This window comes from Hibiscus syriacus, unplaced genomic scaffold (genome assembly GCF_006381635.1).
Source record: "Hibiscus syriacus cultivar Baekdansim isolate YM2019G1 unplaced genomic scaffold, ASM638163v2 tig00116964_pilon, whole genome shotgun sequence".
Taxonomy (NCBI): Eukaryota; Viridiplantae; Streptophyta; class Magnoliopsida; order Malvales; family Malvaceae; genus Hibiscus; species Hibiscus syriacus.
This window is the reverse complement of record NW_024063489.1, coordinates 1,585,692-1,657,780: the sequence shown is the minus strand read 5'-3', so window position 1 is coordinate 1,657,780 and position 72,089 is coordinate 1,585,692. Positions and strand designations below refer to the sequence as shown.

General features: G+C 35.0%; 3 protein-coding genes, 1 non-coding gene and 1 pseudogene across 5 annotated transcripts; 2 read left to right on the top strand and 3 right to left on the bottom strand.

Moving 5' to 3' along the window:
- Window positions 1–19,408: 19,408 nt before the first annotated feature.
- LOC120191006 (lecithin-cholesterol acyltransferase-like 1) lies at window positions 19,409–45,416 on the bottom strand. 2 transcript variants are annotated; one of them, XM_039194012.1, is made up of 4 exons: window positions 45,405–45,416; window positions 40,311–40,331; window positions 20,441–20,825; window positions 19,409–20,357 (listed from the first exon to the last, which is right to left on the bottom strand). In XM_039194012.1, exons 3-4 carry the CDS (start codon window positions 20,821–20,823, stop codon window positions 19,433–19,435), a joined length of 1,308 nt encoding a protein of 435 aa, XP_039049943.1. In that variant the 5' UTR covers window positions 20,824–20,825; window positions 40,311–40,331; window positions 45,405–45,416; the 3' UTR covers window positions 19,409–19,432. The 2 variants fall into 2 exon arrangements, with proteins under 2 accessions (XP_039049943.1, XP_039049942.1); XM_039194011.1 differs by lacking the exons at window positions 40,311–40,331; window positions 45,405–45,416 and having other exon boundaries at window positions 20,441–20,859.
- Window positions 26,417–26,842, top strand: LOC120190933. The gene has a single exon (XM_039193945.1). It carries the CDS (start codon window positions 26,417–26,419, stop codon window positions 26,840–26,842), a length of 426 nt encoding a protein of 141 aa, XP_039049876.1.
- Window positions 29,767–34,182, bottom strand: LOC120190932 (annotated as a pseudogene).
- Window positions 44,660–44,757, top strand: LOC120191100. Its single transcript, XR_005522665.1, has one exon. It is a non-coding gene; the product is annotated as a U6 spliceosomal RNA (small nuclear RNA).
- Window positions 45,417–48,467: 3,051 nt separating the features above from the next.
- LOC120191009 (calcium-transporting ATPase 3, endoplasmic reticulum-type-like) lies at window positions 48,468–52,757 on the bottom strand. Its single transcript, XM_039194014.1, has 11 exons — window positions 52,689–52,757; window positions 52,290–52,336; window positions 51,940–51,999; window positions 51,754–51,834; window positions 50,819–50,904; window positions 50,629–50,633; window positions 49,886–49,982; window positions 49,384–49,439; window positions 49,189–49,290; window positions 48,982–49,040; window positions 48,468–48,484 (listed from the first exon to the last, which is right to left on the bottom strand). The coding sequence occupies exons 1-9, from the start codon at window positions 52,706–52,708 to the stop codon at window positions 49,254–49,256; spliced, it is 489 nt and encodes a 162-aa protein (XP_039049945.1). The 5' UTR covers window positions 52,709–52,757; the 3' UTR covers window positions 48,468–48,484; window positions 48,982–49,040; window positions 49,189–49,253.
- Between the last annotated feature and the right edge of the window lie 19,332 nt (window positions 52,758–72,089).

Here is a 72,089-nt window from a genome sequence, read left to right as displayed (position 1 = left end):
CTAAATGTCATGGCAAATTAAAAAAGCTTGCTTAGAAAATTTTTAAGTTTGTTAAGCATAGACTGAATACAAACACGCACACACCCACACAAAGAATCTTGCCCTAAGGGACAGTACTAGATTTCTTGACCTAGTCTAGGATGTTGAAGCCATATGTGCTGAGGGCTGAAATTTTATTCCATAAGACTATTCTGCTTCTGAACTTGTCATGGTATTTTTGTACCCATTGCTTGAGAACAAGCAATAGCTTAAGTTTGGGGGTGTGATAACTCTGTAAAAGGTCACATTTTGGGACATTTTCACTTAAGATTATTGAGTGTATAATAGCTCATTTAGGACCATATAGATGCATTTAGAAGCATTTAGTTGTATGTGGTGGAATTCGGTTTGCCGTGACATTTTATTTTTAAAACGGTGTTGCCTTATGGGAAAGGTGCTTATTAGATGATGTGCAGGAATTGAAAGCACGGAGAAAAGGAAAGAAAATGTCGTGACATAAGGAGATTGCTGAGCAGAAATTGCCAAGTTCGACTGGAATTTCGATAGCGTTTAAAGTGCTAGAAGATATTTTTGAAGCCAGCTGTCTCCGAATTTCCGAGAGCTCTGCCCGAGGAATCCACCTCAAAGATCTGCTTAGAGGGACCGGCACTACAACCGCCGGTTCTCTGATGATGCCACCTGACCCTGCAGATCCTGTTGTCCTTAGGCGCCTGCAACGGGATTATGCCGGTCACTCAGCCAGCTACCCAGGTTGTATCATAGCCTGTCCTGCCCGACTCCCAAGTAACTTAACCATGGTTTTGGGGTTTCCTAAGAAAGTCAATACCAAGTCCTAGGATTAGTTTTCCCCTATAAATAGAGGATGAAGCCACATTGTTGAAGACTTTGGTTTCACCCAGAATTAAGCTTAAAAAGTTAGAGAGAGAATATCTCATCTTTCTCCGTCAATCCTACTTGTCGTGGAATTTCTTCCAGACAAGCCTGAGGGAGTGGCGTCCTGAGCATCCGAGAGGAGCCAGTTCGTTGAGAGCATTTTTTGGTGGTCGAGGGAAGCATTGGGCAGTGCACGTCGAAGGCTTTCTCTCCTCTCATTTGTTCTTTGTTTTCATATTTTGTTATTGAGTTGTAAGGAACGAATGAAACTTGTTTTGTGCTTGTTTATTTCGAAACCCACCATGAACTAATCCTATTTGGTTGGAGTTCGCTTGGATGTTTAAGTTTATATTTCAATGAATGGTTACTTTTCTATGCTTTAACCTATTTTGTTTATGAAACTTAATACTTTAAGGTTGTAAGAGCTACGAGAGTAGCCTTTCCTTAGGAGGTCTTAAAGGTTCAAGAGAATTTCTTGGCAAATTATCCTTAGTGTTCGAGAGAAATTAGGGAGGAACTACATAAGTAAGGGGTTCTAGGTAGTAACTAGGCCTAATCCACCTTAGAGATAAGGTTAGGATTTTATTCGACTAAAAGGAGTTGTGTAAAAATGATAGGTTAGATGGTAATGTTGCCACAAAAAAGTATTACCGAGACATATCCTGTTATCTGGACCAATAGGATCACTGTTGGGGTTTATGCCAATTGGTTATGCCAGAGCATCTTTAATCTATCGAGTCCCTTACTAGAGATAACATAGGGAACCTTAGTAGACTCTGTCGGGCAGGCTAGGCATAGAAGAAATATCATTCAGAGAAATAGACTTAGATTTTCCTAGTGACACCTATTACTCATTCCATAGCTTCTTGTTGTGTGAGAAAGCTAAAGTCCTACATTTTAAATATAGTATTTACATTTTATTTTGCCTTGACATTTCCATTTGTTTGTACTTATCACAATTGAATTTGTCACGACATTTTGTCGCAACCGGTTTTTACCCGGGCACTAAATTTTTACTTGGCAGGAAAAATAAAATGAATAAAAAAATAATTTTGAATTTAAAAAATGTTTTGGGAGTCGCCATTGACCTTTTTGGGTTAGGTAGGTCAAATACATAAAAACAATTAAAATAGTTTTAAAGAAAACATAATTTAAAAGATAAACTGATCTGCGTATAATCGAAAATTTTTAGTAAAAAGGGATTCGTGGTCGTTTACGTTTAGGGAAGGATTAGCACACCTATAACGCCCAAAATTGGTACTTGTTAATTATAAATTGTCTCTATTATTTAGAAATTTAAGAATTCAAATATATATTTAATTCATAATTTTGTAAGAAAAATAATTTAACTTATATATAGATATATATATACTTTATAAATAAGATATTTATTTACTTAAAAATATCATAAAAAGACTTTAGTTGCTTTAAGACAGTCATTTTCTTAAAATTAAAAAATAAATAAATATTAATAAAACATTTTTTCTAAAAGTAACAAAAATAAAATAAATTAATATATATATAATTTATAAAAGTAGGATATTTAGTTTATTAAAAATATCAGAAAATGACTTCTAGTTGCTTTAAGACAATCATTTTCTTAATATTAAAAATAAATAAATATTATTATTTAATCAATTTGTGAAATTAATTAAATAATACTTATTAATCTTTCATATATATATATATACATATATTAATATGAATAAAATTAAATAAATATAAAATGAAGGAAATATTATAATAATTTGAATAAAATTAAAATAACTATATAGTAAGATTTTTTTATTTAAAAATATCGAAATAGGACTTCTAGTTAAGTTAAAACATTCATTTTCATAATATTTAAAAATAAATAAATATTAATATTTAATCAAATATACATATTTATAAAATTTTATAATAATAAAATAATAATTAATAATTTGAACATATTGAAATTAAAAGGATGACAATAAAAAATAAATTAAAATGCAATTAAACAGTGACTAAAACAAATGAAATTAAAACTAAAACATCATATTCAAAAATAAAATAATAACAGAAATAATTAATGACTAACATGAAATAAAATAGAAATTAACATGCAAAAATCGGAATAAAATAAATAAAGAATATTGGTGACAATAACAGAAAACACGCCTAAACTAGAATGGTTTATGGGTGATTAACCCACTAATTATTGATTTAAATGAAAACACACTTAAAATACAGGGACTTTAGCGTGATTTACCCTGAAAATTAAACTAAACTCTTTAGTGACCAATACGCAGGACGCAAAAAACATAGGGATTAAAATGTGATTTAACCCTAAAAGTAGTATTTAAAATATAAAAAAGGGTAAGCTAAGAGGACCTAAGAATATTTTACCCAAAACCTAAGCTATATATATGTATTATTTCCCTATATTTGGCTAACCTAGCAACTTTTATTTTTTTCTTTTCTCTCAACCGAGAGAAGCCAAAGCTTCTCCTTTCTTCTTCTTTCACAACCGGCCGAGCAACCCAAGCATAACATCTCACCGCCGGCCACCGTAAATCGGTGGTCGTTCATTCTTCCGACCACTCGAACAAAAAACCCGAAACAAAAGAAATAAATAAACAGTCCCGATTTGGTACTAAACTATCAAAACCGAGACCTAAAAAACTCAGGTCTTTCCCCGATGCATCAACATGCGATTCACCGGCGACTAGACTCCGACGAAGAAATGACGGTGAGATAAAACCAGTATTCTCTTTAATATTTTTTATTTAATAACCAACTATTTTTTTATTTTGAAAATAAAAATAAAAGTAAAATACAAAGCTGAAAATTAAAAAAAAAATGTAAAAATAACCTTTGTTGTTTTACTTTATGATTTTTTTTGTATTGATCCTTGATTCCTCCGTCCAAATTACATAAGTTCTGGGGTTTTTATAGCCCCAGTTTACATGTAATATATATATATAATATTTGTTGTTGTTTTCTGATTTGCTTATGAGGATGTTGGGACGTGGAAGGTGCTTACGAGGCTATGGGTGGAGCTGCCGAAAGCTACTGGAGTGTAGAGGGACAGTTGGGTTGCTTACTGTAAGTTATTGGATGGAGGGGGAACATCTGTTGTTGCTGGAAGCTGCTGAAATACTGTTGTGGTGGAGTTGAAACGTGGAAAGGGCTGTGTCAAGGTAAAAATGGTGATTATAACTGCCTCTCTTTGCTTGTTGTTGTGGAACAGGAATGGAGCAAAGACATAAAGCACCATTTTTAGCTTGAATTGTTCAAACTTTTGAGCTATAAGTTCTTTTCATTATGAACTTTTTGCTCACTTCGGACGAGTTCTTATTATGAACTCTTCCACTGGGAATGACGATCCTCCTCATTCTGCAATGGATTTAATTAAAAATGATAATGTCAATGTTGATATCTCTTCCTCTGTGATAGAATCAAGCAAAAGGGTCGAACAAGTTCTTCTCATTATGAACTTATCCTCTCTCATTGGATGAGCTCTTCTCATTATGAACTCTCCACTGGAAATGTTGATCCCTTCGAGTGAGGTGTTGTTGATTCAACTCCATATGTAATGAATTGAACTAAGGTTGAACAAGTTCTTACTGTGAACTTCTTCTTCTTCTTCTTCTTCAGATGAGTTCTTCTCGTTATGAACTCCTTTTGGAAATGTTGATGCTGATCTATCTCCTTCTACGATAGAGTCGAGCAAAAGGTTGAACAAGTTCTTCTCATTATGAACTTTTTCTTCCTCTTCAGATGAGTTCTTCTCATTATGAACACTTTTGGAAATGTTGATGCTGATCTATCTCATTCTGTGATAGAGTCATGCAAAAGGTTGAACAAGCTCTTCTCATTATGAACTTCTTCTTCCTCTTCAGATAAGTTTTCTCATTATGAACTTTCTCTGGAAAAGTTGATGCTGATCTATCTCCTTCTGTGATAGAGTCATGCAAAAGGTTGAACAAGTTCTTCTTATTATGAACTTCTTATTCATCTTCAGATGAGTTCTTCTCATTATGAACTTTCTCTGGAAATGTTGATCCATCGAGTGATGAATTCGAGCAAAAGGTTGAACAAGTTCTTCTCATTATGAACTTCTTCTTCCTTCTTTCTTCAGATGAGTTCTTCTCATTATGAACTCTACCTGGCAATGTGATCCATAGAGTGGTGAATTTGAATCTTTGTTGAAATCTTTGTTAATCTTTGAAATTCCTGTCATATATTCAACATTGATAAAAATGAATGAAAATGCCCATATTTTTGTAAATGCCTAAATATGATGCATGAATGTTAAATTCATCTTTATTTGACTTCAAAGTGGCAAACTCGGTCTTCTTTCACTTGGTTAAAATTTCATTTCAAGCTGGCATTTTTTTATTTGGAATAGAAATCTTTGTGTCTTCTTTGCTTCATTTGTATTAAAGTCTCAGAAGAAAATGTTTCATTTGTGGGACTTTGGCTGTAATCAAAATTATGACCTTGATGCCCCCATTTTGTTCTTTATAACACCGACTTTCTTAGTCTGAACTTGTGTAAAAATCCAATAAAGCTTTCATCTTTGAAAAGAGAATCTATCATCTTTGAAGAGAGAATCTATCATCTTTGAAGAATGTGGATGTAGATATGCCTAACTCATCAGGGATTAATTAGGAGAGTAGAGTCTGTTCTGATTTGACTCTTGAAACACATCACAAGGAGGATTTATCCTAATTCCTTTCATGTCTTCACATCTAATCAGATCTCGAACAAGGCAACTTGGACCGTATCATGTCAAGATGTTTAATAAACTTATTGTTCAATCTTAGTTGGCTCCACTAGTTTCTTGTTGTTAAAATTTCAGCTTCCCTTCTGTGGAAAGAAATCTTCATCATATCTTACTTTTAACCTTGGGGTTGAAGAAGACAACTTTATCTTGGGTCCATAAATGGAAACACATATTATCGCAACATTGGTTCATCACCATAATTACTGGTTTGTAAAATATTTGACAACACATTCATCCTTTCTTGTGATTTCTACATAGATGTTTGGTCAATGAAGCTCTTTTCCTAGTGTTTAAAGCTTTTGTATGATGTCACAAGACCACTTGAGAACAAAACTCAGTGGGAATAGAAGTGAGATGTTGGTGTGTTTCATGACCAAAATATTGGTCAAATTCAATAAATATGCTAGTGTTGAATTGAATAAGAGATACCAACTGATTTTGATATCATCTCAGGCAAGAGTGATATTGATCACGTTTTCTTCCATAACGAGTGTTGTAGGAAGTAGAAACACATCCGCTATAAGAGCCATGTACAGAAAGAGGTCCATGAAATTCTTGTTGCTGTAGATGAAACACACATGATAAACCAAATAGATGAAAACTCAGTTCAGCCTGGCTGGAAATGATAACCCCATTAACAATGAGAATAAGGGTAATATACGTAAACTCGAGACTCCCTCTTCAATGTCATCAAGTAAACAAAAACTGATGTGAAAAACAGCTTCGTAGCCCCAACAGTATAGTTGAAACTAACTGCCAGGAACCTCATAAGAAATATTTACAATCATCACCGACATACAAAATACAAAATTCAAAGTTGATATCTTGAGGAAATTAACCCTGGATTGAATAGTCTGCATAGGGACCATTTTTATCCATACAACTGTGGTGTAGTTTAACAAAGAACACGCTGTCATATGACACATGGTTACGAAAATTGGGTATTTGAAACCACACTTGCTGAGTAAATATTTGTTCAATATCAGAACCCTAATGCAACTGTTTGATGAACGAAGTAATTATGTATATTCAGCTCGACTGCCACTGCTTCTCCATTTTCATTCTTCATACCTTTCTGTCTTATTGAAAATATTTGCTCAAGTCAATGATCTTTCCACAAAATGATATAGGCCTTCAGCGTGCCCCAACGTTTACTGATACGAACGTTCAAAATGCGTCAACATTCCTGATTCTGATTAAAATGAGCTTTCAGTATGCCCCATCATTTGCTTCTTGTTGATGAGCCTCCAAGAATGCTAAAATATTCATATTGCTATGAGCCTCCAGAATGCATTCAAAGTTGTTTTCTTCTTGTTGATATGAGTATTCAAGAATGCTCAAATATTCATACTGTTTTGAGCCTTCAAAATGCCCTACATGGATCATTTTTGTTTGAAATGGGCTTTCGAGATGCCCCGATATTATATTTCTGGTTCACTTTCAACATCTGTTTGACTTGAATATCATGATCCCCACGAGGTCCAATTTTGACAATGTACTATTGTGGGTATTTGTGGCTTTATTCGTGACCCAAATTTGTTTATCTTGAATACTTTCATTCTGGTGTTACTAAACAACAGTTGTTAAGTAACTTGAGGAATTCTCTTCATGTTGTTTAAGAAGTAATCAATCATTCTAATGTAAATGTCTGAGATATGTGCCTCTTCTGAATGAAGTGCCCATTTTTTGGATCTGAAGGGATCTGGTTGGACAGAGTGATATAAATCGCTTGGTAATTTATTCTAGGTCAACACAGTGAACCTTGTTTTCAGTGAAGGCTATTTTTGGAATATACTTTTCTGTGGGAGAGAAACCACTTTATGTGAACAGTAATATTATTTTGATGCAATAGTAAGACTACATATATAGTGGTACAGGCTCTTGAAAAGTCCACACCCATGCAACATGTTGATTCTGATAACTACTCATCTGATTATGAAGCGATATTTCAGGATGATTTCACAGATATTGATAGTTCTTCTGATACCGAGGAAATCTTTAATTCTAATTCTGATGAGGAGAATAAACTGTTATACTTGACGAAAATGGGGTACTCAGAGGCTGAGGCTTCAATAGCCATGGAGAGATGTGGTCCGGATTCATCAATTGCAGAGTTGACAGATTTTATATGTGCTGCTCAAATGGCTAAGGCTGCTGACGAACTTCTTCCAGTAGAAGATATGAAGTCATTATGCAATGACCCCAATTACAAGAAAAGGTGAAACTTGGGCTATAATTTTTGGAAAATGAATAAGCAGATGAAGCTTGAAAAGAAGTTTCTTAATGAAGACGATCAGTTCATCTTCCAAATCTAATGATTGGTTTTGGGGTTCTTACCAAACCAAATCAGATAACTCAAAGAACACTTCCAGAAGATGCTATTGGGCCTCTTTATTTCTACTACGAGAACGTGGCACTTGCTCCAGTTGGTGTTTGGATCGAAATGTCACAGTACTTATATGATGTAAAGCCAGAATTTGGAAAATCAAAGTATTTTTGTGTTGTTGTACATAAAAGGGGCTATATTCATAATTTACCAATTGAGAACATATTTCCTCTTATTTCGCTTCCTCCATGCACCATACATGATGCTTTTCTATTGACAAAAAAAATGGTGGCCTTCATAGGATCCAAGAACAAAGTTGAACTATTTATAAACATGTACAGGAAATGCTAAATTGACAGAAAGGATCTGTAAGGCTCTTGAAGCTATGACGATGAGTCACCTTCGAGTGTCCAGAAGTATGTACTTGATGAGTGTCGAAAATGGAATATGGTATGGGTTGGAAGGAATAAAGTTGTTCCACTTGAACTTGATGAAGTGGAAATGCTTCTAGGTTTCCCTAAAAAACCATACACGAGGAGGAGGATCTGCTAGAGACATGTTCCCCGGTGGTATCAATGTCCTGTCTTTTTTTTATGGGATCAGTGATGCAGGTTTCCTTCTACTGTCTTGGCATACCTTTGAAAATAGATGTGCAAGAATTGAATGGTGATTGGTTGGAGCAATTGATGAGTAGATTTGGAAAATTGAACCTTGTTGTTGGTGGCATCCAATGTAACAACCTTACCGGAAGAAATAAACATCATCGGGATGAACTAGAAGATTTTTGTCGGTGCATTTTCTTGCAATGACTGCTACAGTGACTGGCTCTTCTGTTTCTCCAAGATACGCACTGCCTGCTAGGGGACATGGATTGATGGCTTGGGAAAATAATTTGTCTGGTGATGCTTATCGCCCTCATCATAAGATAAGTGATAATCTTTCTTGATGAATGTCACAAGAGATTGTTACAAGCTCAATTCTCTAGACTTTCTGGCTTCTTGGACCACTTACTTTCAAGAAAGTGAAATGCTTCATCATTCTGGCCTCGTTCATTCTTTTTCTTCAATAGAGGTAGAATAAGCAATAACTTTCTTCAAGGACCATTCTCATTTGAGACCGTCCTGTTTGAAAATGTTTTTTCCTTTCTTTATCAAAGAATAAAAGAATTTTGTAAAGTATTGCCTCTTTTCAGGTTCACAATTGAATCAAATCATAAGCATGAATTCAATGAATATCCAATAAATCAACTACACTTTTAAATCAAAAAATTATAGTCCTAAGGCAAGTGTCAAAATTATTGACTGATTTAAGGTGTAGGTTAATTCTGGTAAAGTAAGGTATTTCAGGTTGATCCAATATATATGTCTTTTTGAGCTTCCACTATCTTGAAGGAATGTTTGTTATGAACTTATTGCACTTGATCAATCTTGTAACTTGAGGCTCAATGAGTCACCTATCTTGATTTAATTTTTTCCTTTTTTTCTTTTTTTTTTCTTTTTTTTCCTTTTTTCCTGATGAATGAGTATATGACTCCAATTACTTTGAGAACCTTCTTTTCCTCTTGCATTTCAGAAATTCTTTCGTTATTCTTGACTGTATTGATCTTCAAGTACTTTGTATTTAACCTACCTTGTAGTTCAAAACTCTCTTCATTTCATGAAGATTTGCCTTCGTAATAAAAATGATTTGACAATCTGTATTACTGTAAGCAGATATCCTTCACCTTGCCCCCCAGTGTGAAGGGTGATCCTTGGTTAGGGTTGAATCAGAAGAAAAAAATTATTCAGGCTTAAAAGGGGACAACAAGGGATATACATATATTTGAAAGGATAAATGAAGCAATGTCGTTCGTCATCTCATACATAGAAGCCTTTGTAAAAAGAGGTATCCCCAGGGGGATGAATATTCAAGATTAATCTTTATTTACATGAAAAAAATGTAATTAATGTGTGATATATTTATCTAAATTAATATTTTTTTCTTCTTCTTTGAGTATGTTACAATCACTCGAAATTATCTTCGATAAGTTGGTTCATGATGCCTCATCTCGTCTCTTCTTACGGGAAGATTCATGGATAATTTGAAAGTTTGGTTCTTTTGAGGTCTTTTGGTTTATGATGGTTTTATATTTGGAAGGACAAATGTGTGACTTTTGAAGTCGTGTATATGGTGGAATGTTATAAATCAATCAACTCTGCCCAAGAAGGTAAACATCTGGATTTGGGGTCTTAAAAACAGGTAGAGACATGAATTCAGAGTCTCAGATAAATGTATGGTCAAGATTTAGTTTTTGTAAGGGTCAAGTAATTGGCATTGGATGGGATATGGAATGTATAATTTTACCACTTGCCAAAGATCTATAATTCTTGAAAAAGAATATTTAATCTACTTGATACTCTAAAATTTCAAGATTAAAATTTAATTCGTTGCTCATAACCATAAAAACACAAGTTTATTTATCACAACAAGACAGAGAAATGAACAAAAACAAATTCAAACAAGATGTTGAAAATAGAAAGTACTACAGTGGTAGATAACACTTCCACTTGTTTATCTATTATGCCTCATCATTCTTTGAAGGTTGGGTGTGTACTTGGCCCAGGATTTGTATCTTTATTTGCCCCCCATTTCTTGATCATTTTTTGTGTCAAGGCTCCCTTGTCAACGAGCATCTCTATTTCTTTTAACAGTGACCAACAATTCTCTGTTGAATGCCAAATACTCCCAAGTGAAAATTACAGAAACTATTTTGATCATAACAATGTGCGTAAGGCTTTGGTGACACTTTCACCAATCTTGGTGTACGAGAGATTATCACTTTCTTTGATCGTTCTGAACTACTTAATGCTCTCCTGTGATCGTGGGGGTTCTAGATACTCATTGCAGCTACAACTGGGGTAGTATTAACCAGACTCCTTAAGTTGCCCCTTGCCTTACTGGTTTTCAAAAAATCTGATATAGGTATATGAGGTGTCTTCTGGGTTATATCTGCCCCATTCTTTCTTAGACCTATGGGCCAATCTCGAATTACATCCATAGGAGCCTTTTGATTTCTTTTCCCATTTCCTTATGCCCGATATTCTTCGCAGGATTTGGTCACATTAGTCTTTGTTGAGGTAACGATTTCTGAGTATTGAACCTTAACCCCTTCTTTTACCTTGTATTTTTTAATTGCTTGCTCTAAAGGATCTTGGAAATTTCCCTCATGGTTACCAGGAACCTTAGCTGAACAATTTGGAATTCTAGTCTGATTTATCCAATGAACCTCCTTATAGGTCCAATTCTTATTTGGAGGCCACTGTGGTTGAACAAGTCGTGGAGTAATTAATCTGGCTGAGAGCATTTTTGGATGCAATTTTTCACTCAAACAGTGGAAGGGAGGAAATTGAAAACCTTGTACATTATTTTTCTTCTTGACTACTCTATAAGGTTTGGCACCATGTTTAACTAAATAAGACCTCATTATATTAACCTCAGCTTCTTTCTCGACGTCAATATTGTCAGAGCCTCTTATCTTACCATTCTTGATAGCTATTTCGATAATTTCTCCACTCATGATGATATCAGAGAAATTATTAGTGGCAACCTCTATCATGTGATTAATATAGGGAAATTTTAATGTACTGATGAACAAAGTAGTGAACTCCCTTTCAGTCAATGGTGGATGCACTTGAGAAGCGACGTCACTCCATCGTTGTGAATATTGTCGAAAGCTTTCATTTCACTTCATATTCATGTTTTGCAACATTGTTAGATCAGGGGCCATATCAGCCATGTGCTTGTATTGACCCAAAAAGGCTTGAGCTAAGTCCCTCCAAGAACGTATTTGAGTGTGTTTTAGCTGATTATACCATTTGGATGCAGACCCCGATAAACTATCTTGAAAACAGTGGATCAACAACTTTTCATTCTCCATATAGCCAGTCATACGACGACAGTACATAGTGGTATGATATGAATGGCATGTGGTCCCATTATACTTCTCAAAATCTGGAACTTTGAACTTTGGTAGGAGAACTAGGTCAGGGACCAAACTTAGCTCTTTGGTGTCAAACCCATAAAATGACTTAACCGTCTCTCTAGATTTTATTACCTCTTCTACATTTTTCAGTTGTTGGATGAGTTTTTTCTTCTCAACTAATTCATTTGGGTCAGAGATCTCATTATCTCTAGATTTTATTACCTCTTCTACATTTTTCAGTTGTTGGATGAGTTTTTTCTTCTCAACTAATTCATTTGGGTCAGAGATCTCATTATCAGTACAAAATTCATTTGGCTTCAATCCAGAAGTAGTAGGACAGTCAGTGGGGAACGAAGCTATATTGTGGGTTCTTAATAGTGAAGTGAACTGGTGATTGGATTTCCTGATGTACAGTGGTGTGCTTAGGAATGTGAACAGATGTAACACTCAGAGGATTTGTGAGGTTTTCAACAAGACTCTTTCCAGCAGTCTGGTGCTTCCCAATCATTTCTTTCATATTGTTCAGTAGATCAATATGAGAATCTGTGATATTAGCTTCAATTTGTTCCAACTTGCTACTCAATTCTTCCTGCCTCTCTTTTTGCTCTATCTCAAATTTGGCTAGCCTATCCTCAGTTTCTTTAGACATTTTTCTTGTGTCGTGCTAAGCGTTCTTGCTACAAGGAAGAACCAAGATCACTTCGGTTGAAATCCTTATTTTAATGAATAAATATTTTAATACATGATATAAGTTTGAAACTATAGATGTAACTATGCAAAGATGCAAATGCAAATGATGATGCAAAAATAAGAATGCAAAATGAAAATGCAAAATGCAAATGTATGTATGAAAAGGTGTTACTCAAGAGTGATCATCTTAGAACAGATTTCATTGAACACAAAAGTTTCCGTGCATCAAACAAAACTTTTACATGTAGGGGACAACTTTCAGTCCTAACTTCAACAAAACTTTACATATAGGGGATAACCTTCCCTCCTAACTTCTCTAAAGCCAATTGTAGTCTATCAGCTTATGGGTCATATTGCTTGTCTGGACTGCGGCTTCTTCCATGACATTCTCTTTTTCCTTCATCTTCTTCTGTGTCACTTCTCGGAGTTGCTCGTTTTCCCTTGTAAGAGAACCTTTATGTCCAAGAAGTTCTTGGACAAGATCTTCATATATGTTGCAGTTCTTTTTTAGTTTGGTGACCCCTGTTATCCACTCTTCTAGAGTGTTTCCTATGCCAACTTTTTGAAATGCTTGACTGATCTTTTGGAAATCTTCATGCATGGTTTCCACTTCTGTGCTCAATTTCTTGTTTTGGTCCTTCAAATAACATACTTGATCTTCATAAAAACCTCCTTTATTCTGAATGCCCCGACTGATGCTCTTACCGTAGACTGCTTTTGGTATCAATCTGGCAGGATCTTTGTGTAATACTTTTGGTATTAATATAACAGGATCTCTGTGTGCATTGCTCGCTTCTATCCTCGGAGTTTCTTCAGGATGTCTTTTCTTAGCCGAGTCATATTTTGTTTGATCATAAAACTTTTTATCCATTTATGAATTCTTTCCAATTTGATGAACAGTCTTTCAAGTAAACATCTTTTGGTTATGCCATGATCATGCAATGCAAACAAAAGAAATCAATACAAACAAGTTAGAGCAAAACAAAATATATAAAAAATAAAAATGAGAAAGGAAAAAATGAATTGGTTAGTACAAATTAATGGAAAGAAAAGATCCTATATATCAAGGTATAAATCTTAACTTCATGCTTTCTAATTCCATGCTTTGTTTGGAAAAATTAACCTAATTGCATGATTTCTAGTTCCATACTTTGTTTGGAAATAAAATAAAAAGCTAAAACTTATTTTTCCTTTGTGTACACCTACGGACAGGGTTTCAGTATTGTCTTAGATTCAGAAGAGTTTCTAGGGTTTACTATATGTAGAGTTTCAGTTCTAAGAGTAAAGGTACCCGAATTGTCCTTGTTAGTGCCCCCTTGGGCTGCCAAACCTCAATCCTAGTCCACTACAGACTTAAGTGGATCGAGTTCAATTCGAGGGGACACATTTCTCTATGCCTGACAATGAGAATAAATTCTCACGAAGACATAGAGCATATGAAACCCCAAAAGCTACTTACTAGGTCGGACACAGAGAATAAATTCTCACGAAGGCGTCACTTTCACTCTCACTTAAAAGGGACAAGCTTGATTATAAAACTTATGTTATGCAATACAAGTGTTTGTGTGTGAGGAGAAATATTCAAACATTTGACAAACAAATGAAATTTAATATCTAAAAATAAAATAAAAACATTAATATAAAAAAATATAATAAATATTATGAAAATCATAAATAATAAAAATTTTGAAAGAAAATAATTATAAATTAAATAAATATGAATTTTTAATTTCTAATTGATAGAGACAATTTATAATTAATTTCAAAGCTTGACCGGTCCCCAGCAGAGTCGCCAAGCTGTCATAACCGGTTTTTGCCCGTGCACAAAATTTTTACTTGGCAGGAAAAATAAAATGAATAAATAAATGATTTTGATTTTAAAAAATGTTTTGGGAGTCACTATTGACCTTTTTGGGTTAGGTAGGTCAAATACATAAAAACAATCTTTTAAAATAGTTTTTAAAAAACATAATTTAAAAGATAAATTGATCTGCTTATAATCGAAAATTTTTAGTAAAAAAGGGATTCGTGGTCGGTTACATTTAGGGAAGGATTAGCACCCCTATAACGCCCAAAATTGATACTTATTAATTATAAATTGTCTCTATTATTTAGAAATTTAAGAATTCAAAGATATATTTAATTCATAATTTTGTAAGAAAAATAATTTATCTTATATATATACTTAGAAATATCAGAAAAAGACTTCTAGTTCTTTAAGACAGTCATTTTCTTAATATTAAAAAATAAATAAATATTAATAAAATATATTTCTAAAAATAACTAAATTAAAATAAATTAATATTATATAATTTATAAAAGTAGGATATTTAGTTTATTAAAAATATCAGAAAATGACTTCTAGTTGCTTTAAGACAACCATTTTCTTATATTAAAACAATAAATATTATTATTTAATCAATTGTGAAAAAATTAAATAATACTTATTAATCTTCATATATATATATATATATATATATATATATATAAATAATATGAATAAATTAAATAAATATAAAAAGGAAAAATTATAATAATTTAAATAAAATTAAATAACTATATGTAAGATATTTATTTATTTAAAAATATCGAAATAGGACTTCTAATTAAGTTAAAACAACCCTTTTCTTAATATTTAAAATATAAATATTAATATTTAATCAATATATATAATATATATATATTTATAAAATTTATAATAATAAAATAATAATTAATAATTTGAACATATTGAAATTAAAAGGATAACAATAAAAAATAAATTAAAATGCAATTAAACAATGACTAAAACAAATGAAATTAAAACTAAAACATCATATTCAAAAATAAAATAATAACAGAATTAATTAATGACTAACATGAAATAAAATAGAAATTAACATACAAATCGAATAAAATAAATAAAGAATATTGGTGACCATAACAGAAAACACGCCTAAACTAGAATGGTTTATGGGTGATTAACCCACTAATTATTGATTTAAATGAAAACATGCTTAAAATACATGGACTTTAGCGTGATTTACCCCGAAAATTAAACTAAACTCTTTAGTGACCAAAACGCAGGACGCAATAAACATAGGGATTTAAATACGATTTAACCCTAAAACTAGTATTTAAAATATAAAAAGGGGTAAACTAAGAGGACCTAAGAATATTTTACCCAAAACCTAAGCTATATATATGTATTATTTCCCTCTATTTGGCTAACCTAGCCACTTTTATTTTTTTTTTCTTTTCTCTCAACCGAGAGAAGCCAAAGCTTCTCTTTTCTTCTTCTTTCACAACCGGCCGAGCAACCCAAGCATAACATCTCATCGTCGGCCACCGTAAATCGGTGGCCGTTCATTCTTCCGACCACTCGAACAAAAAACCCGAAACAAAAGAAATCAATAAACAGTCCCGATTTGGGACTAAACTATCAAAATCGAGACCTAAAAAACTCAAGTCTTTCCCCGATGCATCAACATGCGATTCGCCGGCGACTAGACTCCGACGAAGAAACGACAGTGAGATAAAACCACTCTTTTCTTTGCTATTTTTTATTTAATAACCTACTTTTTTATTTTGAAAATAAAAAAAAGTAAAATACAAAGCTGAAAATTAAAAACAAATGTAAAAATAACCTTTGTTGTTTTCTTTCTGATTTTTTTTGTATTGATGCTTGATTCCTCCGTCCAAATTACATAATATTCTGGGGTTTTTATAGCCCCAGTTTACATGTAATATATATATATATATATATATATAATATTTGTTGTTGTTTTTTGATTTGCTGATGAGGATGTTGGGACGTGGACGGTGCTTACGAGGCCACGGATGGAGCTACCGGAAGCTACTGGAGTGTAGAGGGATAGCTGGGTTACTTACTGTAAGTTATTGAATGGAGGGAGAATATCTGTTGTTGCTGGAAGCTGTTGGAATACTGCTGTGGTGGAGTTGAAACGTGGAAGGGGCTGCTGTCAAGGTAAAAATGGTGATTATCATTTCATCCAACTTGCCACGACATATTTAATTGCGACCACACTACCACCATTCCATTTTCACATCAGTCATTCCATTTTGCCACAACATTCTCATTTGTACATACCATCACTAACTTTACTGAGGTGACAAAGTAAAGTGCCTTGACAAATCTATTTGATTTCCCCAATTCCCTGTGGAGACGATACTCAACTTATCATTGTATTACTTGTCTGATTGTGTATACTTGCACATAAATCCGCACCCATTTATAGTACTCACAAAAAGCGGACACTGATACATGGACCTCTATGCAAAGAGTTAATTATATGTGTCTCACTATGCACTTTATTGATAATGATTGGAAATTGAATAAGAAAATCATAAGTTTTTATCCAATTTCTAGTCATAAGGGAGATGCAATTGGGCTGATGATTGAAAAATTCTTACTAGATTGGGGGATTGATAAGTTGTTCACTGTCACCGTTGACAATGCAACTTTGAATGATGTTGCTATTGGTTATTTAAGAAAGAGATTTAGTCATCGAGGGGGTTACAATGCAAATGGTAAATATCTTCATATAAGATGTATAACACATATTGTGAATTTGATTGTTGTTGAAGGTTTAAAGGAAATGAACAAATCTGTTGCACGTGTTAGGGGGGTGTGAAATATGTGAGACAATCTCCAGCTAGATTGAAAAAGTTCATGGAGTGTTTGAGATGGAAAAAATTGAGAGAAAAAAAATGTTATGTCTTGATGTTTGTACTAGGTGGAACTCTACCTATTTAATGTTAGACATTGCTGAAAAATTTGAGAGAGCTTTTGAGAGATTTGAGGAGCAAGATACAAATTTTAGGACTGAACTTGAGTTAGGAGAGGGCTGGCCAACTGTAAATGATTGGACTTGTGTTAGAAACTTAAGGGATTTCTTGGAAAATTTTTATGAAGTCATTTTGCGAGTTTCAGGTACTTCATATGTCACTTCTAACAAATTTTTTGATGAACTTACTGAAATTTGCATACTTTTAAGGGATGCTCAATTAAGTATTGATGTTGAATTTAGTGTTATGGCCATGAGGATGAAAGATAAATTTGAGAAATATTGGGGTGATATTGAGAAGATGAATATACTTGTTTTTGTTGGTTGTGTTGAATCCTAGGCAGAAATTAAGTTATCTTGAATTTGCACTTAGTGAGATGTATGATTCGAAAAAAAGTTTTGAAGTGATGCAAAAGCTGAAAGAGACTTTGAATAAATTGTATGATGAGTATAAACCTCGAGTCTCTAGTGATGGCAGCCATTTAAATGTGAGAATTTCTATAAGTGAACCACAACAAAAAGTGAAAAGACGCATGAAAGATTTATATAAAAAGCGTGTGATTGAAAGTGGTGGCGAGGATCAAACATCTGAATTAGATAAATATCTAAGGGAGACTGTTGAGAATTATGATGATGAATTTGATATCTTGTCATGGTGGAAAGTCAATAGCCCTAGATTTCCAGTTCTGTCAAATATGGCCAAAGATGTATTAGCTATATCGCTTTCTACTGTTGTTTCAGAGTCTGCATTTAGTACCGGTGGATGTGTGCTTGGTCAATTTATGAGTTCTTTAACTCCTAAAATGGTGCAAGCTCTTGTGTGTACTCAAGATTATATTAAAAAGTCATCAACCGAATAGGAGATCAAGAAGTTTGAAGAACAAATTCAAGAGCTTGACAAGATTGATAATGGTATGTTGATTCTTTATTTATTAATTTAATTTAATAAGTGAATTTATTTTGAGGAGAATTGACACAACATTAATTGATTTAATCATTTTAACTTTTAGATTTATCTTGGTATGCATTACAACCTACCCTCAATTCATGAGCTCATAGGATTCTGCACTGGCAGCACTATGAGTATGAGTTGAAGGGTATGTATTAATTGTAAATTGCATTATTGCAATGTACTTTGGAGATTATATATATGGTTTTTATACTATATTTTTAGTTTTAAAATAATATATTTTTCTTGTAGAGATAATACAAATGAAATTTTTTTGGGAGGATTCAATTAGTGCAAATGGAGTATTTTGAATACAGTTTTTTTGTGGTAATTTAGTCCCTTACATTCCTTTTAAATTCATTAGCTTGAAGTGATGATGTTTACTGAATAAGATTGTATTACATTAGATTGAGTTAGCTTAGCACTTATAATTTTAGCATTGGTTGATACTTAATAGATTTATTTGATCTTTATACCTTTAATTGTTTTTATTGTTTTCGATGGTTCGAAATGAACTTTGCATCTTTATTTCTATGTTGTGCACTGTGCAAGTAATATGTTGTGCACTGTGCAGGTAATATATTCTGCACTTGATAGAGAACATCTTGGTTGGAATGGCAACAATAACCAACAACTTAGTTCTGATTTATTTTGTAGAACTGCAATATTGTAAACTGTTAATGTAAACTGTTTGTATCATACTGAATTATGCTTCTAGTTCTGCACTTAGTTTTGATTTATTTTGTAGAACTGTAGTATTGTTGGTTTTTTTTAACTAAATTGATAGATACAAATATATTATTTTAATATAGTGTTTGAATTAAATTAATTAGATATTGTAAACTGTTTTTTAATTAAAAAATACTAAATTCAAAAATTCAAAAAAATTTCGGTTAATTCGAAAATTAACCAAAATTTATTCAGTTCGGTTAATACTTTCATAAAAAAGTTTGATTCGGTTAACGGTTAAAGAAAAAAATTCAATTAATTCGATTAATGATAGTTCGATCGGTTAGACCACCGAATTAACCGAATAAACAGCCTATCCATGTGTGTAGGAAGTAACACAAGTTACAATGGAAGCTCTGAAAAGTTAGTGGTCGACGGCTCTACCAGAAGAGATCTTGACCTGGGCTTCATAATTGATTGAAGAAATTTCTGCTAATATTTGTTCAAGTGCTGCATTATCTTCAAGTATTGACGTATGGGAAATCCCACTGATTCCGATCACCTTAAGTGGTTGACTTTTGTTGTCATTCCAGAGTGACTCGAGTGCCAACAGGCTCACCAAGTTCACCGTCCCATCTCCATCCCCATAAACCACCTCAGGCTGCTCATCGAACCCTGCTTCCCCATAAACCAAAGTCTCCGGAGTGTTCACGCCTGTCCCAAATATACAGGTAATACTAACATTGGGAGCTGGTAATGCTACCGTCAAGGGGAGGATTCTTGATTTGTAAGGTATCACCCCTTCTGGAAACCCAATGTCATTAAAAAATTGTGGGATATCAAGAGCTGAATAAGCCTCGTCTGGAGTGATAACAAGAACTTTTTCAGGACCAAAAAGCTTAGGAGAAGGCATCATCCACAGATTACTTTCGGAGCTCCTTTGTTCCCCCCTAACCAGCAACGGATCAACCAGAGGCACCCCGAAAGAACTCCCGGAAGCAAAAGTCAGCATTTCTTGAACCGTGCCGCCCCAAGGAGCTGAAAGTGCAACAAAGTGCTTGATAAATCGTTGGCGCCAAGAGGGTGAAGTTCGGTTGAGAAGTTGGAGTACGTAAAGCCCTCCCAAGCTATGGGAGAGGAGAATCACTGGCTTTCCTCCATTGGAAGCGCTTGCTTTTTCTATCAGATCTTTTAGGTCTTCCAGAAACTTGGTGCCCACATGGGACCGGTGACCTTCAGCTGCTAACCCATACCGAAAGTCGTACGGAGCTCCAAACAGGGTTTCACCACTCACATAACCAATCTCCTCCAAGGAATCTACCAACGGTGCCATGTATGCTGTGAGTTTCCTGCAAAAAGAGCCGACTATTTACAGTGATTAGATCCACTCGTATCATTCAGATACGAAAGTAATTTGGTACAATAAACATACTTGAGATTAGGATTAAGGTAAAGAAGGGAATCGGTAGAACCAAATCCAGGGACCCTGGTTTCAACCCCTGGAGCATTGCGGTAATCATCTAAATTGGGGTCATAATAAAGCATCATACGATGAGCAAAACACTTGGTAAATGGAGCCAGCAACACACTGGGGTCGAGCCATAGTCTGAACCAACCATCTTTATTCTTGCAAATTGGATACCAACGGTTACAAAAGAGACCCAGGGGCTTGTAACCGGTAGTTAGCCGCGCTTCAAGTTGGTTCCCGCCACTCCCTGGAACCAAAATCAGAGGGTGAAGATTGGTGATCGCTGTACATATGCACAACATCGTGGTAAAGAGAAGTATAGCTAGCTTGATGCATAGTCCACGCATTTTTTTGTGTTTCATTATCTATTTACGACCATGGCGATGGATCTTGGCAGAGTAAGGATGGGATTGTTTTTATATGGGATAAGATTTATTTCGTGGCCTTAAAACATCCCCACAGGCAATAAGAGGTGGAGGATGCGTCCACGTCAATGCTAATACAAGCAAATTGGTAGAAAGTTGGATCTTGGATAGTATATAGAAATATAACAAAAAATTCTATGCTTGGGTTTTTTCACGTCAGGTTAATTTCAGCAGTCTCAGTTTTTCATTCATTTTTAGCCTTTTTAATTCATGTTAAGAAAAAAAGAGAGGGGGTAAGGAGATTAAAAAAAATTGAAATATATTTTATTTAAAAAATTAAATGTTTTTGTATGTGTGTGTAGAAGTATGTTTATATAAAAATATAAAATATTATTGATTACTTTTAAAAACCTAATCAAATAATTATATATGAAATTATAAAATATAAAAAAAAATATTGATTTTAATTTAAAGATATAAAAATCTTGTATTAAACACAATTTAAATTTTTAACATATATATAATTTAGTTCAATGGTTATTTGATGTGCTTATATTTAGGTCTTAGGTTCAACTTCTCTTAAATTTATTATTATTTTAAAAAAATATCTTATATTAACTAAAGTTAACCTATATATAAAATATCATAATAATTAATTAATTGTTATATTTATTTTAATGATTTAGGTGTACTTTTACCTTCTTTGAGATATATATTTAATTCCTCTCACTTTTATTTTATATTCTTTATTTTCCTCAATACAATTTAAAATATGTATACATGAAATATTATTAACCATAAGCTAAATTTTAGACTTGGTTTAATGGTTTAAACATTTCTCCACCACCCTTGAGACTCAAGTTCAATTATACTTACCTTTGTTTTCCTCCAATAATATGTTACCGTCTTACTAGTGGTTTAAATTTATTAAAATATTTTAAGGGTTAATTGCATCATAATCCTCAAACTATGACTTTTATTCTAAATTAGTCTTTAAACTTTAAATATTCCAAATTTATTCCTAAACTATGACCCTTATTCTAAATTAGTGTCCAAACTTATAAACATTCCAAACTCATCCCCAAATATGACCCCATTCTAAATTAGTCTCCAAACTTTTGAACAACACAATAACTTCCCCCTAAATCCTTCAAAAATTTGGGGATCAATATAAAATGAGGGCCATAGTTTGGAATGCTCAAAAGTTTGAGGACTAATTTAGAATGAGATTCATAGTTTAGGGATAAAAATATAATGTTCAGAAGTTTAAAGATCAATCTAAATTGAAAGTCATAGTTTGAGGGCGTGTAATATAATTAACTCTATTTTTAAATAAAATTAGGATAAAATTGATAGAAAATATATGTAATGAAGACCAAATATATATATATAACCAAAAAGAAAAAAAGAGTTAATGGTTTCAAATTTCACGTATATATTCATTAGATAGATTAAACTTTTTATTATAAATAAACACACGTACGTATCAAAATATTGCAATTCATATAATCTATTCTTCTATGGCTTCCATTTGAAAGGTGTAAAAAAGTCTATATTTACAAATGAGAAGAATAAAATATTATGTAAAGGATTATTATTATTAAGAAAATAACTTCAGTTACCAAAAATGTCTTATAATATACGATTTTAATCAATTTTTTTTGGATTTGCGAAAAATAACCAACAAATTCGCAACACGAACTCCAATTTCACAACACAGTTTCCAAATTCGCAACGCGAATTTGTAATTTGCAACACAGAAGTCAAATTCGCAAAGCTCGTTTATTTTCGAATTCGAAACACAATATTAATTTCGCAACACAAATGTAAACAGTATAATCGCAACTCATAACCTAAAACCCAAAATCACAACTCAGTCCCATCTCCATCTCTCACTCTCTACGGCGACATCCGTCCCCATCTCCGGCGAAATCCGTCCCCATCTCTGGCGAAATCCGTCTAGCTCCATCTCTCAGAGCCACCCTCACAACCATTCACGGCCACAAATGAAAATCAATCACCGAGGGTTATTTTTTTAAATATTTTTATTTTGAAATTTTGTATTATTATTAGATTTTTCATATTTAAATTGATGATAAATTTACTGGTAATTTCAATATATAGATTAACTATTTCACTTAGATTGCTTAGTAAATTCATTCGGTTGCTGCCAATACTGCTAAACTGTTTTGTCTTTAACCCTGTGAAGTTAGTATTTGACTTTTGGTTGAAGTAATGCAATTCATTCAAGTTTCAATTTGTAGAAGAATAGTTTTTGAAACTTAAATTCGCAACACGAAAATGAAATTCACAACACGAAAATCGCAACGCGAAAATGAAAATCGCAACGCGATTTTAGTTTCGCGTTGCGAATTTAAGTTTCAGAAACTACTATTTTTTTGCAAATTGAAACTTGAATGAATTGCATTACTTCAACTAAAAAACTATGATAGAATAATGACTTAGGTTAATACCGTGCTAGTTTGAAACATATTTGGCTTTGTTTTCACTGTTTAATATCATGTCTGTTTATAGTGTATAATTTGTAGTTTTTGGTATATCTAACTTGGTATGTTTATAGTTTTTGTTAGAAATTTTTTTCGGCTTCATTGACTCTAAGGAATAAATTAAGCCTAGCCATTACAATAGCGTCGACACTTACACCTGTACAAAGAAAATTGTTTGAGGATACTTGCTTCGGGCCATGGCTGAAAGTACAACATCTAGGTGAAGATGCTATGTTGACCCATTTGTTTATTCAGACCATGACTAACGATCTACCCGAGAGGATACAACGTGGTGATGAAGAGATATGGTTTCATTTTCCACCGGCATATACTTGTTTTGGGCGGGAGGAGTTTTGCTTAATCACTGGTCTACGTTTCGGACACGATGAAGTAGGTCGGTACACTAGTCATATCGCCCGCCCATCATGGTTTTCTCGGGTTTTTCCTAAGCTGGCAAAGACGAAGCCTAGTTTACACGTCGACGACTTGAAAATATTACTTCTTAAAGATGATTTTACTCGGATGAATGACCTTGATGTTGTCCGTGTATGCCTTTTATTACTTTTGAATGCCGGCTTTTTAGGCAAAGAGGCCAGACAACCTATTTTTGAGGACATAATATTATTGGTAGAGGACCTAAATGCATGGAACGTGTTTCCTTGGGGTTCATATCTATGGAAAACTACCTGGAAAAAGTTGTCGTCTGCCTTTGAGTACCGTCGTAGTTTGCGTGGCGATGGTTCCAAATACACTTTGGTAGGCTTTATTTGGGCTTTTAAGGTAAGAATTTCTATATAATGTTTCCAAAATTATAATTAATTATTTAACAGTTACTAATGTTTGTGTATTATATTATTTGTAGATTTGGATATTTAAGGCTTTTCCCAACATGCAGACATATACAAGAAAAAATTCAAATGATATTCCTAGGGCTATATAATGAGTTGCGATTTAGGGATTTAGGTTATGAGTTGTTGTTGCTACTGCGTAGTTATATACCCAAAACATTTGTGTTGCGAAAATAAAACCTGTTGCGAAATTAAAATTCGTGTTGCGAATTTAAAATTCAGTGTTGCGAATTTGGAAATCGCGTTGCGAAATTGGAGTTCGCGTTGCGAATTTATTGGTCATTTTCGCAAATCCAAAAAAAATTGGTTAAAATCGTATATTATAAGGCATTTTCGGTCACTGAAGATATTTTCTCTTATTATTATTATTATTATTATTATTATTATTATTTTTGAATTGAAAGAGAGCTTAGGGGCTAAACAAGAGGATGGCTGCTTGCATTGAGATCCAGCAGATGAACAATACTCGTTGGTGGAGTTTCATAGTAGATTACTTCAGAGAGATTTGAGGGGGGCAGCTTAGCTAGTCCATCAGCTACAGGATTCCTAGTACGAGTCTCCCATGCATGGCTGCACCAGGCTGCTATAGATCGAGTAAGGGAAAGGGGGTTGTTGATCACATCGTTTCCAGCAATAAGCTTGACCGCTTGAGCACAACCCGATTGAATTTCAAGTCACGGAATACCTTTGTTCCAAGCCAATTCATCCTGAAGGATTGAAGAAATGCCCAGCTTTTTGCTGAAGCCAATAAGCCAAGAACCATTAGAATCACGTAGAACCCCTCCGGCAGTGCCGATTCGGTCCGATGAAGGAACAACGCCATCGGAATTCAAGCAAAACCATCCATCAGGAGGTCTAGGCCAGTCATTGGAATTATGAGGTGCAACAGCAGCAAGGTGGTTTCGTGGAGTTGGGGAATTAAAGTGCTGCGTCCAGATTTGGCTTATGAATTGTACCATTCGAAAAGTTAAAAATGAAATTGTATTCGATTCACATGTAAAGAAGAAGCAATTAACTATAAATACATATTTTAACAAAGAATAAAATTAAAGAAATAAGAGTAGTCTAAATTTACTGTATATAAAATTTCCAATATATTCAATGAATTATTATTTTATATTTTTATCGAACCCTTATGGATTTTTCAAAAAATCATTATTTGATGAGATTATTATTTTATCCCTTTAATTTAAATTGGCATTAAAATTTTATTTAACTCAAAATTATTAATTTATTGAATACTCATAACCAAAATTTACTGTAACCGAATTATTATTATTTCATATATTATTATATTATAGTTGGATTATTAATTACTATTACAAATATCTAATTTTCAATGAAAATTTGACGCGTGGATTTTTTTTTACTTATGAGATGAAAAGCATATTTGAACTTCCCTTCCACTTTTACTGTATTTGCAAATAACTGTACAACTCGTGGGTTGCTGGATTTTTTTTCTTCTAGAAATCCTTTTTGTCATATTTATCACTATTTTTTCTTTTAGGTTAATCGATTATTTGTAGGTTAGCTTTTTCTTGGAAAATAATTTCCCAAACGTTCTTAATCTTCATTTGGTATGAGATGAGACAAACTTCAACAGAAATATTATTCTAACCAAATTAAGTTATGTATTGTTTTGAGTCACAAAGGGAAACAATAAACACATGTCCGATCCCAAATAATATATTTAACTTGAACAACAAACACCGTTAGATAGAGATTCTTTTTTCCTTTTGATTTTCTTCCCATGTCGATATTGTGTGATTTTTAATTCCAATAGTATATTATCTCAAATATTATAAAAAATATTCACACTGGTGTTATAGTTCTCAATTGTGATCATCCTTGTCTTTAATAATCCAGAAAATCCAATCCAAGTGGAATATGCATTAATTTAAAAGGAAAAATAGATCATACAAGATGATAAGCCGTGTGGACCTAATTTGGATTTTGTACATTTTGGCAGTCAACTAGAAGCATGTTCTTCAATCCACGGCTGCTGATTTTATAAAGGGTTTGTCCAATCCTGCGTGCCTTTGAACAGAATTTTTTTCCAAATCCAACAGCATGTGTCCTTCCCCTTGATAGCTTCTACTCAACCACCTTACCTTATAAACATTTCCTAGTAAGCACCCCAATAAACCCCATCTCTTCAACCTAACTCTTTTTTCCCAAATCTTTTTTCATTCACCAAATTTCTAGAACTTCCATTGCAGAATGAGAAGCGAAGGGCATAGCCATAACAAGTTCATGCGGATGATTTCAGTCCCCTTGAAAGCGTTGGGAAAAGCCAGGGATCTGTATGTTAGAAGTTTGACAAGCTGTGCTTCAAATGTCAGCTATGGACATGCCGCAGAACAATACTCGGGGTTGCCCAGGAGCTTTAGTGTAAGCTCGGTAACCTCCAATGACAACGATGATTTTAGAGAGCTTGTTAGAGCTGCATCTGTGAGAAGCTTGGGTCATAAGGATGAACTGGATATGCTTTTTCGACGACGACAACAACAACAACCGAGGGTGCGGATGGGATCAAAAGGGTTGCCAAAGAGCTGCAGCGTTGCGATGGGAAGGATTGATGAAGAAAACCCTTGTGAGTTTGAAGAAAACAAAGCTGTTGTTGGTGATAAGAAGTTAGATTTGTAGTATCGGAGAAGCAAAAGCTATGCTGTCACGAAAAGAAGTCCTTCCTTTGATTCCTATTGATGATCATATTATGAAGTTGCATTTAAGGAGAAGAATACCCTTTCTTTCTTGTTTCTCTGAGCTGTTTCCTAGAATGAAACACCAGTATATTGGATCTCATTTGTTGAAACTCTAAAGTGGCAATGATGGCCAAAAAGATAATAAATCAAATGCGACGAATTGCAGGAACATAATTGTACTGTTCAGGCTGAATGCGGCAACAAATTACCTCTCCTACTGGAACTTCTCAGCCGGTAGAGTGAATCTTCACGTATTTGATGTTTGCAATCGGGAGAAGCACAATTTACACTTATTATAAGTTTATAACAAAAGAAGGATAAGATAAAAATAAAAATAACATGAACAATTTATTCAAATTAACTCAAATAAAGATTTAAATATATTGATTACTAGTTTTCTATCCCACACGACTTAGGGGTTTAACTTATTTAATATTTAAAATATATATTATAAATTCATATTATACGTAAAATGTTGTGTCATGAAATCTAGTAGAAGAATTAAAAAGAACGGTGTCATTTTCGCTGATATTTGATAAGCAGTGTTATATCAATATTCTGCCCATGTGAGGTAGTTCTTCTCCCATTTTATTAGGATCGTCGCCTGTACAGAACATAAGTACATTTCTAAACACCGATTCAACTCCTTGATTTTATCCGTTGATCCGAGGGTGGTACGCACAGCTCATGCACAATTCGGTTCCTTGTAACCTGATCACTTCAGTCCACAATCCATAAACAAAAATTCGATCCCTATCACTGACCATGGTTCGAAATATTCCATGTAAACTTAACTACACCTGTACACCATAATCATAGCTATACACTTACTCTCCAACTGCTTGGGAAGGGCAAAGAAATGCCCGTACTTGGTGAGTCGATCCAGCACCACAAGTATGGCTTCTTTTCTATTGGACTTAGGCAAACCAATGATAAAAGTCCAACGACATGTTCTTCAATACCTGCCTTAGTATGGACAGAGGTTGAAGAAGCCCCATCAGAGCTAGACTTTCACTACATACACTGGTAGACTTGACATTAGCTGACAAACTACCGAACATCTTTGCTCACGCCTCAATAGTAAAAGTTGGTGGGCAACCTCTGAAAAGTACGGAGAATACCGACATGTCCACCGAATGAAAATTAAAGGAAGTTCCTTTTCTGCTTATGTTTGTTTTCAAATTCATCGTCTTTCAATGGAAATTAAAGGAAAATTAGTTTTCCTCATAATATTTTTCGTATCACATTGGTTGCATTTGTAGGGAGGATAATGTTAGAAAGGCGGATATCTGGATTCTGGACAGCCTTTGTGATAGAGAGATTGCATGCCGAAGTATGCTAGAAGAATATCTGAACCATAATGCTATTTGTATTAATAATTCCTCACTAACCGCCCAAGTGAAATTTGTGAATTTCCTTCGTGTTTGAACGTCATTTTATTTCCAACGACGTTCATCATGATGAAAACAAGTTCCAGCATAGAGACATTTAATATTATCAATAAATCGAAAATGATTGGTGAAAAGAGGATAATGACACGTTTCTTTGGAAACACTAAGACCCTAATTGATATGCATCTAATAGCAATATATCATTTAAAAAAGGTAGTTTGATGAAGATGAATATGCTTATATTTGGATCAAATCATAAAGAAAACAGAGTTAAGAAATCAAAGATAAATTCATGTCTATGAAATGGTCTAACAACATCAAATGTAAGTTGAGGCGGCCATATTTTGGACTTACGGAATTCATTTCTTGTATTAGAAAATAAATTAACTAACTAAAAATGTTACCACCACTTCTGAGACACAAACGATGCATTCTCCCTTCCTATAGCCATTGACGTATGAACTCGCAGTGGTCATAATATATATATATATATACAAGACACCAAATCATCTCCTTCCTCGTAACGGCTTTTTCAGGAGGCACCGGTGAAAAGGGGAAAAAAAAACAAAAAAGTCCTAAGAACTTGAGCAAGTTATCCTCCATTTGTATTCTCCAAAGAGGAGAAACCCGTCAGCTATGCCTCGTATCCGCTCAAAACATACGTAAAGGGCTAAAGATTCTGTAAAGTAACATTATTCCTTTTTTGGAAGTGCCTCAAATCTTCTGAATCTGAAATTGAACCTTATTCCTACAACAAATCAAAACAAACAGATGTTTTCTGGTGACCGCTCTCTTCTAAAAATGATACGGATTATAATGTAATAGAGGATGTTCTCCACATATGTAAGAGGCATGATGATTGCTCATTAGGTCAAAAGATATATTCCCAACTGAACAGTAAGCATTACCATGGGAATTTCTTGAAAAGAACTTTAGCACCTCGTCAATGATTATAACCTGCAGCGGATATTAGAGAATGGTAGAAGTACAATAAATCATCTGAGACTCTGATTGAAAGCCATACCACAATCACCAATAGTTAAAGGCCGTGATGACGAGTGTATAATGAAAAAAATATACAGCCTAAAGCCATGCCATATTACAATGCAGTTACCCGTTATAAAAGTTCATGCTACTTGGAACTTACAGGGAAAGAAAGATAGAGGATAACAGTCCACTCATTCCAAGACAACGGTGTAACCTATAAAACAAAATATTTTTATGCCATTAGACTAGTTTCTTCAAATAAGAAAAACGAAAATAGAAATTAATTCAACAACAAAGGTGAATAGCAGATGGAGGAAACAACTTACGGAGAACAGTGTAGATAGTGTGGGGGAATATACAGAATTAGTATGTGAAGGAGCATTGTTAGGATTATTGAAGCAACTAGCCACAAATTACTCCGAGGAGGAATAACCCTAAAATTAAATAAAGTTGGCAAAAGATTAGTGAAAAATCTCTCCCCCCCCCACATAAGTTTTTTGGTCAAATACTAGCAAAGGAAATACTATACTTACAGAAGTGATTGGTTTTCACCGAGGTTATTCAAAGCGTTGAACATCTCAACAACAAGAAGCACAGTCATGGACACCGTCGATGGATGCCGATCCTCAAAAATACTACATGGATAAGCTGTCTCCCTTGTTGAGCACGTATCAAAATTCATCTGCAACAAATGAACCTATCAGGTACTCTGAGAGACATACGTAAAGCTATGCAAGCCTAGAAGAGAGATTTATATGCCTATGATCATAAATCTAAAAGCTAAGTCCTTTTTCTCTAAACAGTTAGTTCTTCAGGATTTACATGCTGAAATTTAAGATAAATAATCCCAACTAGGGAACCGCTTGAACATAAAAACACCGGAAAATCCCACAAAGAGCGAATTACTGTTAACTATGAGTCCATTTACAGTGTAAAACTTTCAAGTTGTGCACGTTTTTGGATTGTTGGATTAACTGAGTTTAATGGCTGAGATTAAAGCTTTTAAATTTGAGGATAATCCACTTTTTTGTTTAAAAAAAAAACTCCTCATTTCTTACCTTTAATCTCAGTATCTATTTTCACTTTTCTAACGATCCAAAAAACTTATAAATCTTAAAAGTTTTACAGTGTCAACGGATCCTGCCTCACACACATCTCCCACACAATTATTCATAATAGAAAAAATGGAGACAAATCAAAACACCAAGGCCAATAACAAATATAAAAGAAACAACTTCTTCAATATATTCCACATTCTCAAGGGTACATGAATTAACAGCAAAACTCCCATCAGAAGATATGCCCATTCCAAGGAACACAGCACTAATTTTTCACATTAGTAACAAAAGAAAACAGAAACTTACTAATTCACTATACGGCAGTTTAGGACCAGTTTCTGAGTAAACGAACCACCATATGAACCCCGCAACAGTAGCAAGGCCAACATAAGCTACATCAGCCAGGGAAAAAATCCTTATTAGTGAATATTTTACAAAACACAGTCTCAATTGAATCAATCCAAATGATGTAAGAAACTTAAAAACACTACTCAGTATTTAATTGATCAAATATGCATGTAGGAAACAAAGCAAAATGATACTGCAAATTGAAAGTCATACCCAAAAGTGGAACAAAGCATTCCAGATTATTAGAATAAATAAATTATAAGTACAGAATTTATATGCACCTCCAATCACCAAATATCGAAAGAAAAGTCAGCCAGTGACCACTGCTTCACTAACCTGCACAACCAAGTTAAGTAAAGTGATTGACCTGAATTGAAACAGAAAACTAGTTATCTACAATTGTATCATACTAGAGAAGAAAAATAGGAAGATAAATCTCATTTTATTGCGGAATATACTTAACTATCTATATGAATTCTTTTTAAAAATTAAAATAAGAAAAATTTAATCAAACCAAACCAATTCTATTGTGTTCAATAATTCTAGCAATTTAGCTTTCCTTTCCATGTTTTCAATTTAAACAAAATCCTGATTGGTTTGGTTTATCCCTTCTCTAGAAAAGCATCAAGCTATTAGAATATAATGAATCATAAAAGCAGTACTTTGCATGGTTTAGCCTTCATCACATCAGAATCCTGCTTATTAAATCCAATGGCAGTGGCAGGCAATCCATCAGTAACCAAGTTGACCCATAGCAGCTGGACCTGGACATTGTTTTTTTTTTTAAAAAAAATCAAGAGTATTGTCTATTTAAGAAAACGTAATATAAGATAAAAGACAATTTTCGAAAGCTTATCAAAATAATTGCAATCTTGTATTTACTAGAAAACGTAATTCCTAGGAATGTGGACCATCAAGAAAATGAAATCAGGATAAATTATCTTGGAAAGCTAAGATGTAGATATTATCAGTCATTATTTTAATCAATGAAGATGACAGCGTTACAAATAAATATAGTTCCTCCCCCCCGCCCCCCCAATTTAAGATATACGATAAAAGTATTTTCTTAAATCAACATACTCACGGGAGCAAGGGTATCAGGTATTCCTAGCACAGCCGCCACAAAAATACAAACTACTTCGCCAATATTTGAAGAGATCATGTATCTGATGAATTGCTTTGTATTGTTGTATATAGCCCTTCCTTCAGCAACAAGCCTGCCCAAATTGAAGAGACCAACAATTTTTACATCCTCTATGTGAAGGTATGCATGGACTTTAAAATAAAATTAAACAACACAAATACGTCATGAAGAAAATGGAACAAACTGTAAGTAACATACCGCCACAATGGTAGCAAAATTGTCATCAGCTAAAACCATATCTGAAGCACTCTGTAATTGAAGGGTAAAGATAGTAAGAATGAAGTCAAAGAGAACTCAGTAACATCAAAGTAAACATGTACCGAATAAAATGGGAATTACACAACGTTAGCAACATCAGAGTGAACAGGATATGGATGAGAAAACAGCAATGTAGAAATTAGGTATCACAGTGTGATTAGAAAGCCTGTTTATTGTTTTTTGTTGATTACACAAAAACAGTGATTTTAGACATTCTACCTTTGCAACAGCTGTTCCAGATCCCATGGCAATTCCAATATCTGCTTTCTTAAGTGCAGTTGCATCATTGACACCATCACCAGTCATTGCGACCTAATAAAAGTTGTTATTGTTACAATTTTAGGAGAAATAAAATTATAGTCCACAATAGGGAAAAAGCAATAAAACATGCTCACACAGATACACATATCACATCTACAAGAACAATTGAACTGTTTATCCAAGAACAGCTACATTCTTAGAATATAACTGTTTAAATAAGGATAAAGCGAAAACATTCTTACGAAATCAACTTCATTTTCTTGTGCCATAGCTGACACCAAATACACAAGTTTTGTTATACTTAGTTAATTACACCTTCAAATACAAATGAGATGAGCAATAAGTGCTTTTGTAGTTCTAATTTCTATAAGAATAATTTTTTATTTTTCTAAGTTCCACTTCTTACCACCAATGTTCAACCACAAATTAGTGGTGTTTTGGTCCATAGGACTAAAAAATAAAACAACTTTCGAGGATTTTGATATGAATGGAGATAGCGTCATTTCTGTTTCCCCTCAAATTTATTGATAAAGTCATTATTTACATTTCAACATAGAAAATGAATCTCAAGGGGTATCCACAGATTGATGATAAAATGAAGTATGAGCATAGTAAAACAACAACCAATGTTTTTATACAATTTCATTACAAGATTTTCTTGGAAAATTTTCTCCATAGATCCTCTATGAGCATCATTATTACTGACTATTGTGAAGATAATAATGCCAACAACTACATAACCATTTGGCCTCTTCTACCGATGCCCTCAATGTTCATCCATAATAATGGCTAAGTTTTCCCAAAGCAGTCAATAGATTGAATAAAATAATAGCAATGTCAATAGAAATATGAAATAAATTATACTGTAATTCATAACCAGGAAACTTAATAAATGAAACCTACTACTTCATTCTGATTTTGCAAGGCCTCAACTAGCATCCTTTTATGAGAAGGCTCAACCCTGTAAATTTAGAGAAATGCATATAAACAGAATAAGTTTATACATAGGAAAATATAACTAAAACACTAAGGTCAAAGAGGATAACAGGACCCAGATAACCACAACGTCTAGTAAGATAAGCTGCATAAACCAAACCTTTAATACCTGGTCAAGAGTGCCATACGTTGCAATGCTACTGTCTGTTGCATTCCTGGAAGCTCTTCAAATTCAGCAGCAGTGTATGAATTCCCAACAAAACCTTCCAAGTGATCAAAAGCACCTATTTTCCGATAAACTGATTCTGCAGCGAACTGAAGTTTAATATCAAATTAGATATGCAAGCGAGTGAGGGGAAAAGAAAATAGACATTTTCAAGAACCAGGAGATACAATGCCAACTTACCTTATTATCTCATGTAACAACAATGACACGAATTTCGGTAGTCATGCATGAAATCATAGCATTCCTCACTTCCTCTCTTGGTGGATCAAGCATGCCAATCTTTTAGAAATGATGAACAATAGAAAGAAAATTTATCAGGATTTCTAAAAGGGGTGAAAGGCAAAATCAATAATTTTGAGGGATACATAAAGAACAACAATTTGGCGGCCACAAGGCCCACAACAATCACATAAAAGTAGAATCAAGCATTCTCTCATGAAAAGAAAGCATACCAACCCAATATAAGTAAGATCTTTCTCATCATCAATGGAGAGAGTTTGTTGACCCAGGGGCATTATCTTCAAGGCCAAAGCCAAACATCTCAATGTTTCTTTCCCTGCAAAACTGAAGAATGAAGAAACACTGTAAATCAACTCAACAAGAAAATATAGAAATTGATTGATAAGACACAATATGTTGGAATTTGGTCATTGAAAACCTTGATTTAGTCATAATCCGTGAGATATTTTAGGATCTGTTTTCTATGTAAATATAAAAGTAAAAGATGTAAATCAAGAAAAAGTATGAAAGTAGAAGCTGTCAAATATTAGCTCTAATTAGTTTTTTTTTTTTGTAATTTCCCTTTGTATAAAAGGAGCCTTGTACTCATTCAAGAAATAAGACATATTATTTCTTCATTCTCTTCTAATTTAGTATCAGAGTCATAATCGTGTCTTAACCCTAAAACATAGTAGTTCCAAAATCTCTGTAGTCATGTCCGAAGTCGCGTCGGAAATCACCTCAACCCCTGCTGCGGTCACTCCGCAGCACCACTCCAATTCTCATTCTGCCCAAATCACCACCATCCGCTTAAATGGTGATAACTTCCTCCGATGGTCACAATCAGTCCAGATGTATATTCGTGGGCAAGGGAAAATCGGTTACATCATTGGTGACAAGAAGGCTCCTGTTGTTGATGATCCGTTGTACGCTACTTGGTATGCTGAAAACTCCATGGTTATGACATGGCTGGTCAATTCCTTGGAGGAGGACATAAGCTCCAATTACATGTGCTATCCTACTACAAAAGAATTGTGGGATAATGTTAGTCAGATGTATTCTGACCTGGGCAACCAATCTCAGGTTTTTGAGTTGACTTTAAAATTGGAGGAGATTCGTCAAGGAGATGATTCTGTCACCACATATTTCCATTTGTTGAAAAGGTTGTGGCAGGATCTTGATCTCTTCAACACATACGAATGGAAAAGTACTGACGATTGTAATCACCATAAGAAAATTGTAGAAGATAGTCGTATTTACAAGTTTATTACCGGCCTCAATGTAGAGTTTGATGAAGTACGAGGAAGGATTATTGACAGACCTCCTCTTCCATCTATTAGCGAAGTATTTGCCGAAGTTAGAAGAGAAGAAAACCGAAGAATGCCATGCTAAAAAAGAGGAGTAATGGTGAGTTAATTCAAAATTCTGCCTTATTGAGTGATGTTGTAGCCTACAAGGTAGCAAACTACCAGCTTAGGTCTGATGATAAACCACGGGTCTAGTGATTTTTGCAACAAACCCCACCATACACGTGAGACATGTTGGAAAATTCAGGGCAAACATGCTAACTGGAAAAACAACAAACAAGGAGAGAAGAATCGCGAAATTCCTACTGCAAGTGAAACTGACTCAGGTCCATTCAACAAAGAGCAGATTGATCAACTCTTGAAACTGATAAAATCCAATTTCTCATCTGGTATTCCTAGTGTTTCTTTGGCACAAACAGGTAGTAATCCTAAAGTCATTTCTTGTCCAAATTCCTCTCCATGGATAATAGATTCCGGAGCCTCAGATCACATGACTAGTTTTTCTCATTTATTTAATATCAATTCACCTTGCCCTGGAAATGAAAAAATTAGAATTGACGATGGTAGTTTTTCACCTATTACAGGAAAAGGACTCATTAAACTGACAGAGAAAATTAATCTCAATAATGTTCTTTATGTCCCTAAATTAGCCTGCAATCTTTTGTCTGTCAGTTAACTATCTAGAGATTCTAATTATTGCATTACCTTATTTGAATCACATTGTGAATTTCAGGGCCGGAACTCAGGGATGATGATTGGACGTGCTAGGATGATTGAAGGTCTTTATTACTTTGATGAAGTATCTATCAATAATAAAAAAGTTCAGAGCTTTAGTGGTACTAGTTCAATTTTTGTTCGAGAAAAAATAATGTTGTGGCACTATAGACTAGGACATCCTAGTTTTCTTTATTTGAAACATTTATTTCCAGAATTATTTAAAGGGATTGATTGTTCTTCTTTTCATTGTGAAAATTGTATTTTTTTTTCAAAAAACTGTCGTTCCCCTTATTTACCAAAAGATTATCAGGCCTCCAAACTTTTTTATCTGATTCATAGTGATGTTTGGGGCCCTTCTAAAGTTACTACTATTTCTGGTAAAAGGTGGTTTGTTACTTTTATTGATGACCACACACGTTTATGTTGGATTTATCTAATGAATAAAAAGTCTGACGTGAAAGTTTTATTCAAAAAAATTTACACTGATTGAAAACCAATTTCAAACCAAGATTAGTATTTTACATTCTGACAATGTAACATAATATTTTAATGAGCACTTAGGTGATTTTTTGAAAGAGAAAGGGATTTTTCATCACTCTACATGTCGGGATACCCCTCAACAAAATGGCATTGCAGAATGAAAAAATAAACATTTACTTGAAGTAGCACGTGCCATATTGTTTTACATGCATGTTCCCAAATACTTATGGGGTGAAGTAGTTTTAACAGCCGCTTACTTGATAAATAGGATGCCTACTAAGGTGTTAACATAAAAAACACCACTCGATTGCCTAAAATCATCTTTTCTTGGAACAAGGTTGTTTTCTAAGTTACATGTCAAAGTTTTTGGATGTACTGTCTATGTTCATGTTCCATGCCAATTTCATTCAAAACTTGACCCACATGCTATTAAATGCATTTTTTGGGGTACTCTTCAAATAAATAGGGGTATAAGTGTTTTGATCCTCAAACAAAAAAATTTCATGTGAGTATGGATGTGTCGTTTTTGGAAACAAAACCTTATTTCACAAAATATTCTCTTCAGGGGGAGACAAGTGATGTAGAAGACAATTTTTGGGACATTTCTATCCCATTACCTAATGTCATTTATCCTACACAAAAACCACACATTTCTGAGAGTGGTTGCTCTGAAAATCCAAATTCAAGTGTTTCTAATAACGATATCCTAGGAGAACCAGGTTTGTTGGTGCCTAATGAAGGAGATTCTCATTCAGGGGGAGAAGTACTACAAACTAATCAACGTGATTTGAATTATGAGCTTCATTTTTATACCAGGAAGAGATTTCATCTGAGAAATAAAGACTCAAATATCAACCCTGCACGAAACCAATCTGAAGATCTGAGTTTTGGTGTCGAAACTTCAGGTAATCCTATCCCTACTACATCTTTGATTTCCTCCACTTTGTCCAACAATTCACCTAGTATTCCTGATCTTGAAGTCCCTATAGCAATTAGGAAAGGTGTCCAAATTGCACTCAACATCCCATTAAAAAATATATTTCCTATCACAGACTATAAAAAAACCATAAAGCTTTCACATCTAGGATTTCACATTTGTTTGTTCCAAGGAATATACAGGAAGCATTGGATGGTCCGAATTGGAAATTAGCAGTCATGGAGGAGACGAATGCTCTAAGGAGAAGTGGTACATGGGAGATTTTCGTTCTACCCAAATGAAAGAAAATAGTCGGGTGTAAATGGTGTTTACAATAAAAAGTAAATATGATGGAAGCGTTGAGAGATACAAGGCGAGATTGGTGGCTAAATGATTTACTCAGACATATGGGATTGACTACCAAGAGACTTTTGCTCCTGTTGCTAAAATAAATTCTATTAGAGTGTTGTTATCTCTTGCAGTGAACTCCGTTTGGACTCTACATCAACTTGACGTTAAAAATACATTTCTCAATGGTGATCTAGAAGAGGAGGTGTATATGAGCCTACCGCTAGTGTTGGGATTTTCGGAAGCTCGAATCGACAACCGGAACGGTTTGCAAAGAGAGGTCGGAACGGTTTTGTGTTTAGGGAGTAAGGAGATTGAAAGATAAGAATTGCATAGCGATTTGTAGTGGTTTGACTTTCTCAATCAAAGTCTACGTCCACTACCTTAGCTCCTCACCAATGATTTTCCAACAAATTCACTAATTTGTTCTTTCTTTTGAGGATAACGATTAACCTTACAAACTCCCTAGTTTTTACGGGCTAAACTAGAACCTTTCCTAGCTTTTACACGGGATTAGCTAGAACCTTTCCCCTTTACAAAAGGATAAGAAATGTAAACAAGAAAACCTCTCTAAGGTAGGTGTTTACAAGATTGAGTTCACAAGAACAAAATATATATAAGAGAAAGATGAAATAAGAATGAAAAACTCTTCTCTTGTGTTTGATTGCTTGAATAGTTGTTCTATTGCTTCTTCAAGTGTCCTTAGCTTGTATTTATAGCTTGAAATGTGTTTGAAATCATATATAGTCATTGGGGATGTTTTGGAGCCATTTGGGGATGAGAAACAATTAATAAAATAACTTGGAGCGTGGGGGGAATCGGTACCCCCTCATGGGGAATCGGTTCCCTAAGTGCAATCTGTTTTTGACCGTTAGACAGGGGGAATCGGTACCCCCTGGAGGGGGATCTGTTCCCCCTGGGGGGAATCTGTACCCCCTGAGGGGGGAATCTGTACCCCCTGGGCAATCTGATTTTTCTTGAAACCCTTTAAAAAGAAAATATTTTGGGCTCGATTAAGGCTCGAAATACTTTGTAAAATTGTTTTAAAATAGTTTAAGTATAAAACATAATTTTACACTTTAGTAAGGATTAAAATGAACTTTGAAAGACTTGGAGTAATATTTTGATATTCGAATAATTACATCGAATATACTTAGAAAATCTTTTGTAACATCTTAAAATTCATTTAACTTAATAAAGTTTGAAATTACTCCCCCTTACTTTAACACTTCTCCCCTTTAACACCTTAACACTTCTCTCCCTTTTTGTTAAATCAAAAAGACTCTAATCTTTGAAGTTCAAAATAACTTTGGAGAGTAAGTAGTAAATTTGACACTTTAAAAATCATTTGAAAAAATCAAAGCTCCCCCTCAATAAATGCATTCCAAATAAAATTTTGCTTTTAGGATCTTGACACTTAAACAAAATTGAGTTTCAACAAAGAATAACAAACATGTTAGTAGCATATGAAATTCAGTATATTCAAGACTAAAATACTTTATGCAATATCAATTGTTGAATTTAAGATCATATGCATAAAGTTTTCTAAAAATGCTATGCATTTGAAAATTTTGATATCAATTATTAGAGAGATATCATTTTTTTAAACCGCATGCATAAACATTCAATTAGGTCAAAATTTTTTAAAGATTTATAAAATCAAAGTATTTGAAAAGTTGATATCAATTGTTAGAGAGATATTATTTGCATTAAAACAAATTTTGACCAAAATTTTATTATGATGAACTAAAAATTCTGAAAAATCATTACAACTTTAAAATGTTCATCATAATCATCTTTTCAACATATATGAGATTAAAACAATGATGCATAATCATTTAAAACCAAAACTCATGCATGCTTAAAATCAAATGAGCAACGAAATAATCCAAAATTAAAAGTATCAAGCTTAGAGGTTACCCATTCCTTTTTCATGTGTGGCTAGAGCATCTTGAATATCATCATTTTCATCACAATTGCTTCCACACACCTACAAGAGACATTTAAGTAGATTTTGGTATCCAAATTGCTTTGGATCCTTGAATCTTAGTTACAATGCCTCTTGTTCCTTTTGGAACCCATACTTGCCTAATTTTAAAACGTTTTCCTTTCTTCAAAGGACAAGTATGTTCCATATGACCATGATAACGGCAATGTGAGCATTTTGCCATATTTAAACATAATAGGTTGCTTTTAGAAATTAATTCTTTTTCTTTTATTAAGCTTTCAAACTTAACACCTAACTCAAAATTTTCTTTTTCTAAATCATTTATTTTGATTTTTGAAAGCTCTAAATTATTTTTCAAAATTTCATTTTGATTTTCAAAATCAACTTTTGCTTTCAAAATCAAATTATCTTTATTTTTAAGTTTTGAAATTAATTTCGTATATTTGGAATTCATGGTCTCAAATCCCAAATACAACCTATTATAAGCATCTTGTAACTCATCAAAAGTAAATGAATTAAATTCATTTGAGTTAGAAGATACCTCGAATTCTTCTTGAGTGGTCATGAGGCATAGGTTGACTACTTCATCTTCATCATTGGAATCATCTTCATCACTCCAAGATGCAACAAATGCCTTCTTCCCCTTTTTCTTTAGAAGAGGATATTCATACATGACATGCCCCTTTGTTTGACAATCGAAACATACCGGGGGAATCTTCTTCTTGGTTGATTCATGTTTCACTTCCTTGGAAATCATGAATATCTTGAGTTCCTTCAAGAGCTTGACCATATCTTCTTTTTGTTCATCATCGTCTTCATCCACCTCATCACTTGAATCTTGATAGCTTTCATTGATGCCTACGTCCTCATTCTTCTTTTTCTTTTTCTTGTTTTTCTTCTCTTCCCTTTCTTCATCTTCCTTCACCATCATCTCATGAGTGAGAAGGGAACCAATTATCTCGTCGAGAGTGAGAGACTTTAGGTTTCTTGCTTCGATAATGGTCGTCTTCTTTGATTGCCACTCCTTTGGAAGAGAGTAAATCATCTTCCTCACAAGCTTCTCATTTGGGATTACTTCTCCATATCCCTTGAGACCGTTGACAATCACAGAAAATCTATTCGTCATAGCTTTGATGTCTTCATCGGGTTTCATCTTGAAGTTCTCGTAGCTATGGTTGAGAAGACTTTTCTTTGATTCCCTCACTTCGTCAGTTCCTTCATGAGTGACTTGGAGCTTATCCCAAATCTCTTTGGCACTGGAACAAGATAAGACTCTTCCATATTCATTTGGGCCTAAAGCACAAAATAGAATATGTATAGCCTTAGAATTAAGCTGGAAATATTTCTGCTCTTCTCTACTCTAGTCGTTGTACTTGCCGAGTAGAGATGAGTAACCGTCCATGATTGAGTTCTAAGCTCCTAGATTGTAGGATTGAATAAAGTACATCATCTTATCCTTCCAATGTGCATAATTTGCTCCATTGAAGAAATGTGGCTTGTTGACCGGTTGTGAATCCATAATAGGATATTCTTCAAGATAATAAGCACCGGAGGAAAAAGTCATTTTTTGTCGGTTACGTTAGAAATTGGTAGAGCTTCTTCAAGGACCGTCTCAAGGTGGTTAAACCTTCTTAACGAGTTAGGCTTTGATACCAATTGTTGGGATTTTCGGAAGCTCGAATCGACAACCGGAACGGTTTGCAAAGAGGGGTCGGAACAGTTTTGTGTTTAAGGAGTAAGGAGAATAAAAGATAGAGAATTGCACATCGATTTATAGTGATTCGACTTTCTCAATCAAAGTCTATGTCCACTACCTTAGCTCCTCACCAAGGATTTTCCAACAAATTCACTAATTTGTTCTTTCTTTTGAGGATAAAGAGTAACCTTACAAACTCCCTAGTTTTTTCGAGCTAAACTAGAACCTTTCCCTAGATTTTACACGAGATTAGCTAGAACCTTTCCCCTTTACAAAAGGATAAGAAATGTAAGAAAACCTCTCTAAGGTAGGTGTTTACAAGATTGAGCTCACAAGAACAAAATATATATAAGAGAAAGATGAAATAAGAATGAAAAACTCTTCTCTTGTGTTTGATTGCTTGGATAGTTGTTCTATTGCTTCTTCAAGTGTCCTTAGCTTGTATTTATAGCTTGGAATGTGTTTGAAGTCGTATATAGTCGTTGGGGATGTTTTGGAGTCGTTTGGGGATGAGAAACAATTAATAAAATAGCTTGGAGCGTGGGGGGAATCGGTACCCCCTCATGGGGAATCGGTTCCCTAAGTGCAATATGTTTTTGACCGTTAGACATGGGGAATCGGTACCCCTTGGGGGGGAATCTGTTCCCCCTGGGGGGAATCGGTACCCCCTGGGCAATCTGATTTTTCTTGAAACCCTTTAAAAAGAAAATATTTCTAGCTCGATTAAGGCTCGAAATACTATGTAAAATTATTTTAAAATAGTTTAAGTATAAAACACAATTTTACACTTTAGTAAGGATTAAAATGAACTTTGAAATACTTGGAGTAATATTTTGATATTCGAATAATTACATCGAATATACTTAGAAAATCTTTTGTAAAATCTTAAAATTTATTTAACTTAATTTGTTATATCGAAACATCAAAATGTTTTCAACAACTTGGATTTGAGAAGAAACTTGGCAGTAACAAAGTATGCAGATTACATAAGTCACTATATGGACTCAAACAGTCACCAAGAGCTTGGTTTGACCGCTTTGGAAACACAATTATCAGTTATGGCTTCTTGCAGAGTCAAATTGATCACACAGTATTTTATAAACATTCAAAAGATGGTAAAGTTGCAATTTTGGTTGTTTATGTTGATGATATTATTCTCACTGGTGATGATGAAATAGAATTAGCTATTCTAAAGAAAAGACTAGCAAAGGAGTTCCAAATTAAGGACCTGGGAGCTCTTAAGTATTTCCTTGGAATGGAATTTGCAAGATCTAAGGAAGGCATATTTTTCAATCAGAGAAAATATATTATTGATCTCCTTGGAGAAACAGGTCTACTTGGTTGTAAGATGGTTGAAACTCCGGCTGAGCCAAACTTGAAGTTACAACCTGCTAAGGATGAAGAAGTAAAGGACAGTGAACAATATCATAGACTTGTAAGGAAGTTGATTTACTTGTCTCATACAAGGCCTGATATTGCTTTTTCAGTTAGCATGGTAAGTCAATTCATGCACTCACTAGGGGCGGAGCATTTTGAGGCCGTCTATAAGATCTTAAGATATTTGAAAGGAACTCCAGGAAGAGGCTTATTGTTCAAGAAACATGGACATCTTCAAGTTGAAGTCTACACAGACGCAGATTGGCCAGCAAGTGTTACAGACAGAAGATCAACGTCTGGATACTGTTCCTTTGTTGGAGGAAACCTAGTTATATGGCAGAGTAAAAAACAAAATGTGGTAGCTAGAAGTAGTGTTGAAGCAGAATTCAGAGCCGTTGCCCATGGAATCTGCGAGGCGATGTGGATAAAAAGGATTCTTGAAAATTGAAGTTTTCTTACTCAACTCCAATGAAGGTCTATTGTGATAACAAAGCTGCTATTGCTATCGCTCATAATCCAGTTCTTTATGATCGCACGAAACACATAGAAGTGGATAAACATTTCATCAAGGAGAAAGTCAATGCGAGAATAATATGCATGACATATCTTCCAACTGATGAACAATTAGCTGATTTACTAACGAAGGGACTACACAAGAAGGAATTTGGTAAGATGACTAGCAAGCTGGCTATGGAAGATATCTTTAAACCACCTTGAGGGAGAGTGTTGGAAATTTGGTCATTGAAAGCTTGATTTAGTCATAATCTGTGAGATATTATAGGATATGTTTTCTATGTAAATATAGAAAGTAAAAGATGTAAATCAATCAAAAGTAGGAAAGTAGAAGTTGTCAAATATTTGCTCTAATTAGTTTCTTTTTTTATTGTAATTTCCCTCTGAATAAAAGGAGCCTTGTACTCATTCAAGAAATAAGACACATATTATTTCTTCATTCTTTTCTAATTCAATACATTCAAATGACAACTTGATCTCGAAAATATAGCATGCATTGTCATAAAATCTTATGATTTAGCCTTCTTGTAGCATAAACTTTCAGAAACGTCACTTCTAATAAGCAATTGGTTGTCATTTTATAAATAGGATATAAGTTTCTTTGCATATGTTGCACTCGGTTCAAATATTCAATAACACTTTTCCATGCAAGAAATTAGGTGTATTTTAGTTTTCTTTCCTCACATCTGCACTTTCTGAATTAGAGATGTCAACGTGCACCACAATTCAAATATTAACATCGCATTAAAATGATGAGAACATCCAGACATTTTACTACAGAAACCTAAAGTTTTGTTAGGCACTTACATCCTCTCTTCCATGTTCATAAGTCCCAAATGCTAACAGCATCTGCTGCGTAGTAAATTAAGCATAATTGGAATCTGGGAAAGGCATAAACAAAAGTTAATGAATGTATAGAAACAGACAATAAGAAATCTGCACAATTTATCAATTAACAACGCAATAAGAACCATATAAATATCCATAACATGTATCCACCCTAGAAAGACAAAAACAGGGCATTATTTCCCAGTTGCTTAAACATGAGAAACTATTTACATCCAAAGAAATTCATATAAAATTGTCCATATGCAAACAATTGGATTCAAATCCCGCAAACATGAAACCTGTCATAAGAAAACAATATCTGAAGTCAAAACTTTTTAAATTGGTTTTCCCAATAGTGATTACAGTAGGAAGCCCATTTATGCTTGCTCAGTATGTTTAGAGCAGAAAGCATAGAATCAAAGCCAGGAAGCCCAACCTGAAAGAATCACTGAAAATGAATAATTGCAATATAAACAGAAAGGAAGAAGAGTGAAAAAATATACTACAAGGGGTGGCTTGTTTTGATACGTCATATATGCAAAAGGTTACACACACAAGATGTATGCAAAAGGTGGTTGTGTCCTGCCCCACGGTTCAAAAAGGGAGGCAGAGTGCATTAATCCGACATCGAAAAGGAAATGGGAGGTCTTGGAAGAGGGTAATGGTCCTGTGACAGCTGCCTATAGCTGACTACAAGGCCAAAGTATACAAACCTTTTCTGCCAACATTCGCAGAGCTACTTCAGTTGACTCGCCAATTTTTTCATAGTTTCCCTTGTCTGAATTATATGGTAAGAGAGACTCATTGCATAGAGCTGAACACATTGTTATGTGAAGATGATTAGCATGGCCCTTGCGCAACGATGACACGCACAAATAGAGAAATGGTCCAAATTTTTTATAAATGTAACACCTAAAACCCATATAATTATACCTATACAGATTATAGATGTCACCTGAAAATTCGTAAAATATTTTCCCATTCAAAATGATTTAAAATTTATTTTCTTAAAATGGTAAATGATATTATAAAAAATATCATATCAAACTATCACATACTATTTAAAACATATATTAATATGGATTTATGCTATCCATATTAAAATAGAGTAAAACAATTTAGTTTAATCATTACAAACCCATATTTTTTAAAATAGTTCAACAGAGCAACTAGGACATTAATAAGTAAATGCCACTAACAAAGTCAAAAATTTCATCATAGGATGTCTTACTAATACTTTAATATATTCCTTGATGTTTGGAGTGCTCTTTACTCTACTCTTGGCTTTTTACATATGTGTGAAAATCATCACACGCTAAGTATATACTTAGTGAGGCAATTTAAAGCAATAACTTCATAGCAGTTGATGCTAAAATTGCACTATCAAGCAAATTTACTATTTTTCCTCTCACTACGAACTTGAAACTTTTCAAGTTCTTGAGAATCAATCTCAATTTAAATAATAATTCATTGCAGCATGGAATGGTTAAACAATCCATTTCACAAATGTACCTTCGCAAGGTAACTCTATCAAGTTTTATGGACTTGATATCTATTCTCAATCAAACTCGTAATCATTTGTTTCACTAATAACTCAGTTTTATTTAAACTTTTACCGGACAACTTATTTACCGCTTACTCAATTTCTCTTACTCAAATCAACAATGCTCTAAACAATTTAATGCTTAACTTTATTTTTCTCACTTATTTAAGCTTACCTGAATGAACCTCAGAGTCATCACTAGATTCAGAAATCTCCTCTTGATCCTCATCCGATTCGACTTCTCTTGTAATCCATTTAAACTTTTTAATCGATTCTTCCAATTCAGAAACTTCGTTAAATATTTGGGTATTTCTTCCACAGAATGGAGGAAAATCCCTAACAACATCCACAAAATGGAGGAAAATATCGTTGTCTTTAGTTTCTGACATTTGAACACAGTCAACATCATCTTACATTAGTAAAGTGTAACTTTACTCCCTAATAACACCTAGTGGCATGTACACATTCTTGACTTAAATTAAGACTCATTTCATATCCAGAAATGGTTAAACGTGTAGCTCTGATACCAATAAATATAAAACCTAAAATCCGTTAAATTATACCTATACAGATTATAGATGTCACCTGAAATTTCGTAAACAAATTTAAATAATTTTGAATGGGAAAATATTTTACTAAATTTCAAGTGACATCTATAATCTGTATAGTTATAATTATACGAGTTTTAGGTGTTACATTTATTAGTATCAGAGCTACATGTTTAGCCGTTTCTAGATATGAAATGAGTCTTAATTTAAGTCAAGAATGTGTACATTCCACTAGGAAGTCAAAAGTTTACTGATAGTTGTATATATACTATGATGATGTTTATTAAGGAGTAACGTTACTCTTTACTAATGTAAGATGGTGTTGATTGTGTTCAAATTTCAGAAACTAAAGACAAAGGTAAGAAATTTAAAAATGTTAAAAATAAGGTCAAGATTGAAATCGACCCAAAGGGACCTGACATGACTTCTGTAAAACGCCTTAAAAGGGTGGATGTTGTTAGGGATTTTCCTCCATTATGTGGAAGAAATACCCCAACATTTAACGAAGTTTCTGAATTGGAAGAATCTATTGAAAAGTTTAAATGGATTACAAGAGAAATATAATCGGATGAGGATCCAGGGGAGATTTCTGAATCTAGTGATGAATCTGAGGTTCCTTTAGGTAAGCTTAAATAAGTGAGAAATATTTAAGTTAAGCATTAAACTGTTTAGAGCATTATTGATTTGAGTAAGAGGAATTGAGTAAGCGGTAAATAAGTTGTCCGCTAAAAGTTTTAAAAAAAGTTGAGTTATTAGTGAAACAAATGATTACGAGTTTGATTGAGAATATATATAAAGTCCATAAAACTTGATAGAGTTACCTTGCGAAGGTAAATTTGTGAAATGGATTGTTTAACCATTCCATGCTGCAATGAATTATTATTTAAATTGAGATTGATTCTCAAGAACTTGAAAAGTTTCAAGTTCGTAGTGAGATGAAAAATAATAAATTTGCTTGATAGTGTGATTTTAGCATCAACTGCTATGAAGTTATTACTTTAAATTGCCTCACTAACGTGTGATGATTTTCACGCATAGGTAAAAAGCCAAGAGTGGAGTAAAGAGTACATAACACTCCAAGCTTCAAGGAATATATACACTATTAGTAAGACATCCTATGATGAAATTTTGACTTTGTTAATGACATGTACTTATTAATGTCCTAGATGCTTTGTTGAATTATTTTAAAAAAATAATTTGTAATGGTTAAACTAAATTGTTTTACTCTGTTTTAATATGGATAGCATAAATCTATATTAATATATGTTTTAAATAGTATGTGATAATTTAATAAGATATGCTATTTTTATAATATCATTTACTATTTTAAGAAAATAAATTTTAAATCATTTTGAATGGGAAGATATTTTACGAAATTTCAGGTGACATCTATAATTTGTATAGGTATAATTATACGGGTTTTAGGTGTTACACATAGCATAGAGCTGAACACATTGCTATGTGAAGAAGACAAGGTAACTGAGCAGGGAAATCAAGCTGTAAAACATGAGAAAATGTTATATAGATGCAAAGCAGAATGGAACAAACCTGAATGATCCAGAAGTCAGGAATTATATGTACTCATCTAGTTTCATTCACCAAAATTTTGTTCCCAAATAATATATATGTATGCATGTATCTCTCTATTAAAAAAAAGTACGTATGCATCTCTAAAGTAGAAAATTACAATCACCAATCATTGCATCTTTCAGTTTATGTCACGAGACAAGCAATATTCAAGTACTTTATGATATTATTCTAGATATCAATCAGTCAAAGACCAGCCTTCCATATAGCAGAATTTGTATAGACCATTCAAACTTATTTTCTGTAGTATGTTTCTAACATCAAAAAAAAAAAAAGGATGAACAAGACGGAGCATATTTATTATTATGTATAGGGAAGCTTCCATCATCTACAAACAAATACCTGAACCCCAGTGCTGTCAAATATAAAACCTTCTGGAGCATAAGTTGTTCCACTGACACCAAATTCAGCAACTTCAGGACCATTTTGAACGGAATGAACCACACAAATCTGAGATAAAGGAGATGCAGAAAGAAATATCATTCTCTTAAGAACTAAAATCACGGTAAAGCTTGATTACATAGAAGCCATAAGAGCACGTCTTCCCTTTGACCAGCTTCAATGAAGCCAAAGTTGAAAATTAACAGCAATAGATTATAAGTGTCTCGGTGCACATAGCTGTTGCTTTCTTCCATAATGTTCGCAACTTGAAAACCAAACCAAAATTTCATTGTCAACATTGAAGCAGCAGGTTAGCAACAAAAGGAAGCAATAATATTAATGACTAAACAAGCAAAGAGGAAAAGTAACTTCGGAGGTAAGAAATAAAACTCTTAACCATCGACTGCTCTAGTACTATTACCTTTGAAACAGACATCATATTTGTCGTCAGAGTTCCTGTCTCGTCACTGCAAATAACTGTGGTGCAGCCTAAAGTTTCTACCGACGGAAAGGATCGAACAATAGCATTCTGTCGAGCCATTCATTTTGTTCCGAGAGCCAAACACCTAGAAAAGGGGAAAACACCAGTAAGCAGCCAAAAGGAAATGCAATTTTATAAAAATCTCTCATAAAAATGTAATATTGAATTGGATTTCAGTATCATTCCTCATTAATGCAAGTTTAACATGTGATGGAAAATTCAACCCATTTGGGGAATATATAAAATACTTTCAGATAATTGATAGCTCCAAGCAATATAAGCTTACAACTACCACAGAAAAGTGAGAGTTTGGGCAACATTTTTAGGTTCTTTAGTGATTTCTGCTATATTTGATGGCACAAAAGATCATATGACAAGGTAGATTCTTAATTCTTACATCATATATTCAGCCAACTCAACTATAAACCAATATCACCAATCTTCTAATAGACATTTTAATCCCCCATTCAGTTTCACTGCATATGTTCTGAGCAGCATATCTATATTTAACAGACATCTGTTTGTCCCACAGGATAAATGATTTTGGGATATTTATATGAAAGAGAAGTTCTAAACACTCACGTGGTTACAACAGCAGGAAGCCCTTCAGGAATTGCTGCAACCGCCAGTGCAACAGCAATCTATGGAAGCACAACCAAGTAATTCAAAGTTAAAATATGTAAGGAAATACGTCTGTTATGGAAATCAACCCTCAAGTCAAAAAAATTAGATTATCATGCAGCATGATACATTTGTTATGGAAATAGGTCTGCATAATTCATGCTTTACCTTGAAGTAATGAATTGCACCACGCAAGATTCCACCATGAGCAGGGTCATGGAAATGACCAATATTTACAATCCACACGAGCACACAAATTCCAGCAATAACCTGAAAATACACCAATATTTAAAAAATATACTGCAGTAGATTAGCTTATCCACCTGATGCCGATTGAAGATTAAAGAGATTATTCACACTCACCTTAGCCAAAAAAAGGTACCAAATTCATCCAATTTCTTTTTCAAGGGTGTCACTTCCTGCAACCAGTTGTAGATAAGAAATATTAGAATAAATGCTTACTGCTCACCTCTGTAAAACCATAATTAAATGTCTTCGATGAAAGTTATAATAAGATGATAAACATTTCATAGAGATAAAATTAGGGGTTTGAACCTCCATACAGCTAAGCACAAAAAAATAATAAAATAAAATACCTCAGCACTAAACTGAAAAGAAAGAATACAAGTCTGATGGTTATTATCTATTCGGGATAGTTCTTTTACCAGCATGTTGGACCATAATCCAAAATCATCCTCATGAAATAAAGAATAATTTTGAACGTATGGAAGATACTTTGTAAAGTTAATATCAGAACAGATATAACGAATATAAAGAATAATTAGAGAATAACAAATTAACCATCCCCCAGGGAAAAAGAAATGTAAGCAAAACATGGTGGTTAAAGTTTTGTCATTTTACATACATCATCTGTTCGCAACATTGAATCACGAATGCTGCCCATAGCAGTGTTTGCACCAACCCCAATAACAACAGCTCTTGCCCTGCCGGCAACCACAACATGATGCAGTGGGATCTGAGACAAATGATGCTGAGCTGTCAGATTGCATTTTGATGGTGCTGAGATACCATGAGTTGGCAGATCAACACAAAGGCAGGAGTTGATTATGATATGTTCCTCATTGGGGGCCGTTTTGAGTGCGTTTCAGTCTTTTGGCCATAACTTTGGCTACAGGTGTCGGAATCACGCATAAGACCCCAATTCGGAAAGTCCCTTTCAATGCGCACGCTGTCCACATCGAGCTTTGCTCCATGTGGCCTTTTCTTCGACCTCAAATTCTGCCATTTTCCCCTCCGAATCACTAGTTTTATTTATTTTTTACTATTTATAGTAATATTTCGCTTATCAGTTAGGAAATCAATCTAAATCCGATTTAGGCCAGATTTTTTACAGTTTGTTTATTTTATTTCGAATTTTAATTTAGAGTGATTTTCGGGATTTTGCTATTTTTGGTAAAATACGAAGAAAAAATATTTTTTGTTATAACAGTCCGGCTTGTGGACTGATTTTTGGATGGTTTTTGATTTGATAATATTCTAATAAACCCTAGAGACTTTTTCTGTGGTTTTTTGGGCGAATTTTCTCCTGTGATTCATCTGTTAAAACGAGCTAACAGGATAATCGTTATTTTGGCCGGCGTCACAACGGTACCCTGGAAATCCAAACAAGGAGCTTTTACCAAGTTTCTAGCTCGGAACTTCAAATGAAACTAACATTTAACTTCTCAAATCTGATTCAGTTCTAGTAAGATATAACAATCATGACTTTCGGTTTCTTAAATGAATGAGTAACTCGTCATGCGGAACAATGACGTACAATAAATTTTTGAAGTCTTACTGAAAAAAGAGTATTTGTCTTGTCTTGATAAACTGCATTTGTTGCTATGGTAGACTCGAGGTCTTTTTCTACAGAGCTGCTCTCACCTACCAACGCAGAAAATCCTCAGCAGAATTGGACATAAGCAGTAAACCACGTATGAAAGGATAAAAAAATTAAAAAAGTCTCTAACTAGCATGCACCTAAGGCTACAAGGAAAAACTATAGGCATGATCTGGTAAGTGAACATTCAGGGAAGTAAACCCTGATCGTTGTATGGCTTAAAACCCACTTAGAATATAAAGAAAAGAAAGCACAATTCCAATTTCCTTGAAAGCAAAAAGAAGATAAGAAGCAAAAAAAAGCAAAAGCATCTGTCTCCTAGCAAAAATAAATGACTTGTGAACTCAAATGTTGATTACTCTGTTTATGAAACAAAGGCTAAAACCATATAAGGGCTTCCAGAACAGACAACTAATTTTGTTCAATCAATTCTAAACCTATTAGAGCTATTGTTAATCTGCTTCCAGCTTGATGAAATAAGTAAAATATGAAAGTTATTTGAACTCGACCACTAATTAGGTATTTGGCACAAAGAAACATCACCCCAAGTCTTCTAATCATCACCAGAATCTAAAGGAACTCTCCATGAAATATGAAACCAAGCTTCAAGTAACCAAAGATTTTAACATAATATTAAAAAAAATGGAAGTCTATCAACCTGGTTATCTAACTTGAAAATGAGAAAGTTAAAAATCGGAGGTCTGACTCCAAAGGGAATCATAAAAATTACCACATAGAGAAACCTTAATCCAATAACCTCTCTAAGTCCTTTACTCTCTAAAATAGCAGCACCAAATTCCAATATTCAAGCAATGCTTAAGATAGTCTAGAAGGGCCACCTCACTCAGTAAAATAGAAGCCACAATATAAGTACATAGAATAATGGTTGGTACCTGTAAGAATTGCTTGATCCACACGTAACTGACCAGTTAGCATCTCAATCATTCTCATATCAGCAGGAATTTTGCTTCCCAGTATTCAATTTATAGAAGGCAAAACAAAACGACAGCTCTGTAAGTATATTCCAAAAACATTTGATGAAAACTGATTCTAAAATCAAGATTACCTGAAAAACTTACCACAAACTTCTACTATGTCTCCTGGAACTAGCTCTGTTGCAAGAAGTATTGAAAAGCAACCTGCAATAGCCACTGAGTGTCAAAATGAATCCAACTAGCATTTCAGCAAAACATCTATTTGGATACAGAAACATAATTAGCTACGAAAATCATTGTCCAAACATACAAGAAAAACTTCGGCCAAAAAACATACAAGCAAACCCACAAATAAAAGCAAACTATTTATCCGCATTAACTTGTAATATAAAAATATCATTTAACAAAAATAAAATAAACACTTCCTCATTATACCAACACATTAAAACCAACACAACACGTAAATGATGTGATCATATCATTATTTGATTTACCATTGCGAAGCACAGTTGCAATATCACCTTGGTAGGCCACGTAACTCCTACAATAAAAAAAAGAAACAAAAGAGAAATAGAAAATATCAAATGTTGTGTGAAAAAAGACAAGGGACCAGTGAATTATCTCCTTTAATATCATCCTATGGTGGATGACATTAGGTACATGCCTTTTGGCTTGATGGTTATGCCAAAATTGTCAATTTATTGGAAGGATCGGGAGATATCCCAGGTCAGTGAGAGATTTATATTGCCTAGCTGCAGTTATACTTTCACTCTCTTTTGTGGCTCTTTCAACAGATCATAGGTTTATTGCCCCAGCTTTTGCCTATTGAAGGCATCGTTTTTATTATAAAACAAATATATTTGACTTCACTAAGTTTGAGATTCCAAGCATACCTCAAGTGCCTTTTCAGCATTTGTTTCCGTAATTACTCCTACTGCAGCATTGGCAGCTAATATCAAGAGGATAACCTGTGAATTAAACAAACAAATATATTATTTTAAGCAAAAGATGTAAACCAAGGATGAAGATGTCTCCAGATCAATTTATTCCTGGTGCTGTTATGTGGTCTATTTGGAAATATAGGAACATGTTAGTGTTTGAGGGGGGTCTAAGGACCACATTAATCTTTTTTTCGAAACTAGACACAAACTTGTGGCCTGGTTCTCTGCTAAATACATAGATTTCTTTATGTCTTTCGATTGTTTAATGGGGGATCCTTCTGTTGCGGATTTGAGGGGCAGACAGGGGAGTAAGGTGTTATCTCGAACTGTTTTGGTTCCGCCTCCTTTTGGTTTCTTTAAATTGAACTTGGATGGTGATGTCACTGGTGATTAGTTGAAAGGGGGCATTGGAGGCACTATTAAAGATTCATGGGGTATTCTGTTGGGTTCAGTCTCAGAGGCAGTTGGACAGGGGCCACCTACAGTTGCTGAATTAATGGAACTTAGAAGGGGATTGAACCTTTTTTTAGTCTCAATGGGGTTGTAAAGGGAGGTTAATCGTTGAGAGTGATTGCCGTGTTGCGGTTAAGTGAATTAAGAATATGGGCGGTTGTCCTAATTTTGTATGTTCGTTGTTGAATGAAATTATTAAGTTAATTAGGAATAAGGATGTGATGATTTTGCATATTTCCAGAGGGGCTAATTGGGAGGCTGATAAGTTGGCAAATGAGGGAATAGGCTGAGTGGGGCTGTGTGTAGGCAAGTTATGTTAGTTTCGAGGGCTTTTGTAATGTTATGTTTAGGTGCAATTAGGTGTTTTATGTTTACTATGTTGTATTATTGGTTGTTCAATAAAATTTGACACACTCTTTTCCTTCTTCCAATGCCATACGAAATTTCCATATTTCGTAAGGTATGAAGGGGGTTTTTAACGAGGTCTCCCTTTCCTATAAAAAAATGTCTCCAGATCACCATTACAAAACCGATTTACTTATTAGCAGGCAGCAGAAGAGTAAGAATGTTGGAAATTAATAGAAGCAGCCATAAATCAGGACAAGTTAAAGAATTCAGAAAACAAACTAGAACAATATTTCAGAGTTGCCAATCTCAAAGCCACTTAACCATATTCTCCAGCTAACAGGTTGTATGGCTAAACTAGACAAAAAAAAATTAGTTGAAGGATCACCAGAAAGAACTTCATGCAGATTATACAATTTTACCCCCTTTCACCAGAAAGCCATAAAATCTGGCAGTTGGTGCTTTTACAAAACAAGTAAATAAATATACATTAAACAATCTGTATCGTCAATTTGTTTTTTTTATAGGAATAGTAGGCCTAGTTAAAAACCCCCTTCATGATTAAAGGATCACAAGGTGCTCTTTAATCAGCGGAATGAAGAAAAGAGTGCCTAAATAATTCATTGATAACCACAAGTTACAAAAACTTAGAAACAACCATACAGTCTCTCTTACAGATAATCAACCCAAATCCTAACAGATAACCCAACCAACCAAACGAAAACATCGTATCTATCCATACCAGCCTTAGCTAAACTATCAGCCTCAACATTGGCTGACCTAGCAACCCATCTAATACTACCATTCAAACCTCTAATCTTATCAACAATAGCTGTCATAATGTCTAAGTACACATAGGGACAGCAGTCGATATTCTTTACCTATTCCACTGCTAATTTACTGTCTGATTCAACAATTAACCTATCATTAAAACTATGTTGAATCGAAGCAAAGAAGGATAACCCTTTCTTAATAGCCTTAAGTTCTATTAAAATAGGAGGACCTGGACCAGCAGCCTCTTGAAAGGAACCCAACACCGAACCATCGTGAACTCTTAGGATGCCCCTAACACCACTCTTCCTCCAGTCTGTAGTCACTTCCGCATCAACATTCAACTTAATAAAGCCCTTTGGAGGGTGAGACCAAGACACAATTTTGATAATAGGAGAGCTTGAGAAAGAGCAACAATCCCCAATTGAAGGGTCACAAATGAGAGAGTCCTTTGGAATAGATACAACCTTGTAGTAAGCTAAGAACCAAGCAGCCAACCTACATCTTGCCATAAAGAATAGATCAATCTGATCTACCCTCCCCCCTCGAACACAACGATATTCCTATATTTCCAAATTGTCCATAGAACCACCCTCGGAATGAAGGAGCAAATTTTAGAAAGAGGAACCAACTCACCCCAAGCAACCATAAAACTTTGAGCATTGACTTGAAAACCTGAAGAAACTCCCCAAAAACTCATAAATTTGTTCCATAAGGACCACACCACCAAGCAAGAAAAGAATAAGTGTGATGAGGTTTCATCCGCCTTTTCACAAAAGGGCAAGCAACATCAACAATAGCTGCGACTCCTCTCTTCTGTAACTCAAGTTTTACTAGCAGTCTCTGCAGCACCACTTGCCACAAAAAGACCTCTACTATAAGAGGCACTAAACCCCTCCAAACGTATTTCTTCCAAAAAGGATCTACTGTACCAGCAGGACAACAAGAATTAACACACGAACTGACAGTATAGACTCATTCCCCATTCCCACACCAAACCAACCCATCTAATAACTCCTGAGAAAGAGTGATATTATGGATCAAACCATTAAATCAACATACTGAGATAATTCCCAGTCACTCAAATTCCTTCTCATATGAACATGCCAAGACCACACTCTTGACCGAAACTCCCTAAACTCAATAAGTTTCTCATTCTTATTTATAGACAACACAAACATTCTGGGAAAACCCACTTTAAGAGGGAAATCATGTGCCCGAACTGATCTTGCTTGAAATGGTTATAGACCATCGATTTCCAAATCCAAGAAGAATGTGCAGGAAGTTTCTCGTTAAACATCAGAAAATTGGGATCCATATTATATTTACAGCAAATAACCTTCTTCCACACTGACTCTTTATCATTAGCAAATCTCCAAGACCATCTCCCTAATCGAGCTCTATTCATATAACTAATGTCCAAAGCACCAAGACCACCAATACTTTTTCCAAAACTCACTTTTGTCCAATTAACCCAATGGATTTTTTTTGTCTCAACTCCTCCTCCCCATAAAAATCTGGCCATGATGGAATTTAGCTTGACAATCACCGATGAAAGAATCTTGAACATGACATTAAATAAATAGAAAGGGAACCCAAAACTGCCTTTAGTAAAACCAGCCTCCCTGTCATTGATAAAGTCTTTGCCTTCCATCCAGCTAGCTTCAAATGAAACTTTTGAACTACCGGATCCCACAACAACATAGAAATTCTCTTAGCACCAAGAGGCAACCCCAAGTACTCCGCAGGAAAATGTCCTACTGAACAACCAATAACATTAGCCCACAGACGAACCTCTTCCTCATTAATATGAATACCAAATAATTTTCTCTTAGACAGATTCAGCTTCAGGCCAGACATAACCTCGAACACATAAGAATCCTCTTAACATTAACAATCTGAGTCTTCGAAGCATTGCAGAAAATGATGAGAACATCTACAAATTGCAAATGAGATAAATTGACTAAGGCCTCATCTTTACCAACCACCAGACCACTAAACAAACCCGAAGATACTGCTTTACAGAGTAGCAGATGAAGCAATTCTCCAACGAGATTAAACAGTAAAGGGGACAGGGAACAACCCTGTCTAAGGCCTCTAGCCATAGGAAATTCAATAGTTGGAACCCTATTTACCAAAACTGATACCGAAGCAGTAGAAACACACATCCGAATCCAGCTACACCATTTTGAATCGAACCCCATCTTAACCATAACTTTAAATATAATGTCCTAATCTACCAAGTCATAAGCCTTCTTGAAGTCTACCTTAAATACACAACCCTTCAAACCTTTCTTCCTTCATAAATCAATTCATTCATTAGCAATAAAAGAACAATACAAAATTTGTCTCCCAGGAATAAAAGCAAATTGAGACTGACCCACTGATAATATCATTAATGCAACATCTCATCCTTCTCGAAAGACACTTAGAAAGGATCTTATACATCCCACCTACAAGGGAAATAGGTCTGAAATTATCTAAGCTACCAATAATAGAGCCTTTAGGGATGAGAGTTAAGAAAGAATAGTTAATGGCATGCTCCCACTCCTTTCCCAAATATTAATTGTGGAAAAACTTTAATATATCACCTTTTAAAATAGACCAGAGCTTCTTAAAAAATCCCATGTTCAACCCATCTGGCCCAAGGGCTTTATCATTATCGCAAGAATTAATGGTCTCCCAAATCTCATCTTCTGTAAACTCCTTCTCTAACAAAAGATTATGCTGCATAAAAATTCTCGAAAAGTCCAACTTAATATCTTCCACTTCCAATGTTGAACAACAATTAAAAGCTTTAAAGAAATGTTCCCTGACACTGGACTTGATAGTATCTGGATCCTTGGTAATGACACCATCAACATTGAGAGCAAGCAGAAAATTCTGCCTCCTCCTAATGGATGTGCAAGTGTGAAAGTACTTAGAATTACGATCTCCACCATTAACCCACTTCTCTCTCGAATTTTGAACCCAAATTTGCTCCTTGATTCTGAGAAGTCTCCAAAGTTCATTTCTCAAGAGCCTCAACTCTTTCGAATTGACAACAATATAGGGAGATAGATTTTGTTGCATCCTCATTTCAATCTGATGAATTTTGTCTTGTAGCACAGAAATGTCCACTCGAGGAAACTGTTTTCTATTCCCAGACCAGCTCTTAATAGCAGTCATTGTATTCCTAATAATGTTAAAAATTCCAACACTTGACTTCTCTTCTTTGAACACCTTAATAGACTCAGCAACCATCTTCTCAAAACCATCCTCAGTCATTAAATAGCTAAACATCCTAAAGGGTCTCATACCCCAATTTTCTTCCCCAATCTCTAGAATGATTACATTATGATCGGAGATAGATTTAGGCAATAAAACCTGGTTGATATCGAAGAATTCTGCTAAGAAATAAGAATTCACCAGAAACATGTCTAATTTTACAAAAGTAGGCAACTCCTGATTATCGCTCCATATAAAATTCCCCCCAACAAGTGGCAAATCAATAAGCCCCGATTACTGAATAAAGTGATTGAAGATTTCCAATGAATTTCTGTTCTGAGCTTTACCTAACTTCTCCTCTTCATTTAAGTAGGCATTGAAATCCCCACCCACACAAAGGGATATTGAACCCGTTTAAAAACAATTCTAGTTCATCAAAAAAACTAGCCTTCTCTTCCTCCACAGACAGACCATACATGTTTATGAAGCCACACCTAAGATGGTTGGACTTGAACTTTCCAAAGACAGCAATAAACCTCCTATGAATATGCTAATCTTCTACCTCAAAAGTATTATTATCCCAACAACTTAAAATACCACCAGATGAGTCTATAGCTGGTGACTCAACGAACCCTACAACCTATTCAAATCACTTCTCCTTAAAAAAGATCTTGGTAGATTTTCAAGTTTTGTTTCTTGAAGAAAAAGAACCAATGGTTTTTTCTCAGAAACAAGTTTTTGCACAACCTTATGTTTCTCTTTTTTACCCAACCCCCTAATGTTCCAAGACAATATACTTAGCTTAGTCATGATACTCAAAATAAATATAACCCAAAATAGCCCAAGGACATAGCTCGAGGTCAAGTAGCCCCACTCAACCCTTTCTCCAATTCAACAATCTTATGTAGAAAAGCTTCTTTCCCCTCTTTGAAAGATATTCCCAATATATTACTAATTTCCCATGTAGCAATTATTTCCTCCAACATCAAAGGAAAAGCTGAAGAGGATATTGTATCAACACTAGCATGATCTACTACTTCCCTAATGAGAGACCTTTTAAGTCTCCTGTAAGGTCTGTTCGCCCTAAACCTGTCCATATCCTTAACCGAACAACCAACAGCCTCTGAAATTTCAGAAAGATAACTTCTAGAAATTAAAACTCTACCCAATTCACCCTTGGATGCCCCTCGTGAATTCTCCTTGCAATCCTGCACATTATTATAATCCTGCACAACCTGATTCCAGATCTTTCTATCCTTCAACCTACAATAAATTTTCTTGTGACTTTTGATGAATTTCCTTCCAAACGGAGCAGCCTTCATGGATAATGAACTTGCAGAACATGTTTGTGAACCAGCTCTTGAACTTATCAACTTAAAACTAACCGCAGACCCCCTCTCAATATACAGTCCTTACTGAATCCTTAACTGTAACTGGTGAAGAAGAAAGTCAGCTTATAGTTAATTGGCAATTTTCTTGATCCAGGCCACTCAACCGATGTTCTCCAAGGCCTATATGAAGCCCAATCTCCTGGTCAACTTTGTCTTGCTTATAGAGATCCCCCATCGTATTTTTCCCGCTTCTCTCACTTTCAAAAAGGCCTTTTACTTTTGTGCTGAGAGGAGACAACTCTCTCTGATTATGTGATATTACCAAGTTGAGAGCCTAGGACCCATTCCTGCACCCTATTATGGGTTTCTAACATTTCCTGACAACCCACGTGACCTCCATGTTGCGCCTGAACGTTCTCTAGACTCCAAATGGAGGATCTCTCCACCCAAGGATCTTCTGGAACATCCTCTTCAGCCATTTCTGAAATTTCAGGAAAGAAATCATCCCCACCATCAACCTTAATTTTTATCAGAAATTCCTTCCATTCGTAGTAATGGTAGTATGATCAGGGATGTCAAAAGGACTAACAACCCTGAGAATCATCTGCACAACTCTACAATTAACTCTCTAAGCAGTTTCATCTTTGATTTTCACTAACGTACCCTACCTGGATACCACCCTAGTGAAGAACAGAATGGACCAGTAATTTAAAGGAACTCCTATCATAGAGATCATGTAAAAAGCTCGGGGAATGCTTTCCTCATCCAAAATAGGCTCCAACATTTCAAGCCAAAAAGACAAAGCTTCCCATTTTCCTTCCATCGCTAAATTCTTCTCCTCTACCGATTGGAACACAACCAGGCACGCATTCTTAGTAAAACCCCACCTCACAACCTTTACGTTGATGCCCTCATTCCTTAATGCTTTCTGCACAACATGAAATTCAAAATATCTTTGCAAATACCAATAAGTGACTATCTCAGCCAGACTCTATCCTCCACCGGGATAAAAACATCCTTAGTGTTTTCAACTCTTTCGAATTAAAATGACTTCCTCTTGTACACCCTCTGACTTTTTAAGCACCCCAACAACTGCATCCTTATAGGACCTACCATCATGAAACTTATCCAGTATCTCCATCTTCTCACCCTTCCAACTGGAGAAGGCAATTTTCCAATCTTTTCCCCACTGATACCAACACTATTTACCCCATCAACCCTTCCATCTATCTGCCTCTTTGACCCAGATAGTTTCTGATAATTGGCTACAACTACTGAAATCCTCCTCCCATCAATCAAGACATTGTTCATCTTTTCTACTACATTACACAGATCCTCCTTGCTTGCGAAATGGACGAACGCAAACGTATTTACCTTATACTTTGGTCTGTTATTGATAAACGGAATGAACACCTTAATAACTTTACCAAAATGAATAAAACGAGCCCATAAATCACTACGACGCACACTCCTGCTAAGATTATCAACGAAAGCTGACCAAGTAATTCCTCTATGAACCTCTATAAGATTAGCGACAGAAAACTTTCTTTTGAAAGACTCACACACTCTCTCTCTAACTCTCTCTATTTTTTGTCAATTTGTTTGTTGGTCCAAATGAAATCATGCCTTGATCATTAAACATATAGTCACCTCAGAAAAATGTGTTTTAGACATAGTTGACCACTAGACAGAATGCTCTGATGAGGCAAATGCCCTACAATAAACTACTTAACAATGTCTTCACAAAGGCAAACCTTTTTTCTGTTCAACATCCTAAAAAATTATCGAAACATGCATAAGCATGTGAAATACCAAAAATAAATAAATAAGTCGATAAATAGCAGACTCTAACACAATCTACGCTGAAATAGTTCTTGTGCACAAAAGAAATGGAGAGAATCACTAAATATCCACAAATCAACAAGAAATTGGATTTTGAATACTTTGTTTATTCATTATCACTAACTGGTAGCAATAGAAATATTTCATAGGCTGGGCAAATCCCAGGCCCTGGCAACCTCTTGCTAACTCTAATTTTATTAAAACCAACTCTTATTCTTTAGTAAAGAGCAAAATTGCTAGAAATATATTATTGCAGCAAAGCACAGAAATATAATCATATTAGTAGGCTCAACCTCCAACAAACACTTTTTTTGCCACAAGCCCACAACAAGCCTCATTTTTTTCCAAACAACAATAGATGAGAAGATTGTCACGATTTCACAAGATAGTCATATTTTTAAGCTAACCCTAAAAGTGTATAAGCCTTTTCAAAAGTCACTTATATGAAAAAAGGCTTTCCACTTTCAATAGAGCATAATTTTCTTAAGTTTGAGTTATATTTAATAAAAAAATAGGCAAACCATAAAATCAATGTTAGATGAAGAAGAAGTATACTAAAATGTAAGGAGCTAATTAGAGTGACTTTAATGTTACATTTTAAGTTCATGCACAACAACAACTATAACCAAAGGTCCACAGCAATACAAATGAGCTGATTCATAACTGACATGTTATATTTCAAATAAATGTTATGACAACCAAATACAAAAACATCATGGTGCAGAAATGTAATGCTGAAAGCAATTCAAAAAATAGAACGTAAAAGGATATGGTATTCTGAAGGTACTTACTTTCCTCTTCAGGAAGCACTAGAGACGATAAAACAAGCATGCGAAGAAAGGGAGAAAACAAAATTACAAGAGGGATAAAAAGAGAATGAATGTAACACCCCAATTTAGGGGCTAAATTTAAGAAATTATAAAGTGGTGGATTTAATTTGGTATTTTGAAAGAAACAGTGGGTTAAATTGCAAAATTATAAAGTTGGCAGACCGTTTTATGAAGTGCAGGAAGTTCAGTGGCTAAACTATTGGTTTAGCCATTTTTAATTATGAGATGATATATACCCCCAATCTCCCTTATGTTTCTGGAAATTTTTCCAGTTTTCCCTCCACTGTCAACCCTCCTTCCAACTCCGATCTACTCACCGTCCGACCTCCGATCGACGAGCCAAAACCACCATCGTGTTCGTTGTCAACCGAGGAACCATGTAACATCCTAAGTAACGGTTAGTGACTAAATTGAAAAAAATTCAGAATTTGGTGATTAAAGTAGAATAATTATATAGTTTAAAAATAATTGTTAGTAAATATGAAATGAATTTAAGGACAAAATGTCATTTGCAAGGAAAAATAATAATTAAAAATTTTATGGGGTTATATTATAACCCACGTGGGGCTTGAGTAGGAAACAAGGTTCCAGACATTTCTCTTCTTCACTCTTCTCTTCTTCCAAACGTGAAGACCAAGTTTAAGGTAAGAATTTGAACCTGGTAGTTTCTTTGATTTTTAGCTTGGAAATTGAAGTTTGGAGGTTATATAAGCTAAAGGAAAGCTTATATGACATTAAGACAACAAGATAAGTGTTTTAGAGATAGATTTGGAAAATGAGTTTTTAGATGAAATTTTGATATGGATGAGTTTTTGAAGTTTGAATAAGATTTTGACTTGTCAATAAGTTAATTAAGAAGTATGAGGTGATAGAATTAAAATTAGAACAAGTTGGAATTTGATTAAGATTCTTAAATTCTATATGGATTATTAGTTTTTTTTTTAGTTTTAGAGGTATTGAATGGATAATAATTAGTTTAAGTAAGTGTATGAAAGCTAAGAGTATTAAAGGGAGTGAAATATGAATGTTTGAGCTGAAATGAGATGATTTTCGAGCTCAAAATAGGATTTCTGGGCTAGGGGAATCGGTACCCATTCAAGGGGAATCGATACCCCCTCAACGTATATGAATTTCCAGAATGCTAGAGGGGAATCGATACCCCCAGGGGGGGAACCGATTCCCCCATATAAAAAAAAGAGAAAGACTAAACTATTAATTCCTTAAATTGGTAGGCTATTAAAGATTAATTTCAAGACATAGACATCTGATAATCATCTTGAAAATTATGTTTATGTAGATACTGAGCCTACACGAGTTCGGGAACAATCTATAAGTAGGATCGATCGAGGAAAAGACAAAGAAATATAGGTGAGTGCATATGCATAGCATAATTATAGAATATACTCAATTCTAGACTTGTGATAAGTCTAGATTTTATATCTTGGTGCATGATCATATCCTGTATTATGAGACATGACATGAATTCATATAACATGCATTATATGACATGAATATGCAGGAAAAGTTATGAGCTATGTGAAAAGGTAAGAATTTACATGTCTACGCGATATAGACTACGTGAAATGTAAAAGCCCATGTTATGTAGATGAAACTATAGGTATAGTTGGCATGCCAAGGGTAGAGGGTATACGCGGTCCTTCGGGACAATATTCTACGCGGTCCTTTGGGACAATATTCTACGCGGTCCTTCGGGATATATATATATATTCTTTGGAACATGTGTGAAGTCTGGTGAGACACATATGTGATCCCTAGCATATGTATATGATTCTTAAGGAATTCTATGTGGTCCTTATGGACATTATTATATGGCACTACGGTGCAATTCTACGCGGCACTTCGGTGCATTTATACGAGCTGTGGTGACAGCATAGTGCACAACCTCACATTACTCAGATACCTTAGGTTCTCAATATGATATCATGGGCCAATAAACTTATTAATACAAATTCATGAATGTTAAAGTAATATGCTTACAGGTATGGATATGGATGATGTGGACTACATTGATTAAGTACATGCTTTCATCTCATTTCATATGATTATGACATTTCATTACATTGCCTTGTTATTATTATTACATTGCCTCACTAAGTCAATGACTTAGCGTGTGAGTGTTTCACACGTAGGATCCGAGAAAGTAGACGAGACAGGTGAAGCAGCTTGACAGCATTACTCCTGCAACCACCAGATCAGAAGCAACTTAATCAGTAGGTCATTTTGTTATGTAAATGGCAGTTGGCATGTAATTAAAGGGTTAAGTTGTGTATGCTCTGAATATTTGGTAAACTTATATTACAATATGTATATTATCGTATTTTCTTAATATAAGTTCAATATTTTGCTATTATTGGTTAAGAGTTGGGTTTTAAAAGTCAATGTAATATCTCTGACTCATATCCGGGTCGGGTACGGGTTGGGGGTGTTACATTTAATGGTATCAGAGCTATGGTTTAGCCGATTCTAGGCATAAACCAGAGTCTATAGAGTCTTTAAATGGAATACATGCCAACAAAGAGTGAGAACTTCTGATCGGTGTAGTAGTGAGTATGATGTTTTGCTAATAGAACACTGTGTTCATTCTTATTAGATGTCGGACATAATAGCTCCCGAAGTGAAGCGGGAGAAGATAGGCATGCTGAAAATAGTAATTCACCTGCCCTGGCCAGGCAAGGTGAATAACAGGCATCTCAAGGAGTGCCTGTGCAAGATCAAGATACGTTCTTCAGAACGTTAGACGCTATTCTGACGCGTCTTCAACCTTATACTCCACTAACTCAAAGAATAAATGTAGCAAAAGAGTTGAGAGGTTTAGGAGCTCCCGAATTTAAGGGAGAAGCTGAGGAAGGTCCAGTGTCAGCGGATCTTTGGTTGAATGATTTGAAAATCATGTTAGATGGTCTCCACTGTTCCGAAGTGGAGAAATTATGGAACTTTATCTTTATTGAGGGGTCAGGCGAGGATATGGTGGACGAATGTCACCATGAGGATGTCACCGACCAGTTGACTTGGTCTTTGTTTTTAGAGAATTTAAAAAACAAGTATATAGGAGATCAGTTTATCCGACAAATGAAGCAGGAGTTTATGAATTTGAAGCAGATGAGCCGCTCTGTATATGAGTACGAATGTGAGTTTAATAAGCTGAGCAGGTTTGCAGCTGAGCTTGTGCCTACTAAAAAAGAGGCTTGCGAATGGTCCGTGGAGGGCTTACGCCCTAGATTGAAAGAGATGTGATAGTGTTGAATTTGTCCTCATTCCAAGAGGTGATCAATCGCGCTAAGGCTCTTGAAAGAGCTCAGAATGAGAGATTCAGGGATTTTAGAGTTCAAACATCAAAGAGAAAGGGTTTCTTCTAGCTCAGTACCATCAAAAAGGGGGAAGAGACTCGGGATTTCGATCACAAGCTAGATCAGAATCAGTTACATCGTCTGCTAGGGGAGCAAGTCAGGCAAGACCTAGACAGACGCAGTCAGTGGAATCTGGTCTGGGAGATCTACTCCGAGTCAAGTGAGACAGTGTCAGTACTGTGGGGGGAAAAAACCATTACGGGTTATCGGATGGTGCTGGGACTTGTTTTCGATGCGGAGATGCCGAACATTTATCAGGGATTGTCCAGATGCCGAACATTTTATCAGGGATTGTCCATTGATTGTTGGTGAGCCTGCACCATCTGGAAGAGTTGGTTCTTCCTCACAAAGAGACGAGGAAGAGGCAGAGGAAGGAACTCGTCTGAATTCTCTGCTCAACCTGAAGTTCGATCCACTGCTCGGTATACAATCTAAAGACAAGTGAAGACCGTGATGACCCTGATATATAGCAGGTACTTTTCAGTTGTATGATAATTAGTATTGGTACTGATTGATCGGGTTCTAATTATTCTTATATTACAAGTAAGTAAGTAAAGGAGTTGAGTATTCCCTTAGAAGCTACGAGTAATGAGATTAGTAACAACTCCGTTAGGCCATAGTGCCCGGGTGAATAAAGTCTATAAGGGGTGTCCCATAAAGGTTCAGGGAATTGAATTCCCTGCTAATCTTATGGAATTACCCTTTGACGAGTTTGAAGTGATTCTGGGAATGGATTGGTTGTTCCGTTATTATGGAGAGGTTAATTGCAGATTGAAAAAGGTAACCCTGAAAAGTCCAGGAGGAACAGAGATAAGTGTGAGCAGTGAAAAGTTTAATCCCTTAGCAAATGTAATGTCATAATGTCAGCTAAGAAGCTATTGCTACAGGGATGTCAAGGATTTCTTGCAAATGTAATAGATTTAAGAGCTATAGAGAAAGGCTAAAGGAGATTCCAATTGTTCAAGAATTCCCTGAAGTTTTCCCGCTGAGTTGCCAGGATTACCTCCGGATAGAGAGGTAGAATTTCAAATTGAAGTAATGCCAGGGACCGCTCCAATTGCAATGGCACCTTATCGAATGGCTCCGAAAGAATTGCAAGAGTTAAAGAATCAATTGCAAGAGTTGTTAGAAAAAAGATTTATTCGACCAAGTGTGTCACCTTGGGGAGCTCCGGTGTTATTTGTTAAAAAGAAAGATGGATCATACGTCTTTGCATTGATATCGACAGCTCAATAAGGTGACAATCAAGAATAAGTATCCCCTTCCACGTATGACGATTTGTTTGATCAGTTAAAAGGAGCTTCAGTATTCTCGAAGATTGACTTACGTTCCGGTTATCCAATTGAAGATTCAGGAGAAAGATATTCCGAAGACAGCTTTCAGAACGAGATATGGTCACTATGAATTCATTGTAATGCCATTTGGAGTAACGAATGCACCTGCTGCTTTCATGGATCTTATGAACAGGATTTTTCAGCCCTACTTGGACCAGTTTGTTGTTGTCTTTATTGATTACATACTGGTGTACTCGAAATCCCATGAAGAGCATAGCGCACATGGCTAGTTTTGCAAATTCTCAGGGATAAAAATCTCTATGCGAAATTGTCCAAATGTGAATTTTGGCTAAACGAAGTAATTTTCTTGGGGTATGTGATCTCGGCAGTTGGGATTAGAGTAGACCCTCCGAAGGTTAAAGCTATAATGGATTGGGAAGTTCCTAAGAATGTGTCTGAAGTTCGGAGTTTTCTTGGACTTTCCGGTTACTATCGAAGATTCGTTAAGAATTTTTTTCGATGATTGTGCTGCCTCTACAAAAGCTAATGAGAAATAACGTACCATTTGTTTGGACTTCTGAATGTCAAGAAAGTTTCGAAGTTTTAAAACCATTTGTTTGGACTTCTGAATGTCAAGAAAGTTTCGAAGTTTTAAAGAGAATTATGACGGAAACTCCGATATTTGTTCAACCGGAATCTGGCAAGAATTTTGTAGTATACAGTGACGCATCCCATAACGGGTTGGGGTGTGTATTAATGCAAGAAGGAAAGGTGGTAGCGTATGCATCGAGACAGTTGAAACCACATGAAAGGAATTACCCCACTCATGATTTAGAATGGCTGTTGTAGATTTGCTCTCAGGATTTGGCGTCATTATCTTTATGGGGAGGGAGACGGTGGTCTTTGTGCAGAATAACCCTTAAACCAGCATGGTTGGAACGAATAGGAGAATTGCAAAGTAAAGATGAAGTGTGTTTGGAAAGAATTAAACAAGTAAAGAACAAAGAGATTAAAGACTTTGAGATTAAGTCAGATGGAAATCTATATTGTAAAGGAAGAATGTAATACCCGACAATGATGACTTGAAGAAAGAAATATTAACAGAGGCTCATTGCAGTCCGTTAACGATGCACCGAGTGGAACCAAGAGGTATATGGATTTGAAGGATCAATTTTTGTGGTCAGGGATGAAACGAAGCATCACCGAATTTGTGTCTAAGTGTTTGACATGTCAACAAGTCAAAGCCGAGCATCAAGTTCCATCAGGATTATTGCAACCGCTTTTTTATTCCTCAATGGAAATGGAAAAGTTACGATGGATTTGTTTCGGGTTACCCTTGACTCCGAACAAAGAGAATCAATTTGGGTAATTGTTGATCGATTAACTAAGTCAGCGCATTCCTTCCGGTTAGAACGGATTTCTCTATGGAAAGTATGCAGAGCTGTATATTAGAGAAGTTATTAGATTGCATGGAGTACCTGTTTCCATAGTCTCTGATCGAGACCCTCGATTCACTTCTAGATTCTGGAAATCTTTGCATGGAGCGTTGGGAACTCGTTAAACTTTAGTACGGCTTTTCATCCTCAGACTGATGGGCAATCAGAAAGAACTATGCATGCGTAATGGAATTTAAAGGATCATGGGAAAGTATTTACCGCTGGCAGAGTTCGCTTACAACAAAGCTATCAGTCGAGTATTAAAATGGCTCCCTATGAAGCTCTTTACGGAAGGAAATATCGTACGCCTTGAACTGGTACGAGCTCAAGATAAAGAAGTGCTTGGTCCTGAGTTGATTCAGGAAGTAGAGAAAGGTCCAAATAATTCAGAGTAATCTCAAAGCTGCAGCAGATAGACAGAAATCATATGCAGATCTAAAAAGGAAAGAAATGAATTTCAAGTTGGAGATAAAGTGTTTTAAAAGTGTCTCCATGGAAGAAGGTGTTGAGATTTGGTCGAAAAGGAAAATTGAGTCCTCGGTTTATTGGACCATATGAGATTGTAAAGAGAGTAGGACCTGTAGCATATCAGCTAGCTTTACCACCTGAGATGGAAAAGATACATGATGTCTTTCACGTTTCAATGCTTCGAAGATATAGATCTGATCCCTCATATCGTGACACCAGAAGAGATTGAGGTTGACCTGACTTGACGTATGAGGAAGAAACCTGTTCATATTAGCTTACGAGGTGAAGCAACTAAGGAATAAATTATTCCTTTGGTCAAAGTGTTGTGGAGAAATCACAAAGTAGAAGAAGCAACGTGGGAGCGTGAAGAAGATGTGACATCAATACCCTCATTTGTTCGTGCAATAAAATTCGAGGACGAATTTTCTTAAGGGGGAGAGATTTGTAACATCCTAAGTAACGGTTAGTGACTAAATTGAAAAAATCAGAATTGGTGATTAAAGTAGAATAATTATATAGTTTAAAAATAATTGTTAGTAAATATGAAATGAATTTAAGGACTAAATGGTCATTTGCAAGGAAAAATAATTAAAAATTTTATGGGGTTATTATAACCCACGTGGGGCTTGAGTAGAAACAAGGTTCCAGACATTCTCTTCTTCACTCTTCTTCTTCCAAACGTGAAGACCAAGTTTAAGGTAAGAATCTGAACCTTGGTAGTTTTCTTTGATTTTAGCTTGGAAATTGAAGTTTGGAGGTTATATAAGCTAAGGAAAGCTTATATGACATTAAGACAACAAGATAAGTGTTTTAGATATAGATTTGGAAAATGAGTTTTAGATGAAATTTTGATATGGATAGTTTTTGAAGTTTGAATAAGATTTTTGACTGTCTAATTAATTAAGAAGTAGAGGTGATAGAATTAAATTAGAACAAGTTGGAATTTGAGTAAGATTATTAAATTCTATATGGATTATTAGTTTTTTTTTAGTTTTAGAGGTATTGAATGGATATAATTAGTTTAAGTAAGTGTATGAAAGCTAGAGTATTAAGGGAGTGAAATATGAATGTTTTGAGCTGAAATGAGATGATTTTCGAGCTCAAATAGGATTTCTGGCTAGGGGAATCGGTACCCATTCAAGGGGAATCGTACCCCCTCAACGTATATGAATTTCCAGAATGCTAGAGGGGAATCGATACCCCCAGGGGGAACCGATTCCCCATATAAAAAAGAGAAAGACTAAACTATTAATTCCTTAAATTGGTAGGCTATTAAAGATTAATTTCAAGACATAGACATCTGATAATCATCTTGAAAATTATGTTTATGTAGATACTGAGCCTACACGAGTTCGGGAACAATCTACAAGTAGGATCGATCGAGGAAAAGACAAAAAAAATAGGTGAGTGCATATGCATAGCTAATTATAGAAATACTCAATTCTAGACTTGTGATATCTAGATTTTATATCTTGGTGCATGATCATATCCTGTATTATGAGACATGACATGAATTCATATAACATGCATTATATGACATGAATATGCAGGAAAAGTTATGAGCTATGTGAAAAGGTAAGAATTACATGTCTACGCGATATAGACTACGTTAAATGTAAAAGCCCATGTTAGTAGATGAGAACTATAGGTATAGTTGGCATGCCAAGGGTAGAGGTCTACGCGGTCCTTCGGGACAATATTCTACGCGGTCCTTTGGGACAATATTTCTACGCGGTCCTCGGGATATATATATTCTTTGGAACATGTGTGAAGTCTGGTGAGACACATATGTGATCCCTAGCATATGTATATGATTCTTAAGGAATTCTATGTGGTCCTTATGGATTATTATATGGCACTACGGTGCAATTCTACGCGGCACTTCGGTGCATTTATACGAGCTGTGTGACAGCATAGTGCACAACCTCACATTACTCAGATACCTTAGGTTCTCAATATGATATCATGGGCCAATAACTTATTATACAAATTCATGAATGTTAAAGTAATATGCTTACAGGTATGGATATGGATGATGTGGACTACATTGATTAAGTACATGCTTTCATCTCATTCATATGATTATGACATTTTCATTACATTGCCTTGTTATTATTATTACATTGCCTCACTAAGTCAATGACTTAGCGTGTGAGTGTTTCACACGTAGGATCCGAGAAAGTAGACGAGACAGGTGAAGCAGCTTGACAGCATTACTCCTGCAACCACCAGATTAGAAGCAACTTAATCAGTAGGTCATTTTGTTATGTAAATGGCAGTTGGCATGTAGTTAAAGGGTTAAGTTGTGTATGCTCTGAAATTTGGTAAACTTATATTACAATATGTATTATCATATTTTCTTAATATAAGTTCAAATATTTTGCTATTATGTTAAGAGTTAGGTTTTAAAAGTCAATGTAATATCTCTGACTCATATCCGGGTCGGGTACGGGTTGGGGGTGTTACATTTAATGGTATCAGAGCTATGGTTTAGCCGATTCTAGGCATAAACCAGAGTCTACAGAGTCTTTAAATGGAATACATGCCAACAAAGAGTGAGAACTTCTGATCTGGTGTAGTATGAGTATGATATTTTGCTAATAGAACACTGTGTTCATTCTTATTAGATGTCCGGACATAATAGCTCCCGAAGTGAAGCGGGAGAAGATAGGCATGCTGAAAACAGTAATTCACCTGCCCTGGCCAGGCAAGGTGAAGAACAGGCATCTCAAGGAGTGCCTGTGCAAGATCAAGATACGTTCTTCAGAACGTTAGACGCTATTATGACACGTCTTCAACCTTCTACTCCACTAACTCAAAGAATAAATGTAGCAAAAGAGTTGAGAGGTTTAGGAGCTCCCGAATTTAAGGGAGAAGCTGAGGAAGGTCCAATGTCAGCGGATCTTTGGTTGAATGATTTGAAAATCATGTTAGATGGTCTCCACTAACTCAGTTTTAGTTGGTTTTTCATCGATTCACGACGATCGGGTGATCCGTTTACGACACCTCCCGCACCATCGTGTTCCTTGAGCTGTTCCGAGTCCACCGGTGTCCCTCTTTTCTCCGGCGGGCGGCGCGGTGTGGCGGTGAAGTGGTCAAAGTTTCCGATTCGTTGAAATCGAGCTCTCCGGCGTTCAAAAAATTGAACCGAGCTTTGTAAGTATCTCGAAATCGATTAAAATAATTTTTAGGAATTTTTCCGAGTATTTTCCGATATCAGTGCACTGTTCACGCGCCCCTACACGCCGCCAAAACCAGACCCGACCCGACCCGTTTGACCGGTTTGTAACCCATTTGACCGTTTGACCGGTCACAAACCACACCTGACCCGACCCGTTTACCGACCCGTTGACCTGCCCGACCTGTTGACCCGTTGACCGTTGACTGGCGTTGACCACTGTGACCAAAACTTTGACTGGCTTTGACCGGGTATTAAACGACCTTTGACTTTGACCGAGTATACCTATCCTGACATTTTTTGACGTTCCAAATCCGATTCCGTAGTCTGTTTCTCGAAATTCGAACCCGAAGGCCACGAAATTGCCGGTCAAACCTGTTAACTTTGATTTTGACCGAAGATTCCAAATTTTCAAAAAGCCATATTTTATGCTTTTGACGTCCTGAATCCGAATCCGAAGTCAGTTTTGCCAAATTCGAACTCGGTAAGCTGTTTTGACTGATTTATCATCCGATTCAATCCGTTTTCAGAATTAAGCTCCGTTTTTGATGTAATTTCTGTTTATATGGATCCAAGGAAATATTGGAAGTTGAATTGAAGATCTAAGGTTCGAATGGAATTTTTATAGTCGATCAGTATTGCACGGAAATCGAGGTAATACTTTACTACCTCTTTATGCTTTATGGAACATGTTTATATTGATAAATGCATGAACAAGATAATGTTGGTCACTTTGGTGGAGTTGAATAATTATACACTTGATATGATGGTAGAAATTCTGTAACTGATTACGGATCGAATGACTAATATATGAGATTGAGAAATTGTTAGATTAAATTACAAGTTTGTG

Excerpts from the sequence above, each read along its gene's own strand:
- LOC120190933 (XM_039193945.1), top strand. The coding sequence starts at position 26,417 with ATGAGAAGCGAAGGGCATAGCCATAACAAGTTCATGCGGATGATTTCA.
- LOC120191006 (XM_039194011.1), bottom strand. The coding sequence starts at position 20,838 with ATGAAACACAAAAAAATGCGTGGACTATGCATCAAGCTAGCTATACTT. Across the intron at positions 20,358-20,440 it reads TACCTTAATCCTAATCTCAA|GAAACTCACAGCATACATGG; the intron begins GTATGTTTATTG and ends CTCTTTTTGCAG.
- LOC120191009 (XM_039194014.1), bottom strand. The coding sequence starts at position 52,708 with ATGCTGAAAAGGCACTTGAG. Across the intron at positions 51,835-51,939 it reads AGACATAGTAGAAGTTTGTG|TGGGAAGCAAAATTCCTGCT; the intron begins GTAAGTTTTTCA and ends TAAATTGAATAC. Across the intron at positions 50,905-51,753 it reads GGATCAAGCAATTCTTACAG|GTGAGAGCAGCTCTGTAGAA; the intron begins GTACCAACCATT and ends CTGCGTTGGTAG.